General features: G+C 35.0%; 1 protein-coding gene across 1 annotated transcript; it reads right to left on the minus strand.

Annotated features, from left to right (window-relative positions):
- Positions 1-48465: 48465 nt before the first annotated feature.
- On the minus strand, positions 48466-58939 carry NTS (neurotensin). The gene is made up of 5 exons (XM_081129589.1): positions 58860-58939; positions 58648-58733; positions 56337-56398; positions 51366-51590; positions 48466-49172 (listed from the first exon to the last, which is right to left on the minus strand). The coding sequence occupies exons 1-5, from the start codon at positions 58877-58879 to the stop codon at positions 49020-49022; spliced, it is 546 nt and encodes a 181-aa protein (XP_080985715.1). The 5' UTR covers positions 58880-58939; the 3' UTR covers positions 48466-49019.
- Between the last annotated feature and the right edge of the window lie 11669 nt (positions 58940-70608).

The raw sequence follows: 70608 nt of genomic DNA on the forward strand, positions 1-70608 counted from the left end.
CAATTCTTACTTCATGACCTCCATCATACAGAGTAACTTTAAAATCCTAATGAACTCCTGGGGCTTCAAATTGCATTTAATACTTCCAATCCAACCTCTTGACTGCATTAAACCATTATTTTAGGGCCAATGAAAAGAATATATCAATTTGTCTATATATAATATGAAGCAGGAATTTCCACACAAGTAAGGTCAGGCAAAAAATTCAATCCAAGAAAATAAGAAAATATGTTTTGTTGTTTCTTTAATTGCTCTTGTATCTGGCACAGAAATTTCCTTAGGCTGAACTTTGTACAGAGACAGGCACATGAAATATTTTTGAGGTATTAAGACATACAAAAAGAATATGGAAGGAATTATTTGTTGGAGGATGACTGGAAATTAGAAATTAAATGATATATATAATTCTCCTGATAATAATCTAAATCGTGTAATTCTGTTGTTCACTATTACCATCCCTAGACCCCTTTTTTCTTAACTTTTCTCAGTCTCTGAGATGGGACTAACAAAAATTGATGTCTAAATGTTCATGTTAGGCATTTATTTTCTGAGCTCATAAAAGTTTACTTTATCATTTGTCTCTTTTCTGTAATAAGACAGTAAAATCTCAGCATTCCGAGGCTGCCAAACAATGCCCATACAGTTGACAGTCTCAAGAATAATTGTAAAATAGTGACCTTAGATCACTCTTTGTAAATCTGACTGCAAATCTAGAATACCAATGAAAGTCAACAACCATTTTATTACCTGTTCTTAATTTGTACTTGTTGCACTGGTGGTACATATGTTTCAGAAATAATATTGTTTTCTAATTTATAATCAGAAAGCAATCTGAGTGACTATGTTCTTTAAATAGATAGTGAGTTTATTGTCTTATTTATAATGCATATGACCCTGGGAAGGTGTGTGAGTAAAATTATTTCTTTTAAGCTAAGTGTAGTTTTATAAAATAAAGTGTCATATCTTATTTTAATGTTAAGTAGGTATAAATATAAACTTACAGGTTCAGTAAAAGTCAAACTTACAGGTTCAGTGGTAGAAGGCAATTTTTTCAATGTATGACTTTCTTACCAAATCATTATTTATTTAATAAGTTAAAGGCATGGGACCATTCAGGTCATGTGCAAAGAAATACCAACTACTGAAAGTTGTCCACCCAATTCATTCAGGACAGTCTTCAAAGTGGTTTTCTATTACTCACTTTACAAAATTTTCCAAATATAGACAGTGCAGCTTATTCTACATGTGAATCATGGGCTGCATACAAAAAATAATCATTATCCAAAGTAATTTGAAGGTTAAAGACAAAAAGAGAGAAGAAGTGAAGGACTGATTTGCTGACAGCTTGCCTTATGCTAACCATTGCTTTAGATTTTTTACCTATTTTCCTCACCTAATTCAAACCACAAATCTGTGTGATGAGTATTGTTATCCTTCTTCTACCAATGAGGACACGGTACTTAGTAGTGGAGTTTGGATTTGAACTTACGGTTCTGTCACCTCCCTCCGTTAATTTCTCCCCCAAAGAGAGACGTCCTAGATGCTCATTCTAATTTTGTTACCAAATGAGGAAGTCACTTTTTTTTTGCCTTCACTATCTTTGTCCGTGTGGTCAGGAGGTAGGACAAAGATGTTTGATAAAAATATCGTCCATCTGTGTTATGGTTTTGTTCTGAATGGACAGTCCTTTGTAAGTCTGCCTTGGTCCAGCTAGTGATATGCTGTGTCCACCAGACAGCAAAATAAAATAAATACCTGAAACGAGCTATACCTCACTGACATCGGACTCCGATCAATGCAGTCAATACAACGATTTCCTTGGATACTGAACTGTAGCTTACAAAGCAATGTTACACTTATCATCACAATAAAACTACAGGAAAAGGAGAACAGGATATTATTTTTACAATTTTACAGGAGTTAAATATTAGCCCTGACCTAAAGGGGTTTAAAGGTGAATTTTAATCCTTTAATAAGCATAAGACAATAAAATTAATAAATCAATATCAACACTTGACTTAAAAGTAATTTCTTACAATCACAGAACTCAAATTGTTTCAGTTAGCTTTAAAGAGAGTTAACCTAGAAGAAAATAAATATCGATCTCAGATTCACCAAGCGAAAAATAGATAAGTCCAGAAACCATGAAAAATAGTTAAGGCAAGTGAAGGACAGGCAGAGGATGCTCTGCGAACCTGCAGCGCAGCTTAAAAGGACTTATTCAAGTGCCAGTGTCAGATTTAAAAACATGTTTTCAATGAAACATTTCAATAAAGTTTTCTCCATTTGTCTAGAGTAGTAAAATAACTTCAGACTAAAGCTGCTTACGTGTTTTTCTCTTTAAATCAAATCTAATGTTCAAGATTTGAAATTATAAATGCTCCTGAGAATGGCAAAAAGAAATAGGAAGGAAGAAAGGAGAGAAAGAAATTGAGACACAGGGAGAGGGAGAGGGAGAGAAGGCAGGCAGTCGGGAGAGAGTGAGAGAGGGATGGGGGAGAATCTGAACAGCTTGAAAAGCAAAGATTTTAACACTATTGCCAGACTGTAGATTGCATACCTCTTCTATTATTATCATACCTAAAGAAATTAAAATAATTTCTTAGAAGTGTAAATCTTCTAGTCCTTATGAGATTTTCCAGCTTTTCTGACTATAGATATTTTGAGTTGCTTGAGAATCCTCATGGCTTGGGTATGAAACATGTGATTTTATTTAAAGTTATAGAGAAGTTTCTCTTTATTATATCATTTTATCAGGTAGAACTTGAAGAATATGATTATAGTTTGGATACTGATCTGCATATACTGTGTTAATTGGTCATTACACAGCAAAAGTAACTGCACCTTCTCCTCTGTCCATTTCACTTACATTCTTTTATTTCAAAATGTTAGAATGATAGGTGTTCCCTAAAACAGAGATTTTTGTAATATTTTGCACAATTTGACAATCTGAAACTGAGTCCGGGCATTAGTGAATGAAACTTAGCTAAGTTTCATTGTTACTTGTTTTTAACATTAAAAATATACTTATCAGTTTTTGAAGGAGGTTCAATTTAGTAATAAGTCCCTATAAAATTGCTAATCCTAAATGAATTTTTCAAAGATGAATTAGTACTGGCCAACACGCACTGGACAAGAAAATAGAATTATCCTTGTTTATTAAACAAATAACTTGGTGTTTTCCAGTTAGCTTTAAAATATCAGCTAACTGTTGCTCACATATACTTCTGGTCTTCATAACATATAGTCAACTGCAGAAACTCAGTGTGACATATTAGAACAATCGTTATCTCTGAGGAAATGAGAAAATTGATCCATAGGGAAGTTAAATGAATTTGAGCCCTGAGTATATTTGACATAAACTTACATAATACGAACCATCCAAAAAATTGAACACTTAGTTCAGCCTCATATTTGGAAGAATGGTGAATTGTGGATTTTGCTATAGGTTAATGACAGGTCTCTGACTTGGCTAAACAGAATCCAGTGAAATAACTGGGGCCAAGAGAATAAGTTCCAAATTTACATAGAAAAAAAAAGTAGCAGAGCCCAGTAAACCGTGGTGGCTCCGTAACCCACCGCATGCTACTATCTTAAACTGTCCTGTAAGACCTTGTACCATCTGTGATCTCCTGTACCAATGAAATCTGTAGCTGAAAGACTCCAGTTTCTGCCGTTACCATGTTATCCGTCGGGATTCACTACTTTCATGACTGTTAGGTTTTTTGCTTTCTCATTCAGCTCTGCAATAAAAGGGAAATTCATGGATTTCTTTGACACAACAGAGCTATCTTCAGCTATATTTAGGGGAAGGTTACTAGGATAAAGGATAAAGGATAAAGGATAAGGATAAAGGATAAAGGATAAATTTTCTTCTCCCTTTGTAGCTAATTGATATTTTCAGGATACTTCAAAGTATCTCTTAAAGGCTGTTGTTCAACCTCCAAAACTCTTAATTCCTTTCTAGCTGCTACTGGACTTCATGTGTGTGGTGAAAGAAAGTCTGGAAGGACAATTCTGCCAACATACCCTTGGCTCATGCCCTTCAAAAAACACCTAAGTATAACAAATTTCTGGAGCCTTTTCAATGAATAAAGCGGCATGCCCTCATTAGAGAAAGACCTGAAAGATCCTTGACCTTAGTTCTTCACAAATAATATGCCTTCATTAAATTCCACATGTGAGTGAGATCATATGGCACTACCAAGCAAAACAGACTCTCAAAGATAGAGAGGAGGCACACAGTTCTGGTGGGGGGGGGGGTATTGGGGGCAGGAGGGAGGGATTGAGCAAAAATGAAAAAAAGAGAGAGACCTCATGGACGTGGACAACAGTGTGGCGACTGCAGGGGGGGAGAGAGGGGGGAGATGGAAGAGGGCATAGAAGGTAAAATTGGTGACGGAAAAAATTAAATTAAAAAATAACATGCCTTTATTTACAGGTGAAAACAAAAAAATCAAATTAATCATAAACATGGCTTAGAAAGCAAAATAAAAATTAAGTATAAACATGGCTCACCTCCCCGCCCGGAACCAGGAAGGGTGTTATCAATATCTCTTTGATAACTGAGGTCTGGATAACAGCCTTTACGTGACCCACTCTGAGGAAACACACATGACAACATAATCGCTTATGTCGTTTAAGTCTGACACCGGCACAGCGCTTTCACCTCCACTCTGTCATCGTTCTGCCTGACTGACCAACGATTCTACACCTGCTTGAAAGACCTGTAACCATGGAATCAGCTTTCGCAATAGGAAAATCAGTTTAAAAATTCATAGAACCCATGAGACTCGAGCTGATGTATTGATCTATAGTTAAACCTTTTCCTCTCATTCAGCTATTCTCTTCAAATTCCCATCTCTGAAAACTCCCTAGTCATCCAGGTTTAAAAAGGTCAAGCCATCATCAACTCAACTGAGCAGTTTGCAACATTTCAAAATTGACATTAGCATTTTGTTATGAGTATAGTCCTGTGCTTTTTTGTGTCAACTCAACAAAGCTTCCCAACCAAGGTTATTCCAAACATAAGTTGGGCAATGACAAAAGAAATATAAAATTTTGTGGCTTCAGATTCTTTTCCAATCTTATGTTATAAATCATGTTTCCCTAGTCTTTGTTTCATATTTGCAGGATTAGCATTGGCTGATGATAGAACTAGGCCTCATGCTTCATTGTCTAATTATGTCATTTTCCCCCTGTGGTTTGAGTTAAATCTTACCCAACACGCTGAAACCTGAAAATTTTAATGACAGTTTTGTTTTCTCTGCATTATACCAAGTATTGCTATGTGATTAAATTAGATCTTTTCTAAAGATTAAATGTAATCCAAAGAGTGTTCTGTAAATTTGCTCTAATCTTTAAACCATATTTTGGTAAATTTATTGCTATTTCAGCTGTTCTCTACAAAAAGTTGAAGGTTATATCCAAACAGAAAAAAAATTAAATTCATCAAAACTATACCATTTAGAGCTATCATTTATCATTGGGAGATTTTAGTTGTGGTTTTAATTTTTTTTTTCATGAATCGGTTTTGTAAAATTCAGACTTATGTTAAGCTAGTTGAAAAATTTTTACTTTTTACTATATGTGTTCATGGACTTAATTTAATCAAAAATAGTAGTATTTATTGTGCCCCAAAGAGTTTCATTTTACTGACCTCATGCTCAACATTTACTGATTGAAATGTACACATATATACAATATATAAAAACGAATGATCTAGATGTTTCTTCATTAGATAGCACAAATAGTTATTGTAAACCTTGATCCTGTAATTTTTAAAGTCTGTAACACAGTAAAGTAGTATGCTTGCTGTTTTTATGCCTGTGCTTGCAATTTATAACTTATTTGAAGCTGCAAATTGAGAATTGTTCAAAATTGTGAAGACTAAACAGCATAAAAACATTGTGTATACTTTTATAAATACTCGTTTTCATCAACTGAATCCTGTACTTGTCCCTAAAGGGGAAAAAATACCTGTCATTTGTCTTAAGCATAACTTTAAAATGATCAATAAGAGAATTATACAAATTGAAACAGGAAGGACATATCTGTTCTGTTGTTTCCGTGTTTGTTTTTTTTAAATCATATGGCATATAAATACAAACATACTTATATGAGAGTAAAATGGATGAAAAATATAACCAGAAATGGTTAATATGCTGAATTAAATGTTTTTCAAAATAAAAAGGAAAAGTTGACTCAAAATAATAAGATTACTGAACTTTCAAAACATAAGGGACGATCTTATGAAGGCTCTTTAATTACAGATACTCGGATTAGTTGCACCATCTAGTGGTCAAACATCACACATCCCAAATGAAAGTCCAAAGATCCTTCTCAGTTGTTCTAATTTGAATATATTTTTAGTTTATTGTTTCAGAGGATACAAATTTTTAAAGGTCTCTGAAACATATTTAAATCCTATAGTCACATATTTCCTTAAAAATAAAAATCATAAATGTATAAATCAACTATTGCATCATGTGAAATAAAGATTTTGTTCTCTTTCATCCCCAGTTTTACTATAGTATTAACAACAGCAAAAATTAACAGAAAGCCCTTGCCAGAGTGGCTCAGTTGGTAAGAGAATCGTCTCATACACCAAAAGGTGGTGGGTTTGACTCCCAGTTGGGCCCATGACATTTCTCTCTCACATTGCGCTCTCTCTCTCTGTGTCTCTCTCTCCCCCCCTTTCTTAAAGCCCTGTGCCCTGGAAATAACACTTCTCTCCTCATTTACCTTCAGATTTTGTCTTGTCCTCTTTTTATTCCAGACCACAAGCGACATTTAACTACAGTAGTTTAAAGAGTAAATAACAGCATAAACATGTAAAAAATTCACTATCCCAAGGGCCATACATGATATTCAAGTATACATGTCTCATTGGTGATGGTCTAAATATGCTGGTAGATGCTAAAATGTAAGCTTTAGTATTTCAGAGTAAAACTGTATACACGTAACAATTTTGCAGGGCTAAGCATGATTACTAATGGTTGATCAAGTGAATCGATAAGCCATCTTTCAACAAAGAGAAAAGTACATTTAGATTAGGGGAATTTTCACTACCATGCGGAAACTATAAATCATACTGTTTAGTTTAATATAACACTAGATAATAGTTAACAGTTTCAAAAACGTAATTTGTATATAAGGCCAAATATATTCAGGAAAGTGTTAAAGAAAGACATAAACATACAGCTGGTTTTCCCAGAATAATATTGAGTTTCTCACTTTATGGTCTGCACCAGCCTTTCTTCCTTCCTCTCTGAGTCCTCATATTTTTTCCATAAACAACAAGATGTGATGGAGTGATGGTGCCACTGGTAATGAACGAAAATATAAACCAAACTTAAACCTTCATATTTCAATCCAAATTTCAGAAGGAAAATACAAATGAGCTGCTAATAGTAAGAATATGCTTTATATATTCCTCTTTAATCATATGTTTTTTGGTTGGTGCACATCCAACCAAAATTTGAAAATAAATAAATTTTGCAATGTCTGAGCTCTCACATATTTAATATAAAATTTTACTTTTTAAAGTAAGATTTAATCCCCAAATGAATTTAATGTAAATAAAATTTTTAACATTAAAATTGCCTCATTTTCTCATTTTTCCTATTCAAAGTTTAACTCTAATAAAAATATCTCTTTTGAATATATCCAGTAAGGTTTGTGTTATTATGCAACTGTACAATAACTTGGGAAAGTCCAATGCAAACAGCAGTTTTTATTTTATTTTCTTCCTTCCATCCTTCCCTTCCCTTCCCTTCCTTCCTTCCTTCCTTCCCTTCCCTTCCTTCCCTTCCCTTCCCTTCCCTTCCCTTCCTTCCCTTCCCTTCCCTTCCCTTCCCTTCCCTCCCCTCCCCTCCCCTCCCCTCCCCTCCCCTCCCCTCCCCCTCCCCTCCCCTCCCCTCCCCTCCCCTCCCCTCCCCTCCCCCTCCCCTCCCCTCCCCTCCCCTCCCTTTCTTTCTTTCTTTCTTTCTTTCTTTCTTTCTTTCTTTCTTTCTTTCTTTCTTTCTTTCTTTCTTTCTTTCTTTCTTTCTCTCTCTCTCTCTCTCTCTCTCTCTCTCTCTCTCTCTCTCTCTCTCTTTCTTTCTTTCTTTCTTTCTTTCTTTCTTTCTTTCTTTCTTTCTTTCTTTTTTCTCTTCTTTTTTGCCAGAAATGAGGCTTTCATGGAGTTAAACTATGATGCACTAAAACATCGCCGTGTTTAAAAGTTCTCCTATTCATTCTAAGCAGGCTGGCCTGGATCTGGCCATGTTCCCAAGCAATGGAAGCCAGATTGTGAATAAACACTAAGCACTGAGCACCAGTATAGCATCAGAAATATGAAATACTTGATAGACTGATTGGGGTCCTTGCCTGTAGCTCTATTGTATTTGTGCCTAAGGATTACTTCCTCCTTCCAGTCTTTGAGGATAATTTTAAGTTCTGGGCTTAAAATAACATTATGCATTATATTCCTATCTCTTAGAAAAATCTATATGTCTGATTATTTACTGGCACTCCGATACCAAGTTGTTATAATACTTTTGTTTTTAACACCTGTTTAACCACTAGATGGCAATGTAACGAAAATTATAAACCAGGAAAAAATGAAAGAACTAGTTTTTACTTGGATTGTTTTACTTGGATTGTTTCTCTAGCTTTCATTTCCTCATATGTACATATGAGGAAATGTGTATATATATACATATATATACATATATATAGTCTATGTGTTTAACTCATAAAGGAAAACCTGCATCATCCATAAGCCTTCAGGTTATTATGTTAGGTTACAAAAAAAATCATCTTGTATACATATAAGTATTTCTTTTCTAGCTACTGGTCCACATCAGGAATCTACTAATTATAATTTTTAATTTCAATGTCAAATGTTGTAATCCAAAAAATAGTTGAAAGGTGTGTTGTCTAATTATAAATATATACACAGTACTCTCTTCTACAATTAGAAAATTCATTTTTAATTGAATTACCATGTATAGTCTATTTTTCAAAACAATTAACAGGCAATAAGAATATCCTTTTCTTAGAGCCTACTGAATCGGACTTCATCTTTGCTAATTTCAAAGGCACTTGGTATGTTATAACACTGAGAATTTGGGGTTCGGGTCTCAGGATGGACAATGCTTCAGGCTAAAGCCTGAGAAGAGAGTCTCCAGTTTTAGCGGAGACCCTCATTCATAGATGCCATGCCACCAGCCCCGTACAACAACGTTTGGACAATCTTCCCGGTTTCCCCAAGCAATCTTAAAGGTATATCTATGTGATTTACTTTTATCTTCAAACTATTCCCTTTATGTTTATTTTGACCTTATTTGGCTGAATTAAGAGTATTCAAGAAAATGAAGGAACTCGTTCAGGGTGAGTTACCAATACCTGAACACATTTCAATGTCCTTCTCAAAGTCATGCTGGTGAACAAAACAAAACTTAGACAACAGAAGCAGAGAAAGCAAAAACAATAACAGAGACTCACATTTGCACGGATAGGTGATACATTCACATTTATTATGGATCCCATATATCCTTGTAATTCTATTCTGATTCTTGGCTTTAAATGAATAGCTTATCCATTCCTACTTGGCAAGAATATTTTGTCAAAAGTATCTACAATGCACACATAATATTTCCCAACATTTAAACAAATTATAGATTACTTTTACAAATGACCATAAGTTGTTTATATGTAAGTAAATGATAACAATGCATTATAAATTTAATCAAGTTACATACTATCTGAATAATTTGCAGAATTTTTAGTCTCTTTTTGTAACTTTATTTCATTTGAATTTCAACATACTGGACGTGAGACTTGGTACAACTTTATTTTATTCTTTTTAAGATTAAAGAACTCCATTTTGCCCATATGTGTTTAATTAATAACTGTATAGACTCTTGAATCTTGAAATGTGTTCAACCACATACTAGTGTAGGAAGGAGCCCATTGAAAGAGAGTTATGTTGTCAAGTGAGTTTGGCTAATGCAACGTGCTATGTATTCTGTTTGGAAATCAAAATGCCCTTACATATTTTAAAGGCGCTAAGAAGCCCCGCAGTAAGGAGGCTTGCTAGACTTTACCTAGCCTGGGATTTTTCAGTTTATTTTATCAAGTAAGGTAGCCAAGGGCTGAGTTGGATGCTTGGGAAAGGAAGTCCCTGACTTACAAATTTTATGGCAGAGTTTACTACCAAAAAAAATATGAGTTTATATATTTTCAGCAAAGCATAACAGGAACTACCAGGCCTGAAGATATTTTCTGAAGATGATTTTTCAAGCCAGATTAGCAGCTGCGGTGTTCTGCTTGTGTAGGGTTAAGTTCCAAAAAGGTGTATTAACTCAACAAGACCTTATCCTACCCCATCACCAACTAATTCCTGTTGGACTGCTTTCTGTGGCTTCTAAAACTGGCTTTAGCAAATGACATTATTTGGATGTGAAGAACGATTCAAGTTAAAAGTTACTTCTTCAGTGGGACCAACTATTACCTAAAATATATATTGATGAGTGGACAGGACACCTGTTTAATCACAGTGTAGCTCTATACGGCTGAATGTAACTGTCATCAGTCTACAGGCATGCACAATCAGTTAAGCACACTGTTTGGAAAAAAGAGACTAGAGCAGGATCTACTCCATCAGGGAAATTGGGTGCATGCACACATATGCACACATGCAAGTGCGTGTGTAAAAAGTGTGTGTGTGCGTGAATGTCTATAAAAGAGTTTGTGTATCTGTATGTGGTGCATGTGGTGTATGTCTGAGAGACAATGTATAAATAGTGTGAAGAGAGAGAACACAGAATAATATTTCAAATAATTAGAGTTTTATGAAAAATATCATGGGAACTGTAAACTGGGCTGTATGAGCAATGTATATGAGGGATTCTCTGGTTTTGATGGACAAAAATAAATAATAAAACTAAATTTGATGTCTGAAACTAATATAAAATAATATTGAATGGCAACTGTAATTGAAAAATAAAGTACTTTTTAAAAAAATAACTAGGTTTGATAAAATGCTGTCCTCGTCACATAATGATTTTTCCATCCTGCAACCCTACTCAATGGCAGCACAGCGTTTGTCCGACCGCACCAGTCTACACAGGTGAGATCTGAGTTAGCCTTTTAATATTATTACAGGGACTTTTCAAAATATTCCCAACTGTACTTTATTCAATGCTCCTTTTTATAATAAAATCTTGACACATAAAATTTCTCTTTTTGAAACCTAGACGTGGAGGAGGGGGCAGCCTTCTTTCACCACAGCTGAATTGTTAAAATCCCTCCCTCTCCCTTGTAAAGCCAAAAGAATCCCTTTCTCTCTAGATTTGGGGCTGCTTTTCTGTTCTTAAGGGCATAAACTGGATCTAGCTGAGTGTAATCATTCTGGTTCATCTGACAAAGGTGAAGAGCAAGAATGATTCTAGGAGTTATTCATACAACAGTTAGGATTTGCCTGCTTAAAAGACGTTGAGATGACCTAATTCACTGCACAGTACACCAAGAAAACGTGTAGGGATTCATTTCAAGTGGACCAGACAAGTGTTCCACCATTGTTCATCTTTGTATCTTGCCGATGCATCCAAACAAAGTTGTATACTTATTTCAAAGGCTGTTTGAAATTACTTTGAAAAGGGAAAAAAAGGGCTTAGAGTACCCAGCCCCACTTGCATCAAACCTCATAGATTTTTTGAAGTTGTCATGCTTTTTTGTAGATTATCAAAAATATTCACAAAACTTGTCAATTATTTGTTTATAGAAAAATAAAGATTCTGTCTCCAATCTCAGCATGTTCATTCATTAAATTATTGAATAAACTAAGGTTGAGAGGACTTAGTTAAAACAGAAATGGGTCATCCATGACTCATGAAAAATAAAAACAGAAGCAAAAGCATCCAGTATGTACCAACCTAACAATGTCTTTTTCATATGCGTTTTATGTTTTATACAGTGAAAAACTTCTAGGCTTATACATTGAATAATAATCATTTTATAAATTCATGTGAGTTTTTTAAAATCAAAGTATAACGTGTCTATAGAAAAGTACAAAAATCATAAGTGTACAGTTGGATTTTCTCGGAGTGAACACAGTCATATAAATACCACCCCTCTCCATGAAGAATCAAACATTACCAGCACCACAGGGTCATTCCTATTACCCTCTGTCAAAGGTTTAGCTAAGTTTCTCCATGATATTGCTGCTTTGGCATCCATTTAGTTTGGTCAAGTGGCCTGCAGTGCATGCCCTAGGTAGCAGCACACAGTCACAGGTAAATAGAAGTTTCTGATATCCTTCCCCAACTACTCTGTGATCAAAAGCCTTCCCTGACTCTCAACCCCTTCCCTGTATGTGCCCCTTAGATTGCTTGTGAGGCTTATCAAGACCCCTTCTTCTGTTTGAATTGACCAATTTAGCTTAGAAACCCCAAAGCATCTGACCCATGGATCTTATGTGCCCCAGATCCTGTCTCTTTCTCTGTGTCTGCACTCTGCAGCCACCTGCCCGTGTGACCCCTCAACCTGTGCCAGGTACTTCCTCCAGGACCTGTGAAAAATAAACTCTATTTCCTTTTTTGTGTGTGTGAAGCAAGGTTCACCATTTCGCACCCTGTGCTTCGAATAACAAGTGTTAATTTGACAAATCTTAACACCTTCTAATCACAACCCTCACCCTTTTTCCAGAAGGTCACAGTTGCTGCCAGAAAGGTTGCTTGAAGTTATGTACTTTGTAAGTGTAAATTCTAAGATTTCTGAATTTTAAAACCTGGGATATTCTCTTGAATAATGTTTGTATGCTACCGTAATTTCCATGTGTTGGTACTGATCTTAGGACTTCTACATACTATCAACAAAAGTCTGTTAATTCATACCTATTAAAATTAACACAGGATGAAATAATTTTACTAACCGTGATTTATTTTCACTGATAGCACATTTGAGCAACTTATCAAAGATGATTTTTTGAGGTGATTAGATTTTTTAATATAAGTATAGTTGATATGCAAAATAATATTAGTTATTAATTTCAAGTGTATAATATAATGATTTGACATTTTTATACCTTACAATGTGATCACCAAGCAAGGGAAACCAAAGCAAAAACAGACAAATAGGACTTCATCAAACTAAAAAGCTTCTGCACAGCAAAGGAAACCATCCACAAAACTAGAAGACAACCTATTGAATGGGAGAATATATTTGCAAATGGTATGTCTGATAAGGAGTTAATATCCAAAATATATAAGAAACTCATTCAACTTAATAACAATTAAAAAATGAACAATCTGATCAACAAATGGAGGTGAAAAAACATCTCTCCAAAGAAGATATACAGATAAACAACACATATGAAAAGATGTCCAATGTTACTAATCATCAGGGAATTGCAAATAAAAACCACAATGACATATCACCTCGCACCTGTCAGAATGGCTATTAGCAAATGTTAACAAATAACACCTGTTGGCAAGGATGTGGGGAAAAGGGAAACCCTGTGCACTGTTGGGAGTGCAAATTGGTGTAGCCACTATAGAAAACAGTATGGAGATTCCTCAAAAACCTAAAAATAGATCTATCAAAGATGATTTTTTAATATCTATTTTATTTCCATTTTTTCTAATCCAGGTAAGTGCTATGGAAAGCCCACCAGCTAAACAAGCAAAGATCAATGTGGTTAATCATGTGCCTCTGTCTGCTTGATTGATGTAAGCATGATATGTGATCTAGAGACAACCTTGGTTTTTAAAAAAATATTATTTTTGAAAAAAAATATTGAAAGCTATATATATACACAGGTAAAAATGACATTCACATCTAATACATAAATTGAACAAAAACTCATTGGACAGGTAGGATCCCTACACTCTGTTTTATGGGACACTTTAAGTCACAAATCCTCATTTAGAGGAACAATTTCTACATTGATTTCTTTCTGGAATATTTATGCCTTCAAAGTCACTGTGATTTAAGCATATAAAAAATAGGGGGAAACTATCCAGGAGAAAACTAACTTGTTATTCTTTACTTTGAAGTTTTATACAATCATATGTAAGCTTCACCCTGGAGCCATTAATATGAAGTGAACTTTGATGATGCAGTTCTTATTCTGATGGAGTTAATTCTGAATGATAAACCCCTGACTATACATCCCATCAGATAAAGTAGCCTATGCAAACACAAAGAAAAGTGTACTTCTAGCCTTTAAAAAGTGCATTCAGTTTTGTATACTTCTACTAAATTGCAAAATAAGATACAAGAATTAGATTTTTAAAAGGGAGTCAATTTATTCTGCCTTAATTAAAGAATTACTCTTTATTTTAGTCTGTATTTTTAAAAAATTATAATTATACTTCCTCATCAAGGTCATTTTATTTAGAGTTAAATTCTCACCACAATAATTAATGTGTTAATAAATAATAAATATTTCTTAAATGTTTTAATAACAACTCCCTTTGCTGTAATAATTTTATGTTTTGTATTTTTAACTAAATGCTATCAGCATGCAGAATACTATTACCCATGCCATATTCTAAGCACCAAAGGAAGAAACTACTTTTTCTGTCATTTTATTTTTTTTATCAAATCATGCTTAATATTTGTAGAAGTCATTTAAGCATTAAGACTCCACCTGCAATCATACTTTCTTTTGCAGGATTATGATTAGCTAACCCTACTATCACAAAATAAAATGAGCAGTACAAAACCTATATGAAGCTGCATATTAATAAATTCAATGGATTTGCTTACATATTAGTGACACATATGTCTCTTTTGGAAAAGAAACTGAAGGCACTGGAAGAGATAAGCAATATTACATGAAGAAATAAGTAGTAGAGATACTTAAGGCCTTCTCAACTTAGCCTCAACTTCCAAGAACCCTCTAAGATATATATTTAGTTTATAGATAGTCTCTTGAATTGCCCTCCCATCAAGAAAATGATTATCATGAAGTTTTTTATATTCTTGAGATATAAACATAAGGTATAAGCATGTTTCTTGTACTGTGCCCCCCAAGTTCCATGACAATGACATAAAGAAACACAGACAGAAGCTATGCATGTGGTAGGTTTTTATAGCAGCTGAGAAACCCTAAAGTTGGGGAATCCACTGTTTTTATAGAAAGCAGTAGGCAAGTCTGCTTTTCCTTCTATTTTAATGGCTCCCTAGAGACATGAATGATCCCTGTTCTTTGTTCACTTCATTAGTCTCAGGCAACAAGTTAGAGTTTCAGGAAGCAGAAGTACAAATTTTTAGTGATTCATGTATTGACTTTTGTATTAATCCTAAAATGTTCTAAATTATGCACTGTGACATGTATGTCAGAGAAGAAGCAAGGCTAATCAAATTAATTTTGAAAGTCCAAAGTCATAAAAAACATATTATTTCCCAAAATACATTTCAGGAGGCTTAATATATCATAAACACTATGGCTTCACTATGTACTATTTGTGTCAGATTCATCTGAATTGTTGATTGAGAGAGCAAAGTTGAAAGTACATAAGTGTAATGGATAGAATTTCCACTCAAACGTAAACATATCTTTTCATGCATGAATAAATGTGTATGCAATATTTATTGACAGAGACTATACCATAATGTAGTTTAAAAAGTTCTAGCTTGCTTTCTCCTTACTACAATAATTTCTTATTTCCACAAGTTTTTCACAATCCAAAACAAATTGTAAAATACTAACTCAAAATACCACAGATCAAACCAGTGAAATATTTGTCAGGCATCTCTAATGAGAAATTATTCAAGTATCTTGTTGTTTTATTTTCAGAGCAAATATCTGAATACAACCTTAGAACCAGCTGTTTTGTTTTTAGGGAGAGAGTGGGGAATTGTTTCAAGGTAATAAATATTAATGTTTGGCATGTGTTATTTTCAAACTACAATTGACTGGTAACTTTCTTTTTTAAATTGATTGTGGAGACAGGGAGGGGGAGAAATTGAGAGAGAGAGAAACATAGATGTGAGAGAGAAACATTGATCTGTTTCCTCCTGCACGTGCCCAGACTTGGGATGCAACCTGCAGCTTGGGTACTTTCCCTGACCCACCACCTTTTGGTGTACCAAATGGTGCTCCAACCGACTGAGCCATACCGGCCAAGGCAGGGCTTTCATTTTTATTTGGAGACTACTTCCCATTATAATTGGACTTTTATATTATTAAACCTTTAAAAACACTGTCTATCTTTTGTTTAATTTCTTACCTCTTAGTTATTTTCTTATACAGTGTTCTACACGTGTAGCAGAAATTGTATATGGAAGTTTTATTGTGTTATCAATAAATTTGCACTTACAACTCACTATCTAAAACATGAATCATGGCCATAATGTAAACTTTATATTAGCCATGATTTTATGAATGTTATGAATGTTAATTTAAAAAAATACTGCAATCTCTATTTTCTTATTTTGTAACATAATATTTAAATTTTAAAATATTAATTATAAAGGACTTTAGAATAATACTGTACACATAAAGAGTTATCTATTTTAAAGGTGTATATAAGGGAGATTACAATTATAAAATCTCAGCTTTTTATAATTTTCAATTGACAAAAGTAACTCTTATGTTTAAAATTATTATTTTAAAAAGTGAGTCTTCAACAAGCATATATATGCCAAAGAAAAGTATAAAGTATAATAGTGTATGCATTTTTAGTTACAATTACTGGGTAGATATTGTAAATTTAAAACAAAGGTAATGCAAATATTTTGGAATTTATAATCTGTAATGCATGAAGTATGTTTTTTCAGAATATAAAAATGTATCTATTTGTATAATACTGTCACTCTGTTATGAAACCAATGTTATTTAAGAAATCCTCAAAAGAGCTATATAACTATATCATTCACAAATATAAAGGACAATAAGCACATTATATAAACAAAACACACATAAATGTCATGATATATGTATAGAAGAGAAAGCACATGGTTCTGTGGATTCTTGGGTACCTTCTTTTCTGTATACTTTCTAACTGGTTAATGTGTATCTTAAAATATAGCCAAGGACTAAAAACATTACTGCTGACATTATTTTGTGGGATTATAATACTTTACATCAATGGCTAAGAAATTCCACCTTGTTTTTTTTTTTTTGACTCATTACTAAATTAATAAGACTGCCCACTAACAGATGTAGAATAAACATTCTTTGGAATGGGAGATTTACCTTACTTTATAGCAGGTTGACAATATATCAAGTCTCACCAAATTTAAAGGACTGAAGGAATCCAGGATTTTCTCTCTGATAACAGCACAGTTAATCTAGAAAACAAAAAATATATATATTTTAAATATTGATATTTTTAATAATTATTGACTAAGTTTAACAATAAACCAGTCATCCAAGGGAGTCCAGGGGATATGGTTCTGTATTTTGGGTAAGGCAGGTGAAGTACATTTGAGAATAAACAGTATAACATCATTCAACCTCACTATTTCCTAAATGTTCTGAGAGAATTTATCTATTTTACATGAACTTTAAGTAGAGAATTGAGACCCTCTCCAATACATTTATTCTGAAAATGTACATAATTAAAGCCAACATACTTTTTGATTTGAATGATTCCACTATTTTAATTATATTCTTTCTAGAACTCCCTTTGAAATTTTAAACAAAAGACAAATTCATCACATGAAAAAATGACATGAAAATTATACATCCATATTAAATTATATTCCTGTCAAGAAAAGAGCACATTCAAATATCAGCCTTATCCTAGAAAAGCAAAAAAAGAAATTTGTTTTAGTTATCATTGTTTTAAATAACTAAGTCTTAATTCTATCGATAAATTCTCAGTATTTTTCTATTAAATAATTGCTATGCAACATTCTCATTATATTTTAAAGTTGCAAATAATTGAACGACAATTACTAGAGTTTAGTAGTGAGCTATGATAATGAATAAATAAAATCCAGATTTTTAATTTATAATTTCAACATATGCAACTACACCTTTTACCTTTGTAACCAAACTAATAAAGAATAATAATGATTAATCACCTAAACAGAAAGTTTTAAATTGTGAAAATTAAAGCAAAGTGAGAGGAAGCAAATAATCTTGATAGAAGCCACATAATATATCTAAACTTGACTAAAAATGACAAAGAAATATTTAATATGCTGTACATTCAAAGGATTGACAGGGACATAGTTCATCTCTTCCTCCCTCTCCCTTAATGCCTTGACTCTCATCAAAGCTAAAATATAAAGTATCTCCACAGTGATGGTGATGTTCCAGATTTTAAGACTTTTATCGAATGACCTATGCTCCAAACTCATACATTAGATGCCTTTGGTTGAGTTATTAAATAATTATACGACAGCTTTCATAAGAAAATAATAGAACTCATAATTTCTCAATGCTTTTCTCTTTTCAGACCACATGTTTTACACCTATGCAAATATCTAACCTAATTCTTATTTCCCTGTCTTCAAGTGATTTACATAATATCCCCCCACTTTGAAAAATATCCATTCCTGCTCTACTTAAATATAACCCTATATAATTAATTTATTTATAACTACCAATAAGTGAGATTAGGCAACCATAAAAGTACGAATTAATTTTCCATTTTATTGTCATCTTCAGCTTCCAGAGTGGTTTTTAGCTACGGGTGTTTAACAACTTCTTTTACCACCTTTCCCCTTTGACCAGCAATTCTGCTAGGCCAGATAGTCTAGGTGACCTGGCTGGATGGCCCAGACCTTCACCTCTGAGGACCTGAGGCCCAGGTCCCCCTACTGAAATTGTGCTGGGCAAGTGTCGAGATGCCCCAGAGGATCAGCTGAGCACATTCATTAAGTAGCTGCAGCCCTACAGCCTAGAGAAACTGCGTCAGTTACCTTAACCAGTATCTGAACGCTTCCTGCTGATGTACTGCCACAGGGTGCAGGAAGCCGTTCCGTCCTTGCTGCTCGACACGGTCCTTCAAGGAGGCATCTGCGCGGCCAGTGCTCCATGGGACCTGGCGGATGGCATGTCCCTCTCCCCATGCTTGTTCCCCTTCCTGACGCTGTGTCCTCACCCGAGTGACTGCACCAGAAAAGGGGAATTGCCCTAGCTGGAAACTCTTCCCCAGCAGGGGAGTCGGATGGGACTGGAAAAGACAATGATTCAGTAAAAGCCCCAGGGAGTGAGGGAAAATCATGTGCCGCTCATGAGGACTCAGCCTGTCAGCAGAAAGCTTAGGACTTGTCAGGCCCATCACCGCAGGAAGCTCCCCACCGGGGACAGGCCTGGGTCCGGGCCCTGCTGACTCGGGGCGCAGGGCTGTCCACAGGGAGCCCACCAGGGAGCTCCCACAAGGAATGGATTACTGGGGGATGTTTATACTAATGGAGAACTCTGGGAACCCCCACAAGGAAAGAGCAGGCTAGGAAAGAGATTATTTCAATCTACACCTGGACCCTTATCCTACACAGAATAATCATACACAGAATAATCATACACAGAACAATCCTACACAGAACAATCCTACACAGAATAATCACACACAGAATAATCACACACAGAATATTACAATGAGGACGGACTACTGCGGGGAATGTATCAGGGAGACCAAGGCCAGGTGCCAGACAGGCGGTCACCACAGCTAAGAACAATCACGGGCAAGCTACAGAGCCCTTACTCAGGACTCACATAACCTTCACATAGAAAAGCTGGCTGAGTTATTCTCCTTTTAGCTATATAGTAGAGCAATAAAATAGTAACTTCAAAATATAAATAAAACAGTAAGTAAGGCAAAAATTAACATACCTAAACAGATGTAAAGTCCTTAAAAGATCAGATGAGAAGGTATATTCATTAACTGTGAGAGGCCAAAACAGAAACTGGAACATAGCGTGATGTCATGTTGCTTAACCAACAAAATCAAATAGTATACATACAGTTGTAACAAGGCAATAAAAAGGCTGCTGATTCTCCTGATGCTCTGAACGCTGTCTCCATGTCCTTCCCTCATTCTTCACCGACACTGTCCACACCTTTGGGGACCCCTGGACCCCCTGGGGCTGGACCCTGGCAACAGGGTACCCAAAGTTACCACTGTTATACAGAACTGTAAATTTAGTAGCACTCTCACTGTGCTGCATGTTGGAAGCATTCTTCCCTCTACGAACATGACTTCTTGACCCAAAGATACCTAAGCAGGAATGGAAAGCATAAATTCTCCAAATGATAAATGGATAACTGGAAGTAATCATGACAGGGAGCACCAACCCTTGGTTCCTGGATCAACATGTGCCTGTTCAGGACACAATGCTATATGGTGGCCCTGAGTGGCCTATATGGGCTCCTTCCCTGTGAAGTTTACTTGTCTCCTGTAGACCTTTTTGAGTTTGATCCTAGATTTTCTATATTCAGTTTACATTGTTTATGACAGTTTATTGATACATATGTCTTTTGACCTGGTAGGTCTTAAAATGTCCAACTTATAATGAGCACATGGTTAGATGCTCTGTCTCTATTGAGACCTAGTAGCATGTAAGGGGCTGCTATTTGGGTGATGCATATTTCTCTTTTGCATTTGACCTTGCCTTTCTCTAGAAACCTAGAGGTCTACAATGCAATTTTTCTAATGGAGTTTGCCAAAGGTTTCAGGTGCCTATTCCCTTTACCATTGATATTTCTGGTACCAGGAGATCTGCTTAGTTGTATGGCTTGACTTGCAGGGCTGCTTGTACAGCATCTTGGGCCTGCTAGAGAACCCTTTTGTTGTTTTGTTTCCAATGCAGAACCATTAGCTTTCCACATCACCTGATAAAAGCAGTATGCTTGCTCTAAGTTAAATAAGCTTATCAATGATTGTGCATCTGTGTCATTATAGGGTTTAAGGCTTAATAATCCACATTTAATTTAGAAAAGAGGTCCCAGGATGTTCCAGACCACTGAACCCTAAGAATTTTACCCATGTGGCAGGTTCTTGAATATTTTAAATGTTTACCTATTATCTACTGGAGTACAAGTGTTCTCTCAATCCCTAGAGTAATTACAACTTCTTTTCATCAGATCCAATAAACCTAGTAGTATATGTCCTATTAGACTATATTATGATAGAGATTAGAAGAACTGACAAAGCCCAAAGGCAAGACCATGAATATATACTTTGTCCATTCCAAGTGGATGTAAACAATGTTGATTTTCCTCCCTGATTTGTATTGAAAAGAACACATTTGCCAGGTCAATCACTTTGCAACATGTACCAGAGACCATTTTAATGTGTTTTAATAAAGATAACCCATCCAGCATTGCAGTTGCAATTGAAACTACTCAAGATTGATTTTGTGATAGTCCACTGTTATCTGCCATGATCCATAGAGTTCTTATAGGGAATAGTGGTAAATCAAATGAGAATAATGATAAGAACTACTCCTTTGTATTCTTTATAATTTTGAGAATGACACTAATCTGTGTCAGTCCTGTTGGGATTCAATATTTTTTTGATTTGCTCTCTTGGCCTGGGGTTGCAGATTCAGGAGTTTGCACTTGGCCTTTGCTACTACTAAAGCTCTTACTCTATAGAGCAAGAAATCAAAATGAGGATTTTGACAACTCTCAAGTATCTCCATTGAGATTATCATTTGGCTATTGGTGAAATGACCACCAGCCAGTTCTTTGGAACCAGGAGTCCAATAATATCTGGCCCCTACACACATCTTATTTAAGATAGGGTATAATAGTACTTTGGATACCCTCAGTGCATAATCATAACAGAACTTGTGCCAAAACATCTTCAGAGGACAAGTGTTTTTCTTCCCCCAGTGTGCATTTACTGAGTAAATGGCTGGACACTCTTTGGCAAAAGACAGGAAGGAATATAATCTTGCCTTTTGCTGCAGGGTTCTTGTTCAGTTGAAAGATTCTGGGAACAGTAGCTGGCTCAGGTCTGGAAACTAGGGGTGGGATTATGACATTTTATTATGGAATCCTTTCTCATGCCTGTACTACTTTTGAGTTTTTTTAATTATATATTTTAAATTATACCTATAGACTACTCATTTATCTTGTCCCTAGAATACAGCATGTATTCCATATGTGTTCCATTATGGACATCATATGTGTCTCTCTAACCATCACTCTAAAATTACTGATTATTATGAGAATTTTACCCAGTTTTGCTGATATTTAAGTGGTGCCACCTGCCTTCTGTTGTTCCTGGATCCTCTCATCCTCATTGCTAGTTATAAGCCTAGATATAAAAGCATCTTCTACATTCAAATCCAGATTATAGAGGACAACTGACACTGAGGTTTTCAGTAATTCTGCTAGAATGTTCTGCCCCTCACAGAATATTCCTTTACCTCCTTGATAAATGTTTGTGTTCCTCAGCACCATCTCAAGGAACATATAGCATCTGGTAACATTTTGGGTCTTCCATAGTAGATCAATTCTAGCATGCTCCTTTCTCTGAGCTTTTCATGACTGGAAAGTAATGGAATTAGATACTGTACATCACATTTTTAAAATCTTGCTTCAGTACAACTAGAATACTAATGAAAGTCAACAATGAGGTCCCTATTGGCTCTGTTTTTTTATTCTAGGCCTTGTGGCATATATGAAATTTAAAAAATGCTGTGTTTCTATTTATAATAAGAAAGTCACTTATATAATTCTGAATTTATTTCTATATTTCAAATATTTATAAATCTCTGGAAATATGTGCACACTTTGCTGTTAAATAAAAAAATAGCAAAACTGGAATTCTTAGAATTCTGAGCTATTTTGCCCCACACTGCCTTCCCCATTCCTGTATTTAATGATCTAAGTCTAATTCTGTCTTTTCCTCTTATGGGGAAAATCATAATACCTCCTTGGGCCTCACTTCCCATCTGTAAAATAGCAACTTTTCTGTGATCCCACTTGGGACTAGCTAGGAAGAGTATAGAATTTTAAAAGAAGATAAAACATATTATTGATCAACAAACTATTTTATTCAATAACAAATAAACTTATAATAATAGTACTTCTATAGTTACTATAATTATAGAAATTATATACTTTTATAATATTATGGTTAGCAAAGCCCTTAAAAACACCATTTTGCAATCACTACAAATAAAGAAAGCTGGACATTGTTATCTCCATTTTACAGAAGACTAAAACATCTTTGTTTAACTAATCATGCTTAGAAATTAATTTCAGTGCTAACCAGTTTTGCTCAGTGGTTAGGGTCTCTGGTTCAATTCGCATCAAGGGCACATACCTTGGTTGCAGGCTCGATTCCTGGCCCCAGTCGAGGCACATGCAAGAGGCAACCAATCGATGTGTCTCTCATTGATATTTCTCTCTCTCTCTCTCTTCCACTTTCGCTGAAAAGCAATGGAAAAATAAAATTAATTTTAATTCTTAAGCAGTAGTAAATCCACAATCAGATAATCCAATATGACAATGACACTTTTTTGTAAAAAAGGGTATTATAAAATTACAAACTTTAAGTTAATTTGATTATTTTTAAGCAGGATAAACTAGAAGAAAATCTTAAATCTTTACTCCAAAATTGAGTATGTTGAACTAGAAAAAATAAGAAACTTATAAACAGTTAAAAGTAAAAAGTCTAGAGATGACTCTAGAAAACTAGATAGTGACTGGAAAGTCCCAACTAAAGGATTCAGTTACAGGGAGAGTTCTGGGGGAATAAAGGAAGTGAGTACAGCATGGATTTTTATGTGGAAAAGTGGGGTAAGAGGTATCTCTGGATAAAGAGAACATGAGGGAAGAAAGAGCAGTGATCCTGGACCATCATGAGTGCCCTTTCCGGTTGTAGCGAGCATCTGCAGTGGAGCTATAAGTTAATTGTGAGCTTATCAAGGAGTTACTTCTGGAAGTACATCCAGCAGCAAAACATGTTGGTTAATCTAAATCAAAAGGACCCTGTTGTTGCAGGGCTGAGTAGAGTGGGGGAAAGAGAGGAAATGCCGGACATCTTTAATAGTGTCAACAATAAAAAATAAATAATAAAATAAGAGTTCTGTTGAAGAACATCCCAATTTTGACCACTTCTATTTTTTTGACAGACAATGTTTGATTCCCATAACTCTGAAACACATAATGCAGGGAAAATCTGCAGCCATAATTTTATGACTTATTCATGATTGTGAGTGATTGACTTGAGTCTAGTAGGAGGCACCACTGAGGAACCGGAATTTGTTATTCCCTCGGCCTCCTGATTATCAGGACCGCCCCTGACCCCAACCAAATGAAAAAATGTGCAATGAGTGTCTAAAGGTGCATATCTTCCTACTGAACTGACTCTTGAAATACCTCTTTAGCATCCATTACAAATTATTGTAATTAGGATAAAGTTGTTACTCATAAATTTATTAATCAAAGTAACAGTTATATTTTATTCTATGTCAATTTTATTTTATGGGATATTCAAATGAACTTCCTGATGTTATTTCCCACATCCTTATGTTCAGAAAATTTTTAAAATTGCTTTGGTCCACCCAGAAATGCTTCCTGCATGATTGCTGCCAAGAGGAATGAAAGCTAAATCTTTGGAAAAGATCTAGGCTCTGTTATTGTGAATGAAATGATCTAGCCAAGTAGTTGTCAGTCTTTTGTTTTGTCTTGAAAGATCCCGAATACCATAGTCTGTCTCAATGCAAACACATACGGCAGAAACAAGTCTTATGAAACAATATTGATCTTGACTCCTGTCCTCGACTCACTTCCTAAGACTCCTGTTATATATACCTAGAGATGTCCATTATATTCCCTGTGTCTCTTTTGTTTTTCCTTCTATAATTTTCAAGCTCTCATTTCTCTGCACTTTAATTTTGCTATTTTTTCTGACGTGCAGTTAATTTTAATAATACTTTCAAAAGCTGTTTTTCATCTACTGTAAAAACTATTATTGTGTTTCTTCACCTATTATACTCTGAGTTCTAGTTTTTTCTGTGTGTTTTTTTCCCCTCTTTTCTTTATAACATTGTGGCTGGATTTCTCAGTTTTGTCTATTGCTTCCTTGAACATATAGAGCACATATGTTTTAAACTCTCTTGTGATGGCTTTGTTATCAGGATCCGTGGTGGATCTGTGCCTATTGTCTTTCTGCTTCTCTTAGTTATTATTCAGTTCTCTCCTTTTTCATGAGTCTGTGTTTGTAAAAACATAGTTTAATTACTTAGTAGAAAAAAATACCTTGTGTATTTGCACAAGGATTTACAGTACTTCTGGCAGTGATGATAACACTAGCTATGGCCTAAATAAATGCAGCTCTGCTGACAATGACTGTCAAAATTTACTCTTTAGAAATTTACATATAAAAATGCTCTAAGAGTAGCACAAAGATCTATTGTAAAGGTGGAGCTGTGTTAAAGCTGCAAAAATATTGGAGAAAGGTACTATATGCTTTGCTATCTCATTTTAAAAGTATCCATTTGGAACAACAAAATTGATATTGTTTTATATTATGAAGTTTTAACATCATTAGATACTATTTTTATATTAATTTTTTAAAATAAGGAGTTATATTTTTAAGTTATATTTTCAAAGTGGGGAGTCTGGACAGCTATCCTTTGCTTGCAATAATTGTATGATACCTCAAAACAGCAACTTAAAGCTAAAAAAAAAACACAATTGAGGAAATATGACCTATAAACTGTTTTATTCCTGCATTTTAAAAAATATGGCTGCATAGTATAAAATATTTGTATGTGATATAGAAATTCAATGGCAAGCTATTTATGTCAGAGACCACCCGTTGACTAATTTAAATATTACATTAAAAATTAGGCCAAAAATAATAAAATGACTAAGCCTACACACACACACACACACACACACACACACAAATAAATAAATAAATAAATAATAACTTCCAAAAGAAATGAGAGCTTCAGGGATCTATTTTATTATAGTTCTTTGGATCAGGAATACCACCTAGTGGGCAAAAAATAGGCTTCTCTAATTGTTCCTTAATGTAGATGTCTCATATCTGCCTATTCCTTGTTCATTTTATTTCATATTTTCTTCAAAATTCTTACTTTCTTTAGAATTTTGAATTTTTAGTAAAAGTAAAGAAAAAAGAATTCTAAGCCCATGAGAACATGCTTACTTAAAAAGAAGATGGCAAAAATATATGAGAATATATAAAACCATGTCTTTTTTTAATCTTCACTCCTGGTTTCGATAAATGAACCTTGATGGAATACAAAATAAAATGTAAAAGAGAGTAAGAATGAAACAAAATGTACTAAATGTAAATGCGCACAATCTATTAGTTGGCATTTTGGCATTTGAATAGGAGATTGATATTGATAATTATCAATGTCCATAAATAACTTTGATCATTTAATTTGCTAACTGACCAAAAACTTATTGCCCTCTCAGTGAATGGTCATGGCTTCCCCTTCAGCTCCATAGGGACTGCGGTAGGCTGGATAATGGCTCTCAAATCGCCTGCAAGCTATGGCCCTGAGCCTGTGCATGTTATACAGCAAATGGGACGTTACAGGTGGGAGTAGGGTCAAGACTGTGGCAGAGACACTACCCTGCATCACCCGGCTGGGCAGTGTGATTGCCGGGTCCTCATCAGAGGGAGGCGGGAGGAGTAAAAGGCAGAGGAGAGGGGTAGGTGATGTGACGACTGAGGCGGTGACTGGAGTGACGAGCTTTGAAGACGGAGAGAAGGGCCCCAGGCTTCGTGCAGAGTACAGGCAATCACTTGAAGCTGGAGAGACAAGGAGACAGATTTTCCCGCAGAGCCTCCAGAGGAAACCAACCAGCAGACACCTGTTAAAAGTGATCTCAGGCTTCTGGCCTTCAGAACAGTGAAAGATGGGTTTGTGTTGTTTTAAGCCACTAAATTTGTGGTAATTCGCTGCAGCAGTAATAGAAAACTTATACAAATCCTTTTGCTGCAAATTATGAGTCCACTATTTGCAGAGCAATGTCTGTTTCATTACAGGCGAAATAGCCCTGAAATTTCAGTGAGGATTTCAGTGAATTGATTTTGAAGCTTTGGCATAATAAGCCACGGCTATTTAATAGGAGATATACTCTCATTAAGTACTAGACAATGTAGTCTTTGTAAAGAAATTAATATTTATGATTATGGCATACGCTTATCTTTAGGTAAGTAATGGGGGGCAGGCCCTGAACCACTTCCCCTCCTGCCTCCTAGGGGACTAGTGCTCACCTCTGTGAGCAGATGGAGAGAAAACGAGCACAAGAAAAATGAGAAGGCCAGCGCGAAAATGTATGCAAGAAACCAGGAGGAATGTGAGACTGAGTTTCAGTGATCTTCTGAGGAGTGATGATGCGCTCAGAAGGACAATGGTGAGGTTAAAGAAGGATTTGTGAGGGGTGCTTGGGATGAATTTTGGAAGAGAAAAAAAAATGAAGAGAACAAGAGAATACTCATGGGCCCCTTCTCAAAGCTTAACGGTAACAAACCTAATCTCTCCACCTGCCCTCTCCTCTACAAGCTTATGTAGCAGAAGGGTAGATGTTATCTAAAGATGACAACCTCTATGTAGATTTTTAGTGCTCACATTAATCTTTATTAAATAACTTATGTCTGTATTGGGGTTTAGTGTGTGCCTGGGCTTGGGCTGCGCAGGACAAAGTCAGGGCTCCCACATCAGCTGACTGACCACTGGGCACCCCCTCCCCTGCCGAAGTATGAGGGTGTCTCTGAGGCCCCCATGGAGAAGGAAAGAATCCCTTTTGTCTCCTCTTGAGGGTAACTAGAAAAACCTCTGTGTGGCACAAAGATGTATCTTAAAGCTTTGGAATAAAGTCAAAAATTCTAGTTAAAAATTCCAAGCCCAATAACATATACATGACAAAATATATATTTTTTAAATACTAGGTCAAAAGGAGTTTAAAAGTAAAAGAACAAAACAAAACAAAAACAAAAACAAAAAAAAACAAGATACAGTTAGTTAACCACAATGCTGATTAATCAAGCTTCAATTCTAATAATAAGCTCTCTAGCAAGAAAGCTTGAGTGTATCTGAAAATCCACCTTATTCTCTGCCAAAAGAAGGAGTTCACAGCAATTCACCATCTTTCAGTAAAGTGAGTTTTTCAGAAGGATTAGGAACACTTTAAAGCTTAGATGTGGTGTCACCATGCATGCAACTTCCCTAATATCATTCTCTATTCCCTTCCTGGATCTGGCCAGGATTCTGAGGACCCCGTTTTATAATAAGTGGTTAAGAGTTGAGCACATAATCACAGATCCATAAATATGTGTGTGGCCTAAAATTGAGTCATTCTCCAAACAATCTGCAAATATGTAACCACTCTTGGATCAGTTTTAGGATAATGTAGCAGAAAGAATATGGATATCATACTTATCTCTTTACTCTTTTCATTATTTATCGACTATGATGAAACTTCTGACATCAAAGTATAGTAAAAGCTTTGCTTTTCATTCCATCTGTAACCATTAGGTGGCAATATAATGCCAGCAATAAAATTTGTTTAAAAAGGAATTTCTAGATTTGCTTTTCCTCACAAATGGTCTTATGCTTCTAAAAAATTTAAGTTCAAGAATTAGATCCTATAATCTATGCACCCATTTTTGTATTTTTTTCTCCTGCCTTGTTTTTAAAATTATAAATCTTGTATGAGAAACTATCTGCCTTATATATCTGAATGTGAAATTACTTCTAGATACATAGTCACAACAGAAAGTTATAATACTGAGGACTTTAAAATGAAACATATGAAGACATTAAAAAAGAATACTAGAATGTGGAAAGATAACTTAAAAATTCTCTTTTTTGGTTAGATCAATAAATAATATTTCTGGGTTTTTTTTTGTTTTTAAAACAGTAAACATGACACTATTTCCCACAATAATTAAAAGCTTTAAATATATTCTCTTTTTTAGCTCATCTTTGATTATTCTAAGGGAGTATCTTGAAGACCCACCAGGATACATATGAATCAGGCCCCAAGAGTCACTAAAAACTCAAAGCAGCAGTCAGCTGAGGAGTACAGATAAACTCCACAGTCAGGGAGTTCAAAGCTTCAGGCTGACTGACACTAATCCTTTAACCTACAAGGCAAATAACCTATAGTTTAGATAACCTGTCACACTTCTATCAGCATTCTTCAAACTGCCTTTAATTATTATCTATTTAAAATTGTCCATGAATATTAATTTTAATCCATTTTCACTACTATAAAAGTATTGGAGAAAATGGAAACACATTCAGGGTAAATTGTTATGATTCCACAATCTTATTGCAGATGATATGATCCTATATATAGCAAACGAATGATTCCTCATGGAGAACATTTTTAGGACTAATTAAAAATTAGCAAAAAGACAGGGTACAAAGTCAACACACAAAAATCAGTTGTGTCTATAATCTTGACAATAAACAACCCAAAAAGAAAATTAATAAAACAATTATATTTTCAATAACATAAAAAAATACTTAGGAATCAATCAAGGAGGTGAAAGATAACAATGAAAACAACAAAATACTGCAGAAATGAAGAAGACATAAATAAGTAGAAAGATGCCTATGTTAATAGACTGGAAGGCTTAATATTATATGTCAATATCCCAAAACAATCTACAAATTTAATTCAATCCCTACAAAATCTCAGTAAAGTTTTTTGCAGAAAAAGAAAAACTCTTCCTAAAATTTATATGGAATTTCAGGGGCCTTGAATAGCCAAAAAGTTCAAGATAAAGAAGAACAAAGTTGGAGGACCCACACTTCTTCATTTCAAAACTTATTTCATAGCTACAGTAATCAAAAGAGGGTGGTGCTGGCGTAAAGACAGACATATAGACCAATGGAATAGGGTAAAAAGTCCAAAGTAGGATGACTTGATTAATGAGCTATTACAAAGTTAAAGTTAATAATGACAGTGTGATATTGCTTCAAAAAAAGAAAATTGACCAATGGAACTGAATAGATATTCTGGACTATAACCCAAGGATAAAGGAACACTTAGTTCTTAATACATTTGGTACTTTAGAGTAGTGGGAAAAGAAAAGTCTTTTTAATAAATGATTCTTGGAAAAGTGAATACCCATATGGGAGGAAAAAAAAAAATTCATCTTTTCTCCATATTTATACAAAGAATCATTTAAAGGTGAATTTAGATTTCAATAGGAAAGGTAAAATACTAGAAAATTACAAAAGAATTCACATGACAGTGAATGAGTTCTTAAACACAAGACGAATCATAAAGAAAACATTTACAAATGTGACTATAATAGAATTATAAATAATTACTACTTAAGAAACACCATTGTAACAATGCAAGAAACCACAAACTCTATTAAAAGATATTGACATTAACATTGGCTGGTGTGGCTCTGTTGGGTGGAGAGTCACCCCGTACACCAAAAGATTGCAGATTCTATCCCAGTAGGGTGGTCGGGTGGGTACTGAAAGGCAACTGATAGATGTTTCTCTCTCAAGTTGATATTTCTCCCTTATCTTGATCTCTCTCTCTCTCTCTCTCTCTCTCTCTCTTCATTTTCTTCTCTCCAAAATCAACAAGCATGTCCTCAAGGAAGAATTTAAAAAAAAAAAGATATTTGCATTTATAGTGCAATAGAGTGCATTATATATCTTATTATTTTTCTTTTTAAATCATCTTTATTTTATTACTGATTTCTAAGTAATAAATGTTAAAATGAAGATACTTAAATGGCAGAAAAGATATGAAAGTGTGTTCAACTTCATTGGTCATCAGGGAAATGTAAATTAAAAACAAAATTTAATACCACTGTGTATGAGAATGGCTAAGGTTAAAAAGACTGACAATAAAAAGTGTCGATGAGAATGTAGAAGAATTTTTATACATTGCTTGTAGGCTTAGAAACTGGTATAACATCTTTAGAAAGCAGTTTGGCTTTCTGTAGAAAATTGAAGAAATGCATAATCTGAGAGCCAGCAATTCCACTCCTAGGTATATGCTCTAGTCTAGATAAGTATAGTTGTGTGCACCAAGAAACACAGGCCAAACTGTTCATAGCAGCGTTACTTGTAGTAGAAAGAAAGAGAAAGAAAGAAGAAAGAAGAAAGGAAGAAAGGAAGAAAGGAAGAAAGGAAGAAAGAAAGAAAGAAGGAAGGAAGGAAGGAAGGAGGGAGGGAGGGAGGGAGGGAGGGAGGGAGGGAGGGAGGGAGGGAGGGAGGGAGGGAGGGAGGGAGGGAGGGAGGGAGGGAGGGAGGAAACAACCACCCTGGACTGTGTGGCTCAGTTGGCTGAGCTTTGTCCCTGCACTGAAAGGCTGCCAGTTCAATTCCCAGTTAGGGCACATGTCCAGGTTGTGGAGTCCCTGGTAGGACATGTTCATGGGGCAGTCAATGGATGTTTTGCTTATCAATGTTTTTCTCTCTCCCTTCCTTTCTCTCTAAAAATCAATACAAATATTTTTAACAATAACAACAACAACAAAAAGAAAACCCAAATGTCTATTAATAGGAGAATGGATGATATATGTTGTGAATTCCTTTTAGTAATGAAAATAAATGAACTATAGTCACATATAACAACATGAGTGAATCTCACATAATGTCAAGGAAAAGAAGCCAGACACGCTGTACATAATTTTATGTATAAACAGGTAGAGCTAAGATATAGATAGGATTTATGGAAAGATATTTTGGTTGTATAAAAACATAACAAAAAAGATGACAGTGATTACCAGAAGAGTAAGGGCAGTTATTACCCTAAGCAAAAGGTCATGGCTAGGGATTCTGGGGTTATGGCAATATTTTCTTTCTTCAACTAGGAGGTGATTTGTTTGACTTTATAATTCATGAAGATATTATTTTAGATTTTATGAGTGTGTATGTGTGTCTTATTTCCCAGTAAAATATTTATTTATCTATTTATTAGGCCCATCCAACTCAGAACATTTTTTTTGCCTTTTTTACATTTTTTTCCAGTTATGATAGGCATTCAATTTTATTTTACATTAATTTCAGGTGTGTGAGCATCATTTTATTTTATTTTCCCATAAGATTTTTTAAAATTACAGTCGATTTTCAATACTATTTTGTAGTGGGTTTAGGTGTACAGCATAGTGGTTAGACAACCATATAATTTACAGAGTATTTCCCCTGATATTTCAAGTACTCACCAGGCACTATACATAGTTATCTCCATATTATTAACTATGCTCCCTATGCCATACTTTATATCTCTATGACTATTTTGTAGCTACCAATTTGTACCTTTTAGTCCCTTCAACTCTTTCACCCAGTCCCCCACCTCCCCTCCACTCAGGCAACCATCAGTCTGTTCTCTGTGTGTATGAGTCTGTTTCAATTTTGTTTGTTTATTTATTTTGTTCCTTAGATTCCACATATAAGGAAATCATTTGGTAATTGTCTTTTTCTGACTGACATTTAATTGAACATATAACCCCCAAGGTCCATCAGTGCTGTCCCAGATGGTAAGATTTTCTTCTTCTTATGGCCAAGTAATATTCCATTGTATATATGTACTACTGCTTTTTTATCCACTTGTCTACTGATGGGCACTTGGGTTGCTTCCATATCATGGTTGTTGCAAATAACATTGCAATGAACATAAGGGTGCATATATTCTTTTGAATTAATGCTTTCAGTTTTTTGGATAAATCCCCAGGAATAGAATATCTTGGTCATAAAGCAGTTGTTCTATTTTTAATTTTTTGCCAAGCCTCTATACTGTTTTCCATAGTGGCTGCACCAATCTGCATTCCTACAAACAGTTCATCAGGGTTCCCTTTTTTCCATATCCTTGCCAACATGTGTCATTTGTGAATTTATTGATGATAGCCACTCTGGCAGGTGTGAGGAAATATCGTGTTGTGGTTTTAATTGGCATTTCTCTGATGATAAGTGCCTTCAAGCATCTTTCATGTTTCTATTGGCCATCTGTAGGTCCCCTCTGGAGAAGTGTCTATTCAGGCTCTTTGCCTTTTTTTTTTTTTTAATTGGTTGTTTGGGTTTTTTGGTGTTGAGTATGAGTTCTTTATAAATTTTGGAAATTAATCCCTTATCAGATATATCATTAGCAAATGTGTTCTCTTGTTCAGCAAGTCATCTTTTCACTTTGTTGATTGTTTACTTTGCTGGGCAAAAATTTTTAATTTGATGCAGTCTCATTTGTTTATTTTTTCTTGCCTGAGGAGATATCAGAAAAAAATATTACTAAGAGAAATGACTTACATTTTACTGCCTATGTTTTCTCCTAGAAATTTTATGGTTTTGAGCCATACATTTAAATCTTTAATCCACTTTGAATTTATTCTTGCATATGGTCTAAGAAGGTGGTCTAGTTTCATTTTTTTCCCAATAAGATTTTTAAACATAAAAAATACCTTTATTCTTATTTTATTCTTGTTTGTATTCAATAAGAAAAATAAAAATTCATCAAAATCAAAACCAAAGATTTGCAAAGATTTATAAAATTAACCCAAGTATAATAGTTTTTAAACTTGAAATTTTAACCCAGGACATTGCCATTTCATATCCTTTCTGAGGACCTGATAAGCCAACTTAAAGTTGCTCCATAATTTTTCATGTCATCTTTTTTTTTTTTTTATAGACCTACTTACTGAGTTAAATCTTACTATTAGCTTATTTGCTTCCTTATTTATTATTATCTCTGTTCTGGGCATTGACCTGAGTTAGCTTGTTTTGTTCTCTTGTATTCCTAATACTTACAACCTTGTCAAGCATATAGAAGTTCAGAAAATATTTATTAAATTAATGTTGGTGCCTGTGACACTTCTAAAAATGTATATATAAACATTTCAATAAATATAATATAACAAACAGTTCTCTGTTTTAATAAATTTAAAAAATCTTATATCTTATGTCTTACTCATGGTGATATTCAATGTATATTAGTTATTATATTAAGGGATGTTCAGAATCCTAAAGTGAAGTGAATTGTTTAACTTTGATGATCAGAGCATTTTCCAAACCTTGTGTGAAGTATTTTCTCAGTTTAATAGGCTGGAGGTTTGCCCAAAATGAGCAATCTGAAAAATGAATTTCAAGAAAATTATGGCAAATTCAACAAAGCACACAGAAGTCCTCAGACTGTGGGAATATTTGGTGAAAATGACTTCTTAAGTCCCTAATTCCTCATTAGTGACATAATTGGGCAGCTAGTTATCATGTTCTTCCAATCCTGGAAGATGTCCTTCAGGTCACTGGAAACTCAGAATGGGTGTTGCCAACCCTCTTACATACTAAACATGTGACTCTGAAACCTCAGTATAATTACCTAAATAGTTGCAAAAACTACATTTTACAAGCTGTATCTCCTGGATCTCATCTCTGGGTTTGAGACAAAATGCTTCCAATAGGCTATTTCTGACCAAGCATCAAAATTGTGGAGGACTATTGAACCTACAGTGTGATAGCAGTCCCATGACATGTACATTGTTTATGAGCAGTGTCTTGCTGAGAATGACCATACTAGGCCCAGTGGCCTCCCCACCAAGAGAACCCTTAAAAATTGATATTCCATGGGACTAGTATTACTTGTAAATATTTTAGAAACAGGTAGGCAAAGTAATGAATGTGTACACATGAACTGAATATTTTTATTGAAAATTTATTCTATTCTATTTAAGCCTTGGGTAAAAATGCATTAAAAATGTTTCAATTTTCATGTATGTATTTTGCTTTCATGTAAATAAAGTCAAGGTCAGCTAACTGGATATTTTTAAGGCCATTTCAACCTAGAGGTAAAACTTGGGTCACTCTTGATTATTTTAGGGGAAAAAAAAGTTCAAGGTATCCCAAACCTTGTATTTCATTCCATTTTCCTTTTCATATTGTAAAATTGAGAGATTTCATCACTTCCTGTCACTAAGATATAAAAAGGAGAAAAGCTTTCTTCTTCCACCTTTAAATTGGCATAAATGTCCTTGCTCCCTTAATAAAATTCAGAGACTATTTTCCTTTACATATGTATGGCAACCTTTCTGACTCATGGGCCAGAGCATTTGGGGAAATGCATAATTTTATCTCTTTCCATCAGTTAATGAGTGTGCCCTTGCTGCAGAGGCAAAATGTGTCTAGGAACCGTTTCTCTAGATTTTATCCAGAAACAATGGAGACAACAGAAGGTTTTGCATGATTACTGAAAGCTCCTCTAGATTGATGGAGCATGCGGATTGCTTCAATGTGAGCTACAGTGGGTGATTCTCAGAAATCACCTATTGCCAAAAGCATACAGATGGCCTAGGATGAAGCATAGCCCACCACAAATAGATGAAGAGATTCCTTTCAGAGATGCAGACAGTGATGCACTGGGTACTTTTCATCTTCGTGTATTGCTAAAGGATCCAAATAGAGCTGTGTACTTATTTCAGAGACTGGCTGGTTTCCTGGGAAAAGGGAAAAATAAAATTCGCTATAGTCTCCTTGCATCAAATGATAAATTGTTTTGAGGTTGTCATGTTCCTTTGTAGATTGTATAAATGTCCAAAATGCATGTTGGTTCTCTGTCCATAAATACATACAGATTCTGACTCTGGTCTCAGCATGTTTACTTATTTCATTATTTCTCAAAATAGGATTGAAAAACTGAACAAAAATTGAAAAGATCACCAGTGGCTGGTGGAAAACAAAACTAGTTTGGAATATCTCTAGCAATTCCCCAAACTAAAGTTTCTTTTCAAGTTTCCATTCAAAATACTCTGGTTTCAAATATTCACTTATATAACTCTAACCATCTGGCACAAATATGCAAACAGTGTAGGAGGTAAAAATTTAAATTGATTGTTACTGGGATGAGAGGATGTCAATATAATATGATGAAGTTCAGCATATCTTACCTTCCTCTTTCATTCTAAAAAGTGATGTGCTTCATTTCATTAATGATTTTCATGTTTCTGTCTTTACATAATACTTCCCATATATCCTTACAGGTAGTTAAAGAATTATATTATGAATGATGATTCTAGTCATTTTTCCTCAATAAAGCTCAATGTGCAGTCTTTAGTTCTTTTTATTATCATTTCTTAATTAGCATCAGCAATGCATCTGGCATCAATTACTATCTGTATTATTTTTAATTTTATAATCTGTACCTCCACCTTGATTTTTCCTTTAAGCTTGGTCTCTTATATTCAACCACTAACCAGACAACTTACATTTGAAAATATCAAAGGATGTCTCAAACATATATAAAACTCAATACAAGCTGATGCCATCTCCTGAACTATGACTTTCCTACTGTTTATGGGTTGAACTGTGCCCCCTGCAAAAATCATATGCTGAAGACCTAAACGGAGTTGGGTTTTTTCCTAATACATTTCATAATTTCACAGTGTAAAATGTGCTATCAATAAGATATGGACAGAGTGCTGTGAGAGCCCAGAGAAAGTGCACCTTACTTAGAGCACTGTGATGGTAATAAAGAACTCCTGGGGTGGTAGAACCTCAGCTGAATTAGGAAGCGTAACATGTAAGTGTCAGATTAGGGTTAAGGGCATGTGATAGAGGACACATTTAATAGAATTAGAGGCATGGTGAATATGGTCAATTAATGGAACTGCACGAAGTAATATAAAAATATTGGGCGCAGGTTTTTAACTTGTCTAACTGACACTATAATGATGTCATAGATAAGTAGCCATAACAGGCTTTTCAGGAAAAGATTATGAGGCCTGTCTGGGGAAGTTTGTGTTGCTGATATCTGTCTGATATTTGGGGTGAAAAGATCTAGTTGTAGTTGAAACTCTAGGTCTGGAGCCTGTTAGATAGATGGGCCAAAGATGGTTCCTGTATAATTGGCTCCTAGACCACTGCTACCTTTCAGAGCCCTCTGACCCAGTTTCCACCCTGCTGCTGCACAGCATCACCTAAACACATGAGCACTAGCTCCAATTCACCTCTTTTTTGGGAGTTCCCTTGTCCTTTGAAGTGGTGGCTGGAAGGTCTCCTTCTGGTAGGAATCTCTCCTCCTGTGCAACCTTGCTCAAGCATTACAGAATAAACTTGTGTATCACTTCCATCTTGTGCTCCTATCTTTTCCTTGATCAGTCCCCAATCTTCAGATACCTCAGAGACCTGGTGACATTGTGGGCTAGACATGTAGAATTGGGATGGGATCATGAGCATATAAGTCCTAGTGGAATCATAGGAGTAGATTAGAATACCCAAGAAAACTGACTAGAATGAAAAGAAATGAAGACTGAAGATAGAAATATTAGTGCACCAACGTTTAAAGGCACATGGAAAGAAGTAGACAATGAATAAAACTGAGGAGGAATAATAGAAACATCAGAGATTTGTATTATACAAGATAAGAGACAACTCCAAGGAGAGGAGGGGAAAAAGTCGCATTTCAAAGTGACATAAGGAATTAATAAAATAAGTGTTTATTTTATTTTACATTTAGATCATTAGTAGTTTTAGTGTTTTGATTTCCCTTCACATATACCAATAGCTCTACTCAATACTCCTTGTTGAACCTCAGACCTTTTTTATGCGGTTGTTGTCTTTCTGAAATTATTTTCATGGTATCAAGTCTCTAAATTAAATAAATTGTTTTTATTTGACACTTGTTCTTGAGATGTTCTATTACTGGACATAGAAATTTAAGCTGAGGATTATTTCTCTTGCTACATTGAAGATATTACTGTCTTCTATTGTTGCTATTGAGAATTCAGCTCAGTCTATTTGCCATTTTTTAGGCGATTTGGTTTTGTGGAGTTAGAAATGGTTTACTAACTCTAAGACTTTCTCTTTATGCTCTGAAGTCTCACTAATAATTGTCTAAGTATATGTTTTATTTATCATGCTTGGAAATTATTCAACTATTTGTAAGTTTTTGGAAATCTCTTCAAACATTTCAGTTCTTCCCCATTATTTCAATATTCTATGTTTTTTCTTCATTGTGAAAGATGAATAATTTATATTACTTTAAATTTTAGTTTATTTTGTTGGTTTTCATCAAAGAATGCTTTCCAGAGAAATAATTTCTGGTCTATACCACAAAAGATTTATAAGGCAAAAGGGGATTGGAAGTGATTTGATCCTGGCTGATTTTAGTTTCAGTAACAGGAAACATTTAAATTACTGGCAGCTTAACAAAACATAAATATTTTTTTTTTGCTCATGTAAAAACCTAGAAGTACATGATCCAGTGCTAGTATATTGGCTCTGCTTCTCAGGGACCTAAGCTCCTTCCAGGTCACTGTTGTGACACACTTTATGTGTTTCTATAGACCTTAAGGTCCAAAATATCTGTGCTCCAGGAAGCAGGATGGAGGAAAGATCATACATAAGGTACAAAGAATTAGTTTCAGTTTTCTGTTCAAGGAAATACTAGAAAGCTGCCATCTTAACACTTCCTCTTTTAACCCAGTGGTCAAAATTTAGTCATATAGACACAGCATGTGATTTGGAGAGTTATTTGCACACAATAAGAAATATGTCTTTAACTTGGTCTTCCCAATGCTAGGCACAGTCCTCAAGAGTATATACTCAAGAAATATTTGTTAATTAAAAGAATAAATAAAGTAATTAAAAAACTAAACTGTTTTCTACCTTGATGAAACAAGGATCCAAATTTTTGGAAAATTTTCTGAAAATGAAACAAAATTCTAAGACTTTAAACCCCAAAGAATGATGTTCTCAGAAAGCGAATGTCGTTTGATATTCACTCTGGTGTCTTTGTGACTGTTTCCCAGAGATTTCATAAAAATATTTTGGCAATTCTCAGTCAGTTTCATCTTGGCACATTTTAGGTATCAGGACGACATTTCAGGAAGAAATAAATTGAACATCCCTAAATGTTCTGTCTGTAGGCAGCTTTGTCTTGATTTAAAACTGATTAAGAAGAGCAAGTGAGTCAGATTGCTTCCTTGAATACAATTAAACACCAGGCTTCTATCTACCAGAGGTGTGGTAAACTCTTCAGTGAACAGGAATTAGCTTTACAAGCATTACACTGAGGGTGTTTTAACACTCATTGAATTTAAAGCCAGGGACATGAAACCTTTTCTTGTAAATGTCAGCTGCCTGTCTTTTATTAGGCCGTGCTACGGTAAATGCAGCCTTATATTATATTACTTCACACCTCTTTTTTAAAGTTACCAATAATAAGATTGTTTAAAAATATGGCTTAATTTCTTTTACTTTATTTTTCCCTAAGACTTTGCTGACAACACTCAAAAACTCTTATTTAAGTTCATTTGCACATATTTCCACTGACAGTATCTCAATGAATTCTTCTCCTAAAGTGAAAATCCATATATTCAATGCCCTATAAAAGTCTGAAGTAATTTAAATTGGAACAAGGTGAAAATCAGGTACCATCATTTGCAAAATGCTTGAAAGCACTGAAAGATTTTCTGTCACAAAAAGCCTAACTACACTTAGGCTGTTGTTCTTAATCAGAGAAAAACGGATTTGTGTTAGTTTTGGTCAACAATGCTCACTGGATGAATCGATTTGTTTACCAAGGTAGTTGGGCTTTACAAAAAGATATTAAGCTTTAGAAGAAGCTTCCTGAGTAGATGTAACACAGCTAAGACTACTCTCTCTGAGGACCTTGTTGTGTATGCTAATGCTGGCACACTGAGCTAGGTAAGTGAACCCCTAGCTCCACTAGCTCATTAAGATGCTGACGGTGCTCCATTTGCAGGGAGCTCCATGGCCATTCTGCGATAAAAACCTGAGAATTGCTATACATACAATCCCTGTGTCCATAGTGGGTCTTATAGTTGAATCTACAAAGGGATAGGTCTGGTTCTTTCTAGAGAGCATCCTTCTACAGGGTTATCCACAAAGGAGTAGGGTGAGAGTGAGAGGCTGTGATCATTGTCTGCCTTCGCTAAGCAGTGATCTATTCATTCAACAAACATCTTCATGAGTGTGTACTACGTGCCAGGAACTGTGAAGGGATATAGAGATGAACAAGGCATAATAGCTAGCTTAAAGAATTTTGCACTCTTTTCAGAGAAGCATGCAGCCTAATAGTATACCATGCAGTGACTGTGCTCACAGGGACATATGCCACATATTAAGCAGCGCAGAGAAGAAACACAGAGGAGAACTAACTGAGTTTTGGATGTTCGGTTGGTAGGTTAGAAATTGCTTTCAAAAAGTGACACTTTATGTTAGTCTCAAAAACAATGGGACACAATCAATTGGACGAGGGTAGAAGTAATTTGGAAGTAGAAGGAATGGCATGACAAAAGGTGTGGAGCAGAAAGCACAAGAAAAACATGAGTGTAAACGAGAGTGAGGGTGAGGGAAGGTGAAGCCAGGGGGACAGACCGTGTCCTAGGTAGCTGTGTGGGCCTTGCTAGATGTTGTGTGGCTGGTTCAGGTGTGTTTTGATACTTAAAGGAATTCAGAGCAGAGGCAAGTTCGGGCTCATTTTCATTAGTGTTAAGTTTTATCAGTGTACACAATTTTAAAGCCCTGAGTTATTCTGATTCTGTGAAATAAAATGTCTGAATGTTCTGTTATATCAAGTTCCCCTGATTTCAAGAGTAATTCTATACCAATCATTCAACAGTCACTCATATTGTTGATTCAGAAAAGACAGTTACCAGAATAAAATTTTGCCCCAGAAGGGACACTCCAGCAGACTGCCCATCCCAATGTGGGATGGAGAGTTTTTGGAGTAAGAAATCAGGGCAGGAAAATTAAAATACAATGGTATCTCCCCATTCTCTCCTCAACATATTTACATTTGTGAGTGGTAATGGACAGCAACATAATAAAACTTTGTTTAGTGATTTTAAGATTTCTAGTACTTTTACATATATCATTTTGTAACCATGTAAAAAAGACTAAGAAATGTTAATACAACTTCAGTTTTCTTCCCCTATTTCCTTATCCAAGTTAATACTGATTTTTTTATTTTTATTTTTAGTCTGGAGCTTGATACAAGGCAAATCTATTTAAAGCAAACATAGATTAATCAGGTAGAAAATAAGTCTCTAAAAATGGCTAATAGCAAAGTGTTCCCAAATTTGACTATTCAAATCACCTTAGTGGCTTTTTAAAAATAAAAATATCAAACTTCACTCTCAGAGACTAATTTACTAAATCTACAATAGAGTGATCGAGTCTATATTTTTAACTCAGGTGAAGAAACCAACCTTCATTTTAGAATGCTGGTCTAGAGTCTGTAGTCCACAGTCATAGCAAGTCCCACCCGAGTTCCCTGCTCTAACTTGGCACTTCTGCTCTCCATTTCTAAGTAAACTCAACCTAGCTAATTAATTTGATAGTGTAGAAAGGACTAGCTTTATTTGCCCAGAAAGTGTTTCTTGATGAAGAGTTTATATAAGGAGTAAATAGACCTCTTTTTTAATATCAGATCTGTAATTAATTAGCTCTGTGGCCCTAAAACATGTCCCTTCACTACTAGGCTCCTCGATATGTTGAGAAGTCAAACATATTATACAGGAGGGGTCGCATATCTCCTCCCTCTCCAGCCAACCAAAGACAGCATGGTAATGACCAGCACACAAACCCCTCTGCAGCAGGAGAAGCTGTTTCAGAAGGATCTGTTTATCTGAGGCTTTGCAATGCGGGGTCCGTGAAAGGGAAGAAAAAGCAGAACCTGAAAGGTCAGGGAGAAGGGAGGCTGCAGTAGGACTTGTAAGCTCCTGGTGGAGAGAACCCAGTCTGTCCTGTTCACAGCTTTATCCCCAGTGCCTATCCCAATTCATGGCATAAGCTCAGGAAATATTTGTTGAGTGAAAGAATAAATGAGGTTAATTTGTTTCAATATTTCTATAGCTGCTATGAATAATTTCAAAATGAGAGATTCTTCCTTACAGGTTAAGGTTTGATTCCAAGAGGAAGTATTTACCATCATGTTACTAAACTTACTGTGGGGGAAGCTTACTATGGGAGAGCCTCATAATAAAGTTGTCACTCAGAGATGAAAGAAATGATCCAAAATGGGTTCTGGAAAGTAAATCAGGAAAAATTGCTTATTTGCAAGTTTGTCCCTGATCAATTCTAACTTCTCAAAATAATTATAGAGATAGACTTGGAATTCAGTTTCTGTCTTAAAACCTGATTTGTCATTTTAGTCAATTAATCAGTAAGTTAATATTTATTAAATATTAAATGCCAGAGTTCTAGAAAAAGCCTTCTTTGCTCTGTTAGTGTAAATTGAGACTCAAATTAGTATCCAGTTGATGTTTGAATTGACAAGCAAAGTTCTTCAACCTGGCCAGTGTCTACATGTGGACAGAAGTGTGTGGCACGAGGGCATCCAGAAGAGAGGCTGGGCCTGCACAGGGTTCACCATATTCCGGTCTTGAACTCAGGCACAAGGCTGTGTCCATTGGGAGAAAGTGACATCTTTTTCTAATTTAGCTTTGGGTGTAATTTGCCAGGCTTGAATTCATTAATGCATTTGCATAAATTCTAAACTGTTTAGAGCTTAAAGCTACCGAAGCATTGTTTGGAACTGCTTGGACACTGAATTTTAAACTTTTTGACACTGTTAGCAGGCATGTTCATCTTTTCTTGCCACTAGTCCAAGAGAAACATGCTTAATGTACATTATAAAAGCTATGTATGTGTTAAGCTGTTTTATTGCCAAAAGTTTGCTATATGTCCACAGTTTCTTTAAGACCTCTTCAGAAAAGGATTTGTTTGCCTTAATGAATAGTCTGCTGGGTGAAAGCACCGTATCATGAGTGAAGTGGGCAGAATCAAGAACTCCGTGCATCCGAGCGACTCCAAGGATGAATGTCCACATTTAGATGGCACATTATGAGGACTTTAATTTTTCCTTAAACACAATAACTTTTCTTCTTTCTTTTATTCACGTGATTTCTAAGTACATTTTTCATGCCAGTTTTTCAACATTGATGTACAGTGACTGTAAAATTTTCCTTTCATTGGTAACCTATAATCTTTTAAATATGGTAAGCACCTTGTCTGTTTTGAAGGGGATATGACAGTAAATATGCCAGATGGAAGATCCTGTTAGAAAGTAGAAAAGCTTTAGTAACTTACTCAGTATGGTAGTTTTATCCTATTTTATTTTTTTCTTTTCTTCCCTGGTCTATGATGAAATTGTTATATAGCAGTGAAAAATAAAATCCTATGTATAAAAAAAAGAAAGAGTGTAAAGTTCTTAAAAACCTTCTCTATACCTTTTTAAATTAAGTAAAAGATCGAAAAAGACTTGCTTTATAATGCTTAATTGTTGTGTTTCACAAATAATTAGAAGATTGGTAAAGCATCAGTTTAATTTTTGTTACTTTTAGTACATCAAAATGCTTAATTTGGTGGAAATAGGTGGCTTTTCTTTTCAAGATCCTTTTTTTTGGCATTAAATAAAAAGCTGAATTATGTTTTCATATGCAAATAAATATTAATGGATAATAACTAACTTTATCATTTGTTAAAAAGGTAAAAAGATTTCCATACTTGTTATAGAACAAGTATAAAAATATAAAATAGAATTTTGTTGATATTTTATTATAGCCATTTAATTGTTATATTTTGTTTATTATAGCCATTTAATTGTTATATTTTGCACAGAAAACAGAAACTTATTCAGGAGAAAACAGAAATAGAAATATTTAATAATATTTAATAATTTAACAAACATTTGAAAATGTAATGTTCTAAAAAATATTGTTATTCATTTAATTTCTGATGTATATGATAAAAATATTATAGTATATTGAAATATTCAATTTCAGAATTTTTATATTAACACATTAATAAAAAATTGAAAATTACACTTTAAGAATATTATGTTCATTTTCTTCGTCATCAAAAGATTCCAGTTAAATATTTGTTAGCCCTTATTTATATAGTTTCAAATATCGAATCTTGCCATCTAAAACTTAAGTACAGTGGTGCCTCGGTTTTCGAACGTCTCTGTTGATGAGCATTTCAGTTTACAAACACCGTAAACCTGGAAGTCAATGCTTCGGTTTTCAAACATGCCACGTGGCTTCTGCTGAGGGCAAGATCCTGAGGCCCAGCTGTCGGCTGTTGATCCCTCAGCTTTCAAACGTTTCATAACTCGAACCATCTTCCAGAACGGATCACATTTGAAAACTGAGGTACCACTGTATGTAGTCAACAGTGTGTTCTTACTGAGTCACACAGGAATAGGACAAGCAACAGGCTTTGGAGTTAAACACAATTGAGTATGAATCCTGATTCTGTCACTTACTCCCACTTCAGCATTGGGCAAGTCATTTAATCTCCCCTTAGACTCAGTTTCTTCATCTCTGAAATAGGATTAATGATACATAACTTTAATATTGTACATTTTCATATTACATTGTACCCTTTGTAGAATATTGTAAATATACATTTATAGTAAGAGAACACCAAATAAAATCCCAGGAACAAAATTGGACTTCTAATTTTGTAAATTATATTGTAAATATTATTGCATCTAAAGTAGAGATTTGAAACAAAAATTTCCATACAATATAACCCTTCTCAATATAATTTGCATTAAAATCTATGCTTGATTAGAAGCACTCAGGCTCTAAAGGGATGGGGACTGGAGGCAGAAGGACTGGATTGACTATTTTTTTCAGCTTTGTTGAGATAAAATTGACAAAATTAAAAGATAGTGTACAAGATAATAATGTGATATTCATTTACATTTCACAACCAGTTATGTTAGTTCTTTCTTTTTATGTTTCACAAATCCAATTTTCCCCATTTCAACTAGTACCATTTTCACTTAGGCATTTTTGTTTGTTTTATTCTCACAAGGGATCAAAAAGACAAAAACTGAAGGATAATCTCCCTAGGCTTCCCCCGTTAGCAAAGGTGAGCCTCAGCATCTCAGATTCTGAGTTGCTTCACATAAGGCCAGGGACTTCTTCTAGATACCAGAGTTCATACCAAAACTTGTGAAATGTAATCTGTGAGTTGGGGCTTAAAAATCTGTAGAAAGTATGTCTAGTATGTCTTATTATAAGAGAAACAGTCCTGCTGCTGCTAATTTGTTCATTCATGAAAAAAATCCTTTTGAATAAGAAAGACATTTTATACATTCTAGTGGGCAGTGACAGACTATAAACACATAAACAAATCAATGACTACAGAATTTCAAGTTTTGCTGTGTGCTATGCCAATGCCCATCAGCCAAACACCACCAGGAGCACATTCACACAAAGTTGGGTTTATTGATACTGGAGATCTCATTCTGTGGAATATCGTAGAGAGTCTCAATAATAGGGCATAAGTAGAGGCCTTATAGAGAATTTGGGCTTGTGTTCAATGACTTGGAGAATATTCAAGAAGTGTGATTTTGCTCTGGCTTAGATGTCTTAAGAGAGTGAAGGCAATTCTAGGATTGTTGTTTTGATACAGGAGGTGGAAGGAGAAAGTAGCGCTAAAGCAGTAGTAAAGACACAGCAGTCACTCAAATTATATGGGAAAGGAGTCTACTTGATCATTTCTGGGGTTTGTAGGGTTCTTGTTTTAGTTTTTGCTCAGACATGATTACAAAGTGGTTTTGTTTATTGTTTTTTGCCACCCTCTTTAGAATGACCCTGTCTGAAGTTTTAGTTCTATGAGATTGTTTACGTCTAACAGGAGAACATCATGGCCTAGCTGTTGGTGCCAGGCCAGCCCCCAGATGAAGGCTGTCAGTGGATGCTTTTTTTCCCCTCCCCAAATATGAAGAAAAACAAAGAAAATTAAATGGAGATGCTGGCCCAGGGATAAATGCTATTTAAGACAGGGTGTTAAGAAAGGGCTTCATGATACATACATACATGTGCAGAGATCTAAATGGTGTGAAGAAATAAACCATGAAAAGGCCTAAAAAACAGGGTAGCAATTAAAATAATGGTTGATATGTTGTATCAATGAGGCTGATAAATGCACTGTCTTAAATAAATTCGACATTCATTTTTCTTTCAAGTAGCAGTCTGGTTGGTCCAGGTCGGTGAGACAGCTTTGTAGCACAAAGCAGCTAAAGGCCTCAGGCTCTATTGATCAGTGCCATCCTCAAGACAACGGTATCCATTTACGTGGTTAAAATAAATTCACAGTTAAGACCAAAAAAATTTTTTAAATCAAAATTCAAGGAATGAGTTTTCTCTTTAAGTTATAAAAGAGCCACATGTTGCACACACCTTTTCCATTCGATATCTAATTAGCTCCAACAGTCCTTCCTAGTGGCCAAGAGGCTGGGAGTGCAGTTTCTAACTGGATGCCTTGTGTGTTCAGGAAAAATGGATTTTCTGCCAGAGAACTTTCTAGAAAAGAGGTTCTAGCAGCTATAAAGGCTAAAACAAGTAGAAACAAGCTGGATATGTTAGGGGAATAACAAGAGGCCAGTGTGACTGGAGGAGAATGCATGGGATTAAATAGAGAAGTAGGCAAATGACAGAATTTGGGTATTATTCAAAGTGTAATGGAAAGATGTTGTGGGATATTGAGAAGGGATGTGTGGCATTACCTAATTTTAAAAATGTATTCAGCCACCTGAATGTAGATGGATAAAAATAGTAAAAGGGAGAACAGATAGGAAGAATTTGCCGTAGGCCCAGGGTAAGAACTTGTGGCTTAGTGGTGAATGTGGCAAGAAGTAGGTGGACTTGAGATGGATTGTGAATGCAAAACCAACAAAAGTTCCTAATGGAGGAAACAGAGGGTGTGTATTAAAAGGGAGAATTAAGAATCACTACTAGATTTTCAGCCTAAGCAGGGTGTGGGACCATTTCTGAGATGAGGAAACTAAGGAGTGAACCTCAGAAGAGAATAGACTATTTATTGAAATGACCAGTTTTTCCATTGAAATGGGAGAGTGAGGGGTAAATGCAGGTTGGGTGTTACATTTGGCAGAAAGAAAAATATATAATTTTCTTTTTATTGCTTTTAATTTCTAGTGAAATAATTAGAGCGTCATCTGATGTGAGGAGAATGGCGAGTGTGGCAACTCAAGAAAGGAGAGAAGGTATAAAACAGACTTCAATGAGAATTAGAGGCAAAATTTATTAGGCAAATGTAGTAGGAGTGCTGGGCAGCACTAAGAACCTGAGACTTGTGGTCACAAATTTTAAGTGTGACTTTTCAACAACACTGAGTGCTTTTCTCCAGCTTTGTTCAGCTTCTCAGGTGAGGCCAGAATTGGGGGAGATTCCAGTTTAATAGAATTTTGATAATCTTACATAACACAGGACAGGAAGTTGCGGTCTACAAGGGAGTGATTTTCATTTGGACCATAGGATCTAGGTCAAGAGACTAGCAAAGTGAGGGCAGGAGTAGAAAGTGAAGATGAAAAAAGGTGAGGACAATGGACTAAATGGAATCATAAATGTTGGAATGAGGGTGGTAGAGCATATGAACTGAAAACAAAAGATGATGTTTAGGGAGTAGGGTGCTTAAAATTGAGATTTTGGAGAGGCGTATTTATTGGTAATGAAAAGTCTGTGGTATGACCATGGAAGTGACTGGATGAGATGAAACAGATAAAAATGTTTATTGTTGGAAGTGGAGGGGGAAGGACCTGAAAAGGAAGGTTACTGAATAGATCTTGCACCTGTGTGCAGAAGTACTCAAGGGTAATGAATGAAGCAAGTAATGAGTTAGGAGATCAGTAGTTTTATAACCCAGAGGGTTAACATGTGAAATTGTGTTATGCTCTGTAATTTTTGAAGGGAAAAGGAAAAATGGTATGAAAGTCACCAAAATAACTTAAATTAGGTTATTAATATGTTCCAGGAAACCTTTTACATCTTTTCCATATATCAGACTATTTGACATTCTCCTCCATTCCTCATCATTTTTCACGTTTTGTAGTTGAATAAGCAGGTTCAATAAGTTGTCCACCGTTACTAGTGAATAGTGGAGCTGAATCTGGGCATTCTGAATTCAGAGGGCACACTCTAATCACTGCAAAATAGTTTCCTTCTTAGGATCATGTTTTGGACACTTTTTAATGTTGAAGCTGATAGGATGGTAAAGATGGTGGGGGAGGGTGGTTGTGAGAAGGCATGATTTTAACAGGAAAAAACAGAGATCAGTGGGTTGTTCTTTAATAGGGTTTTACCTAGGGGAGGAACAATCATCAAAGAACATGGGGTTCTGAAAGCTTCTTAATTCCAGAACAACTTATACCCTAATATTATCTTTCAAAGACGACTATGGACTAGGTTTCAGCCTTGTGAGGAGTGTTCTTCCTAGACCCTTGTAAGAGTGAGAGTCCAGGATGCCACCACTAATGGTGAAATGTAAGAGCTGCGAAGGTTTATGAGACCCACCATAAATATGGTCTCAAACAAAGTTTTTGAGCAGTTATTTCTAGTAGTTCTTTTCCCTCAAAAATTCTCTCTCAATTGGAAAAAAATATTAATCACACATATTTCTTGATGAAGTTAAAAATATAGCCATCATTTACTGAATCATGGGGAGGGGGAGCCAATGAATGGTAACTCTTCTAATGGAAGTTAACTTCAGAGAAATATGTGGTTCCTATGGCTTATTGTCTCTTTATTGGCTAGTAAGTTCATTTAACAGAAAAACAAAGTCAGTTGAAAATCATTTATTAAGATAGCCATAATTATCAATAGTTGATCGATCATTCTTTTAAGTGATCCTATTTTATCACTATTACCTCCCCATTTCTGAGAGATTCAGGAGTTGAGTCTTTGAAAAGAACATGTATTTCTCTCAATTAAAACAAACAAACCAAACATTCAGTCAAATAATAAAAGCAGTACTATTACTTTTGGGGGGTTGATGATATGCAGTCTAGACTTTGCTGTAGGACCTTATTATAATCTCTCACAATTTGGTTTAAAATGTCGAACATTCTGACTGTTTAAACAACCCATCAAGTGCTTTGCAAAATTACAAAATATTCTATATGTGACTTAATTAATATCTACTCCAATTATTCACAACACATCATGCTCAAGATCTATATTTATTTGAACACATTTAGTCCAATTTCTATTAATGCAGAAAAATCACATCCAATAAGCCACAATTGTAGAAGAGACATTTCCACACAGATATATTTTGATACTTAATTAAAGAATGATAAGTCATGTTCACATGGAAATAAAATAGTTATCCTCTTAGTAGTAGTAAGAATCTCTTTTGAGTATGTAGGGTCTTCTGGGTTTATTCTTATACAGTTGCCGTTTCAGAATGTAAGGAATTTTTCTCTTTATAACTTCTTCCTTTTCATTTTTGTCATTTCCATTATCAAGAACATCTTCCTGAATTAACTGCAAGATAGACAGAATATAAATGAAACTTGCATGAAAGAAGTCTTCCATTTCAGAGTATTTTTCTACATCTTATCTCATTTGCTCTTCAGATACTAAGACATATGTGAATGAGATATATGAAGTTCAAAGCAATAAGTGTTTTGTCCAAGAACAAATGGCTATCAAGTGGCTGAGAAAGAATGAGAACAGGATTTTTCTGACTCTCTGTCCAGTGCTCTTCCTAGTTCATCAAGCTAACCTTTTTAATATGTCAACATCACACACTAATGTCTCCAATAAAAGGAACACATCTAATAGAACTTTGAGAATTTTTCAGGCTTCAATTTATGCTAGACCAAAATGTTGTGAAAATATATCATAAATAGCAGCAAACAATTTCCAATCTAATCAACCAAGTTTGGCCTGAAAGATCAACAAGAGTTTGTGTTCAATTAAATTATTGACTTGACAGCTATTCCAAAGATCCATTTCTCAATCATAAAAAGAATATGAACTAACATACTTAGTCATAGAAATTAACATATGTGAAAGTTCTGTGTAAATGGTAGAGATCTCTTTAGATTGTGATGCTTAATAATTAAAAGCAAGTTCAGATACAATAACTAAAGGAGTTCATCTCTAGGAGGAATCTTACCTAGTATCTCATGGAGTATGCCCCAATCTAAAATTAGTTCCAAACACTTTTTCTGATAATACTGTTCTTATTCAAAACTTTCATCTAGCACAATATATTTAAGAATTAACTCTTTCTAAGGTTTTTCATGTAATTTAAATGAAATTTTTAAAATGAATGTTTTTAAGGTAAGAATTGTGCTCATATTTGTGATTGACTTCTAAACTTTGGGGTGTTACTCTAATACTGACAAAAGACTGTTTTTAATTATAATGCACATGCATTGAATTGTATCACAAGTAGTACTTTATTTCAACCCATAGTTACTTAATTTCAGAGGATGAGTAAAATCTGTTAGACAATCTTGTTTCTTAATCTTTTGTTTCTCCCTGCATACAGTCTGCAATTAGTTGTACTATGCTCTGAATGATATTATCAGTTTGTTATAAATCATTCAGTAACACCAAAATAGCAAAAGTTCTAATCTTATGTTCACCTGATTTGCCTGTATAATACTTTATTGATTTCCCCCTCCCCAGATATATACAATATAATTGACATTTCCTTATGTAAATGTTAGTATGTTTCAAGTGTTAATGACTTCAACAATATGTTAAAGACTAAACCATTTAGCTGAATTGGAATTAAGGGATGAATTAGTTCAACAACTAAAACTAAAGCTAACTTCATGGTGTTTCATCTAGAAAGTATCTTCTGTGTGTAAGTGAGAAAAACACTACAAGTTCTGTTTTGCATTTTCTCTTTTCCACAAGGTATCCATGATAGTCAGTTATTGAGATTGTTATGTTAACAAGAAGGCACCCTCAGATGCCTCGTGTTGGTGTAAGCCCATAATATAAAACGTTAAGCAAATAATTCAGAGGCTTATCTGAAGAAAATGTTTCCCAAGTTGGGAAGATGTTTTCGTTTTATTTTCTTTAAAGCATCTTTCACTCTCCCAAACAAACAGACATTCCTGAAACAAAGGTTGTGAGTTACCAGTGTAGTATTTATTACAACAGATTCATTCAGTCTTTCATTGTCATTCTGTATAATGAACTTGGCTGTGCTGACTTTGGTAGCCCTGGGTTAGCTGCTAAGGATGCCTAAAACCCACACATTCCATTGAAGTAGGAACATATATATGGATATGTGAATATATATCCTTATCATTCTGGTTTTATTTGCCTAATATGTTCAAATACTAATGGAAACTTCTGTGTTTTGTGTTTGTTTATAGATAAACATACATGACAGTGCTTCTAAGAAAACATTTGCGTTCTCTAAATTACTTAAGCACTGCTACCACAACCACCACCAAAATGTGCCTAAACGTGCCATTCATTTCAGCATTTGGATCAAATCTGCCTTAAGATATATCCTCTTAAAATCGAAGGAAAAATATTTTGCTCAACTCCAAATATTTGAAGGGAACTTTGAAGATCTAGGGAATGTTAACTTCAACTCACGGCTTATTCTTCTTTAGTATTAATGTCTTCTTCTTATGATAATGATCAGAATTTTAAAAACTGGTACAAATGAGAGATAACTACAATTATATTTATATTTTGTTTTACCTGCCAGTGTTGAAAGGCCCTGCTGTGACAGATATTTCGGAGCTGGTATATGGTCAACATTGCTTCCGAGCTAAAGTCATCTAAGGCAGTGGGGAATTTCCTCCTCGTAATAAGCTCCTCTTCATGAAACTCTCCTGTCCCCTCAGCTTGGCCATTCAGGTTGTTTACCAGACTGCAAACATCCAGCAGAGTCATTTTCCAAGAGGGAACACTTGCCTTACCAATCTGAAATATTAAAAAATAGAGATTGCATTTAAAACTTACATATGAATAAATAAATTTATATTGTGCTAAGTAAGCCATTACATTTTAAGGTCTAATTGTTACTCTAGCCGAATAAATACACTGTCATTAATTTAGTAACTTCATATCACAAATTTGAATAGCGCCAATGCCTCATATTCTCTATTTTTTTAAAAAATGCAATAAAGTTATACATACACATGCACACATACATGAGAAAAGCAAGAAAGAAAAAAGAAATGACAGGAGGTAGAAATATATAAATATGTATGTATATCACATTACAGATGAAAAATATTAAATATACCATTATCTCTTAATTACACATCAGTTTAGTGTCTAATGGAGCAGAGACTAAGGCACTACTAATGGACTTGGACAATTAGAGTAGTGAGAGACCACTAATCTATTTCACACATTGAGTTGTTACAGGCAGCATTACAGCTTAGCAATTCATTTGCAAATTATAATATTCTCTAGATTGTGTCTGAAACCATTAGCACCAAAATCAGTAACTTTCCCATATGCCAACAATAATCAATGAGAAAAGATAAGGGCACAGGAAAACCTAAATGTGACATAATTAGTGAAAATTAGCAAACATTTCAAAGGGCATAGATGAAAGAAAGCACAAAGTTTTCTTAAAAGACTAAAAAAAATGGAATGACTGCTAAGCCATGATGGAAAGACTCAGTAACAATAGTTTCGGGTGTCAATTCTCCCTGAATTATTCTCCAAATGTAATCCACCTGCAAATCGAAGTTCCAATTTGGAAAATGTGGGGAGACTGGAAGTTAGAAGAGGTGATTTGTCAAAATAATTATCAAGTTAATTTGGAAGTATGAATGTGTGAGCATATTCAAAATGATTTAGAAAAATAGAAAGGTAATGAGGAGGAACTTACTTTACAGATATTAAAATGTATTTTAAAGCTTCAGGAATTAAAGGAGTGAGTTAATAGAGCATGAATAAACATAAAACTCAACAGAAGACAATATAATGTTCAATAATAGATCCAAGTATATATGAGGCTGTAGCATATAGCAAAGTTTTCACTTGAAATTCTTAGGACAGTTGGCTATGAGGAAATCTGGATTTAAATCTAGTTATAATTTCTCTTGACATATTATAGTCTAACAATATCCAGATGGATTAAATAAAAATAAAAATAATGTTTAAATACATAGAGTTTATTTTATAAACCTGGAAAGGTATTATTAAACAAATATCCAAACCAGAATCCCTAAACAAGAAGATAATTTAAATACATAAATGTGTAAATTATGTCTCTGGAAAATTAACATTCTGAACTAAAATCAAAAGCAAGCTATAATGTAAAAGCTGACACAATGTGTTAATATTCTTAACAAAAGTGGAGCTCTTAAAGAAGAAAATGGTGACTACCCCAACTAAAAAAATAAGTAAATAAACCTTGGATAAGTAATGTGAGCAAATAAGTCACAGAATCACATTTGAAAGAAATATGTGGAATGATGTTCAGCCGGGCTTCCATTAGATCAAAGTTTAAAAAGTACAAGTACACTCTATAGTCTACCTATGGGGACACAAGGACCAAGACACTTCCTTTCCTAAATATTTTTTGGTCTGGGTGTAGATTGGTATAACTTCTTGAAGGGTGTTTTGGAAATATGTTTTAAAATTATAAATGTGCATACCCCTTGATTAAGATTTTGTCCTAAGGGCAAAATCTTTTTGTAATCTGTGAGGACAAAAACATTCACGATAATGTCTTCAATGGTTTGGAAATTCTTTCAACTATGCCCCCTGAATATGATTATCCAGCCACTGCTTGGATTTTTCTGCTATGGAAAGTTAGAGGCGACACTCCATTGTGTGGCAGCAACACCTTAAATCCTGCCAATTAATGGGATACTATAATTTTACATTTGGAAAACTCTTTGGAGATCATCTAATTGATCATTTTCTGTAGTGTATTTCTTAGAACACTAGTTCTGCACTCACTGTTTTTAAAAAGGAATTCCATTGTCAAGTAAATTGGAAAACTCAAAGGAGAGTAAAAGGTTCCTTGAATTTAGGTATCCTCAGCAAATATTTGTCGTAACTTTTTAATGGTGCCCCTATAGTATCCAATGCTCTCCAAACTAATTGGATCACAAAATGCTTTATCCATAAAGCGTCTGCCAGGACTAGTGTTGTCAATTATTTTTTGGATGAGGAAACAGTTAGTTGTCTTCCCTTTTGCTGATCAGAATAGTCACTACGTCACTCAACACTATTGTTTAATGTCACATTAACTAACCCCCATCATACCTAGGAAGCACAGCAGTGGGAATACTCTTGACCAAAGGATGTCTAAGAAAACATGTATTTGAAAACATTTTGTCTAAGGTTTAAACTATTTCACTCAGGAAAAAGACAAATACTCCCTCCTTGACCAACTCTAAGTTCCTCTGAGCCCTCTTCTTGACTAGGATCTGACCTTGGGTTCTGTCCTTGGTCTGCTTTAGTATAGTTTTGACACAAATCCTGTTGAGTCAATATAGTGAAAATGCTTCACATACCTCACCCTTGGTATCTGATCGCTCTAGATGTATCTGATGTTGGATCAGATTTTCACCCTCGATATCAGAATCCTGTTGAAATCTTGAAAAATCCTCCTAGCCCCTCCTAGCCTTAATGTTTCCTGTTAGTAATTTTCCATCCTCTGACCCCCACCCTGCTCCTCCACTATAAATCCACACTTGTCCTTACTGGATTCAGAGCTGAGTCTGGTCTCTGCAAAATCTCCCCGGTAGTAGTTACTTTTGAAAAAAGTATTTCTTACTATCTTTAGCAAATATTATGAATACTATTCTTTAACAATTAACATTCTTAGTTATTAAGATATTTTATACAAATGTTTATAATAGACCTAAACTTATAGATAAAAAGTTTAGAATATTTTCTTCTTGTTTTTGACATGAGGAGAACTAGAACATTTGTGGTTTCTACTTACCATTATTTGATTTAACTTTCTAATACATAATAAGATCCTGGTCAAATTTGCGTTTCCTTAATTAAATGGAACCTAATCTATATGACTAACGCTACCTGTAATGTACTGAACTCAGATGAGTTCAACAAATGGTGGATTCGAGCATTTCACTAAATTGAAAATAATTAAAGTCACCTGTAGCAGAGCTCTAAAATTTCTACAGCTGAATGCAAAAGTGAAGGTAGGTAATGAATCCTAGGTTTCCATTGTTAGTTCATAAATATTTATTAAATTCTTACTGTATACAAGGCACTGATTTTGATCATAGAAAATTACAACATTCCAGCAGATTTTTGAAAGCCTGAAGAAATCATATGTACTGGGTTCCCTTTATTAATAAAAGTGTACCAGCCCTGCCAGGCGTGGCTCAGCGGTTAAGCATCGACCTAGGATCCAGGCGATCAGGGTTCGATTCCCGGTCAGGGCACATGCCCGGGTTGCGGGCTGCAGCCGATCAATGACTCTCTCATCATTGACGTTTCTAGCTCTCTCTCTCCCTCTCCTTTCCTCTCTCTGAAATCAATAAAGATATATTTAAAAAAAATAAAAATAAATAAAAATAAAAGTGTACCAAAATACTAGCAAACGTAATTCTATGTATATGGTAAGGTTTGTTGTACCTAAAACATGCTCATCCAATTAGAGAAGAGAAACCTGAGATGGCAAGACCAGAGTTGGAGCATTGCTTCAGAAATTACACAGGCGTTTTGAGCTCTTACTTTCTTACCATAGCATCTGTTGACCCTTCAGCCTTGGTATCCCAGTGTTACAACAGTGACTGCACCAGGTGACTGCCTCACCTCAAAATTTTATTTTCTTTGAGAAACATCTTTTGGGTGGGAACCCTGTTCTCTAACTCTACATTTAGATACACACTGGGTAAATCCATATAGTGTGGTAGCACAGTAATCAGTTATATTGTAATTGAGTTGTATTCCTAGCTACAGGTTGGGATCTAGGAACCTTGTTTTTAAGACCCCAGGAGAGGAATAATAGAGTCCAGCATACAAAGTTTTACTTGACTCAATAAAAACAATGAGCAGATACAGATAACACTTCTGTTATAAGAAGAATTCAAATCAAGGCATGGGTTTCATGTTAAAGCCTATGAGACCATAAACTCCAACCACAGTACTAAAAAAAAAAAAAAAGGAAAGCAAGCAATGGTCACTACCTACTTGCTTAAGATCAAATAGTTCATAAGTCATGGTTGCAGAATTAAATCTCAGGGCTTCTGTTTGCCAATTATTGCTCTTTACACTCTGCCACATGTCTTTCATGGACTGTCATGAACTTTCTATTTTAATTTAGGAACTCTATTTTACTTTCCCCAATATAATATAAAAGGCTAAATGTCACTGAACTCTCATTTATGTATTTAACTTGAGGCCAGTATACCTTTCATCACACACAATTTCATAGGAATGGAAACAGGATTTCTTCAAATACATATACATGTCCACATAAATAATATGTGACTATTTAATTAAAGTTACAATATACTGATTGATAGTCACTATAATTTCTTTCCCTGTCACATCAACACCCTTAACTCCTTTGAACTCAAGGAAAAGTTTCCCGAAAAAGGAAATGCCTCCCAATGAACTTTTCAGCCTTTATGGGAAGTTATTGCTATAGGAAAAGGACACCATGTTTATAATGAGAGTCCCTATGTTTCCCAATCTTTGGTTTAAAAAAAAAGAAAAACTTACCTTTGATGTGTGCACATTGGTCAATAAATCTGCTTCTAATGCTTTCATTTCCTCTTCTGAATCTGAATAAAATCAAAACCATATGTTTACTATATAATCACATATCATATAGTTATATTGTAACTGCAGATTTTAGATTTATCTAAAAAAATTAGTCTTAGAGGCATGCTATCCTTCCTATGTACTTATTCTACTCAAAATAGTATTCAGAAAAAATGTTTAGTTTTATTTTAGACTGAAAAGCAGCCAGAGTACTAGAGGCACTTCTAAGAAAATAAGCACATGATTATATGGCAAAGGGGCTATTGATGATTTGGAGTTATTTAATCTCTAAATCTCAAAGTTAAAAACCTGATTATATCATATAATAGAAATGTCCTCATATATGCTGGTTCATTTTCACCAGCAATAGTTTACATATATAGAATATATGCATATGGATACTTAAAAAACATCATGAGGAGGTGTGTACAAAGACTTTTTAAAACAAAAACAAAAAAAAAGGAGAATTTCTTATTGATAATTTTATAATAAGAAAAACATTCAGATTTATTTGAGATTCTATTTTACAAAATACATTTTGAAAGATTTGATTTTCTACTTTAAAAAAATTCCAATTATGTGTACTTAGTAATTTTATCACAGTCCATTAAGGAAAATGATTAAACAAAAGTGATGTGCATTAATACATATACAATAGCATTAAAAATGGATTTCTGATTTTTTTTTTTAAAGAATATAATTTCCAGTTTTCACTAATGAATATTTTACCAAAAAATTAGAAAATACTATAAGGTAATTAAAAAATTAGTTAAAGAACAGCACAATAAGATGACTTAATTCAAATTCACTGACCTGCATGTCATAAAACAAAGCAGAAGTTAAAAAGACTCTATCTCTTTGCACTATACACTTTTATCAAAAAGAAGTGTGACATTTGGAGAAACCATTTGTTATATTGTATCTAGGAAATAAATTAAACCAGAGATCGTTTTCTATTTTTTAGGGACACAGTCTGTTTTTCAAAAGAAATAACTAATTCCTTTAAGAATTTATGAAAGATGTATACCAAAATCCTTGTAAATTGTGGCTTATGCCAGCAAGAAATTTCACAATTGGATAAACAAAGTATTAAATCAATAACAAAGTTTTACTCATATGCTCTAAGTATACCTCTAACCTCATGTAATTATTAGATAAAAACATAATTTTAGAAAATTTGGTATTTATCTCATAAAAAATTTGCAAACTGAGAAGTTCAAAGTCTTTTTAAAAATCAAAAGAATTAAAATGTTTTATAATTAACATTTATATCTTCTGCTAGATTTAATTTTATAATTTAAATAAAATCATAGAAATTTAAATTAAACATATCCATGTCATATTTATCAGATAAAAAGTATAAATCAGGTTAAATTATTTTTCCTGCATTTAGTCTCTGTTTTCTTTTTCATTTTGTTGTGACCATTTAATTATTTTAAAAATTAATTGAAGTATATTGCAGTCATTATGTTTTGTTACTCTTCTAAATTTAAATCTCATTTTTAAGATGAATTATTGATAATTATTTAGAAATCTATGGCTTCTCCTTAATTATCACATACAAAACACTCTAAGAAAATAATCTTTATTAATATAAGAATGCCAATGTTCCAAATATATTTTGTAACAATTTCAATGGCATGCAAAAAAAAGAAATTAATTAATAGGATGTCTATTATTTGTCACATAAAAATACTATATAAAATGTGTTCTCCAAAAGGACTTAGAATATTTTTGTATTTTTCCAGAAATAATTTTTACAAATAATGCTTCATTTATTTATCATTAAGGATCCATTTTCAATCAGTTGTTATCTTAACACACATGAACAGTTAAGAAAAATATTTTGGGGGAGGGAGAAGCCACTGCCTCCTAAGAGAATGACAGAATGAGACAAAGCATTTTGAATGGACTGCGTGTTAATTAAGGGCTCTCACTTTGACAGACACTGCTCTGTACTTCTCATCAGATAGTGACCAGCCTCGTTTAAGTTTTAGATGTTTTTTATTTTCTCTAGTAATTGCATTCCACAGAAGGACCTGAAGTGTTTTATTAAACCCCTTATTGCCTTGCGGATTTAAAAACAGAAATCTCTCAGTTCTTGTAATCATAAAGACAGAGAAAGAAAATGTGCAGCTTCTATCACTAAAAAGCAAATCCAAAATAAGGGAGAAACTCTCCTCCTTGGATACATTAAATTAAGTAGCAACACTCTACAGAAAAGAAAAAAGAATTCTCTTTAGGGAGCTATGAATGCAGCTGAGCTTACCTGAGCACAGACTCCAGGAGGTGCAAGCCAGGAGGATCATGCACACCAGCTGGATGTTCATTCCTGCCATCATCTCCTTCAGATTCCTAGGGAGCAAAGTTCACAAACGTCAGGCACGCTGAAGGGGAGCTCTCTCTAGTGCCTCCTTAGCTTCAGCTGATTTTGAAAGTGACTGAAGTATGAGAGGTGCTTTGGCCATTCCCTCTATATACCTGCAGGAGGCTGATGTCATGAGGGCATACAGGGATTATCTCTCCAGGATGTGCCCTCCCCTCATCTCTATTCCTCCCCCACTCCCTCCTCCCTCTTCCCTTGGCCCCCCTCCTCTGAAAGTGACATCTTCCCTAATTGCAGCTGCTACTCCAGATTTCTGACACACATTCCAAAAGCAATTCCATAGAGAACATACTAGAAAAGAACTTTCGGTACAACAGTTTCCCCATTTCCTCTCTTTCCTTGGCTCCAAGAAGTTGTCATTTTGATTTTGTGAAGTGTGAGATCTGTGGTTTCTGATACAAGGAACATCTGGAGGATGAATGTCTGACATGGGTGTTGCTTAAGGTTTGGAAGTTCTTAAAGAATTGAGGTTCTTTTCTAATAACCCCCACTTTTGAATGTTTCCAGGTTTCGAGACCAATATAGGTCTTAGATAAGACATGCTAAAAGCAGAAAGAAAGTGAAAGATCAGCAGAGAATCAGTTATGATATTAGAGCTAAACAAAAGAATTTAGAGGAAAAAAATCAATTAAAAAATACTAGCAGGCTAGGAATAGGATATTATTTCCTAACAAATTGAAAGTTTTCATAATAAGTAACTGGGAAATAATTTAATTATGTATTCTGACCTTTGATTAATTGCTTTAGGACAACAATTTCATGGGTTTAAAATCCAGCTATAAATTATGTGTTAACAGGTGGAAAATGTATTATTGTATCACTGATCGCTATTTTCTGATATTTTCCTCTTTTTCTGTCGTCCTTGATGCTATGCCCTATTCATTGTATAACCCCCTCTCACTGGTTTTCACCTTTACATTACATTTATTTCCCTGTTACAGTCATGAAAGTGAGACTGCACTTCAGGAAATGAAACAATCCTAAATAACCACCACTCACCAAAGTCAGTGTCTTCATGTATTTCATTAAGTTACGATACTCATTCCCTCTCTATGTTCGCAGAAGAAAATTGCTCGAAATGTCTTTTAGAATGAAGCTACCCTCTTGTCTTATTTCAGCATACAAGGAGTCATCTGTTGTCAAGGATGTGAATATTTCAGGGTAAATATTCAGGCTTGTTCACTTTTTAAATGTATCAACCAAGTAGTAACAATCAAGAAAAAAACCTGAACTGATATCTACAGAGAGTTGATTTATATGATATATGTCTATGAGATTAACTTCTCCATTTTGCCTTAAACTTAAGAAAAGGAATTAATTTGAAACATTTAATAATTATTTAAATTAGCAAGGAGTCATTCATATAATTTAATGTTTAGGAATTTAACAATAGCTGATGCTTTACAAACTTCCATACAACACAATATTGAACATGACTCACAAGCCAAGTTTTATATAAAGGCTAATTGGCAAAGAAATGTGAAATATATGTCTAAATTTTTATCTCTTGCCGCTAGGGGGCGAAATAGAAGTTTAAAATAATTCTGTGATCACTTAACTGATCACAGAATTGTGAGGATTTTGCTTAGTTTCTTCTCACTATTAGAGCATCTTTGTGATAGAAACCTTTTAAAGCAACTTTTAAAGAAATTATATATTCTTTGCATGATATGTAAATTTGTTATTTCTTCTTCTTTTGAATTGCAAATATAAAGAATAATCTTTTAAGGTGTGCACGTGGCCTAATAGTAAAAAGGAAGCGTGATTCTTATTTTTCTCAAATCATTTATTTATTACATAAAGCTCAGGAAAATGTTGACAAAATTTATTCTTAATTAATTAGAAAAAGAAAGGAGAGAATGAATAAGGAAATTAATTTGTTTCAGCTATATCACTTGAATATTAGCTGTCAATGTGAGAATTGTTTTAAATATAGGATATATTTGAAAAAATGGGGGGAAATGTCAAGTGATTCAAAATCAAATGGATGCTATGCACTATTTGGGGGGGGAGCATAAGGTCACTGTGGAGTGGCTAATTCTAGGTTTTATCTACTTGCTTAGGTAAATGGATTTATCTGGGTACTTAGAGATTGCAGCATCTCTACCAAATGTAGATATCTGAGCTTCTACTGTGACTTAATTAGATATTTATTAGCTAATGACTTAAAATAATCAACAGAGATGCCTGAAGTATTGACAATGGGAAAGAATGGTCTGTAAACTTCTTTAATTTGGAGATGAGTTCAACAACTACGTGATGAATAGTGGTTCTTCAGTTCCAAATGATTTCTTCCTGTACCTTTGGAGGCTTCATCACCCCATTAACAGATTCCCAGTCTCTCCAGCCTCTTTATACTTAATACTGAAAAACAACCAGTCAGTGGCATTTTTACCATCTGGAATCTGTCCTCCACCTTCCCTTTGACTTTCCTGTCTCTTGCTTCCTGACCTTCTCTTTTGTTTGCATTTTACAGCCCAATCCAAGTAAACTTCTCTAAATTTGAATCCAGAAAGTAGTCTCAGCTGCTTCTACTATTCCCAGTTTCTGCTAAATGCTTATTCATTTGTGGTAAATTGTGAAGGGGAGCAGAGCCTGCCACCCCAAATATACCTCTTTGGCATATTGATTATCTTGAGCTGGTTATTTTTAAGAAACAGTAAACACAAGAGAAGTTCTGAAAATCAAATAGGAGTTCCCTTTTATAAGGAATGTTTACATCAATTAGGTATTTCTACATTTGTTAAGGTGTCTCCCTCTCTGTACCTGGAAGAGAAGGGTGACTAGATCTCTAGAAACTCTTTATCAGTGGAGAAGGCAAATCTGCATTATAACCCTAATCTTGTTTACTGCACTTTTCCTGGTAACTTCCCATAAATGCCTTTCTCCCACCCCTCAACATTTTCTTTTGTCTTTAGCTGGAGATGATATTTAACGGTGTGGATTAGGCCATTTGGGGGAGCTACTCAGTTTTCCATGTATACAGGAAGTGTACATGTCATTAAACTTTCTATTTGTTTTTCTTCTGCCAATCTGCCCTTTTGTTACAGAGAGGTCTCAGCCAAGAACCTAGAAAGGTAGAGGAAAAATTATTTTTCCTCCCCTACAACTGTAAACTTCTAGAAAGGAAGGACTGTCACTCATCTGTGTATATCATCTTCTTCCAAGGATATGTTTACTAAATTGAATCAAAATACTGATTATTTCAAATTTCTAACATGTTTTTCCATGTTTTCATTTGTAACATTTCTTTTAGGCACATCTCTAATTTCAGTGATTTAAAACTCCTTCAACATTAATTTTAATATTTGATGTGAATCTTTAACTAAGTCAGTTTTCTCAGCCTTTTTTCTAGTCATTCTTTTTCTCCTTGACTGGGAAAGTCAACTTTAAAAAGTTATTTAAGAACAGCACCCTGGGATTATGTGCATTCGTCAGCTGAGTGTTTAGGATTAATTGTGGGTTTATACCATTCCTCTAAATGAGTCTCTGGTTTGGAACTGTAACTCTGATTCATCTGAACAAACAATGATCTTAATCTCTCTGTAAACTCAGTTGATTTTTCTGTTCAATTAAAGTCCATTTTCTAGACATACAGATGGTCGTATGCATGCACACACCCACACCCACATATACTATCGTCCACACAAAATGCATATGACCCAGACCTTGGAGACTTAGGTAAAGGTAAACCAAATATCCAATGTCTCAGGCTATATGTAACCATGCTTTGCCCATAATCTCTATAAATACCAGTTCATTTCCCTTTGGCTCTTCCTGTCTCTGCTTTTGCATGTTTATAGGCAATAACTTGGAAAAATTGATAATAGATTTCTGTAATTAAAACATTTTGCCACTTAAACTCCAATTATGATACAAGCATGGCCTGGGATTCATATGGTAACAAGTTGCCGTATTTAAGGAAAGATGTTTGACATTGTAGTTACTGCTGATCTCACTTATAATCTTGTTTCTCATATCTAAAAAAAAAAAAAGTGATGTCCACAAAATTACTACCCACTATGTGTAATGCTCAAGTAATTGTCTGTAAGCCTCATTTTTGTATAAGACCAAAACAAAAGCATCACAGAAAGAAAAAAGTTCCTAACAGTTTTCTCTTCTTTTCTCACTTTTACAAATTAAAGTGTAATAATATAGAGTAAAAAGTGGGATGAATTTTTATTGAAAGAAAAGCTCACCCCCCCCACCACCGTTATTAACATTACAAAAATCTAAGAAAATTTCTCTAGCACCTATTATATTCAAATCAAGCAGATGCACTTGAGCTACCAGGAGAAGATTCAGTGAAACATTTTCTTTATCTTAAATAAAACTTAACATATTAGATGTTAAATTTAGGACACAATAGTTTATATTATTAGCACTTTGTGGTTTTATTATTTTTTGACCTAGATTTTTCCCCCCTAGTGATCCTGATAAGTCTCATGGCTCTGAATTTTATCTATTCCCTAGTCACCTCCCAATTTGTGTCTCTGACTACTCAAATTGTATAAGCAATCACATCTTCAGCAGCTTTACTTGAAGAATCATTAGGCAAACTTATTGTCTAAAATAAATCATTTAATTCCTCCAAACACCTTTCTAAAAATATCCTCCTAGTGTTCTCCATTTCAGTAATTAAAACCATCATTTACTGAGATGTACAAATCCAAAAACTAGAAGCCATTTACAATTTTTTTTCTCTTCACCTACCACTTCTAAGCTATGAAAACCCTCTGGAGTACATGTCTGCCACTGAAATATATTCCAAATCTAAGTATTTTTTCTTGCTCCATTATCATCACCTAAGTACAAGACATCATTGCTCCCCTGAGCTGCAACAGTGTCTCCACCAACAATCTCGACCCATTTCAATGCAGTCACCACACAGTAGAAGGTGAAGTGTTTTGCTTTTTAAAAAAATGTAAATCTATACTTGCTAATCTCTGCTTAAAACCCTCTAAAGGTTTCCTATTATACTGAGCACAAATTCCTGACGGAGGCCTGTATTATGTCGAGTGGGTTTCTGCTTCCCTCTCTGAGGTTATATCCCACCATTACCCCTCTGTCTGTGTATTTCTAGCACACTGGACTTCAGGTTGTTTCTCAAACATGCCAGTCCCTTTTCTCAGAGATCATCAATAGAGACTGTAGTTAGATTGCTGTTCAGCAAAGACTCATTCCCTGCCTCTTCCAGAGTCGGTGGAATATACTTTCCTACTTTCTGATCATGACTGGTGGCCACAAGGCTTGCTTTAGCTGATGGGATGCTAGCAAACAAATGAAAAACAAAAACTTGAGAGGTGTTTGCCACATGGAACTTGCCTCTGTCTCTTTTTCTACGGCCACAAGACCTCTTCCAAGGTGCTCTCCAAATGAGAAACATGAATCAGAGACGAACTAGGTGTCTTGCAAAACTGCAGTGTGAAACAGGGTCACCCTGGCTAACACAGACATATGAAGATGATTAAACCATTTGTTTAGAGCAGTATAACATTTTTTGGTCACAGTTGACTGATCCAATCATTATTTTAAAACCCAGCCCACGACTACTCCATTCAATCTCTAGAGTCTTTATTTCTCCTTTTTTATTTTATTTTATTTTTGTTTTTTGTAAGTAAAAGCAGGTGTCCTTTTTTCTTTTTTTTTTTGGTCTTGATTCTTCTGTTCTCAAAAAACCATAAAATAATGCTTCTCCCTAGTAGGCACTCAGTAAATATTGTTGATTGGATGAATTAATGAACTAATGGCATTCCAAGCACCCCTCCCTGATGGTTTTAGGGTAGCGAGATCTCACTCACTTCTCACAAGAACATTTTTATTCTCCAGCCTGTAAACAGTAAAACCCAGGAAGCAAATCTCTTTTGGAGAGACTCCTAGCCAAATGGCATGAGACAACGTTTTCCTTCCAGGGAGTATTGAACATTATACTTGAATTGAAATTGACATTTTATGTTGCCATTAAGGGAAACCAGAGATATGGTGGTTCTAAAGGCACATGCCGGTGGTTCCAATGTGACGAGCCAATCTGTGCAGAAAGAACAGGCAGGGCCAAGTTGTGGGAGGCTGAGGGCTAGAGTGAGCAATATACCATTCTGGATCTAGAAACTGCCACCACAACTAATAAACTAATACCACAGGCCTCAGAGTAATCTACAGACTAAACTTGAAATTCATTTATTGAAAACCTACTCTTTGACAGGCACTAGGCCAGGTTAATTTTATTTCATGTGACATAGCATACTGTGAAGAGGGGCTCACAGAACGATATTATTCCCATTGTGTAGGTTTAAAAAATAAAGAGCTGTAGAGGGTTTAAATAAAGATAAGGGGCCTTATCAAGTAGAGCTTGGCTAGCACTAAGCAATGTTTTCATTTCAAAGGCAACAGCTAATCTTAGTAATATTAATACCGGATCCAATAACAAGTCGAAAGAAATCTTCTATTAACATGTTGTGAAAAATATTATAGCAAATAAAGGACAGGCAACTACTTCCAGCCTAAAAGTACATTTAGCACAAACCAGGTTGGATCCTATTTTCAAACTGATTCTAAGTCATCACATTAACCTTGTTTTTTTCCCCCTTTCCAAGTTTAGATATGTTACACATATTAACAAATAAATAAACTGTTTATCTCAGAATCCTCTTTCTTATTATAAAGACTATGTGATATTTAAATGGGCTCTGCATGCACTGAATTGTTTTAACTGGGGTAGGAGATGAAAAAAATATGAAAGAATCAGAAAGGTTACAGCCCAAGAGGACATTTCTTATTTTATCCTCTAGGTGGAGGCACTAGTATGTATAGAAAGAAAGTAGAGAAGCACTCCTGGGCTGGTAGGCCACAGTCTATTTACATTTATTGAACACTTACTTTTTGTAAAGCTCAGAACTTAAGATGGAGGATTGGACAATGAATAAGAGAGACACAGTACTTTTATTATGGTTTGGAGAGATAAAAGCTGAACTAAAAATCTCATTGTGAAAAAAAGAACATTCTATTGGCCTAGATGCTAAGTCTTCTCTTTGGTTGGCATTTATCATGGTTTTGGATCCAGAAAACTGCTCATCTCATAGTTCTAGATACAATAAAATCTTGATCAACTAATTCATGATAACTGAATGTACCAGAGAGTAAAAAGTACTTTAATCAGATTAACAATTTCTTAGTTTATACTAAGATCTTTAACTACCACAGTGTCTGCTCTCATCCCCTCAGGCCAAGACATCATTGCATTGTATACAGGTCTATGATAATTAGGAATTGTTTTGTGAGAATGACATCAGCACAAAGACTCTTAGATGATAAGGATGGTTTCTGGAACCAGGCTCTGAATTGCTTCACCTCCACAGCAATAATAAGCTAATATTTATCAAGCTAATACTTTCTCACAGAATTTCAATGTGTTACATATAATTTTAATCTTTATTTTACAAATAGAAACAGTGATGCACTGATGAGTAATTAGTAAGTGATAGAGCTTAATTCAAACACATGAAGTTTAGCTCGAGAATCCAAGTTCTCAACCCCTCTGCTATAAGGCCATGCAGAGTTCAAGATAGCAAGATCTGATGCATTGATTCTTGGGATGTCAGTACATGCATTGAGATTGTCCCAACATGCCACTTCTTTCTCTCTATTTTTCTATGTTTCAGTGGCTGACTAATGTTCCTTTAATAAGATATTATTTCTTTAGATATAATGAATTCAATCATATTTCAGTGAAGTTTGTCAGGTGGCTTTGAATAACTCTTTTCAATCCACAATTATAAATTTACAGGGAGCTAATACCTGAAGCACTGTGGATAGTGTCTGCCTTCAGAAATGTTAGATTTGGCTTTAGCATTTTAAAAAATGTAATTTGCACCCGGCCGGGCGTGGCTCAGTGGTTGAGCGTCGACCTAGGATCCAGGCGATTGGGGTTCGATTCCCGGTCAGGGCACATGCCCGGGTTGCGGGCTCAGTCAATGAGTCTCTCATCATTGATGTTTCCATCTCTCTCTCTCCCTCTCCTTTCCTCTCTCTGAAATCAATAAAGATATATATATTTAAAAAAATAAAAATAAAAAAATAATATAAAATAAAAAATGTAATTTGTTGTTGTGTGTTTAATATTATGACAAGATTTCACATTTTTAAAAAATCAGATTTCACATCTTCTTTTGAAAATTTTTTTAAAAAATTTAGAAATGATGGACCCACATTCCATATAGTAGCAATCTGCTAGAGCTATCCATGACCCTCTATTCATTAGCATCACCTGCTTAACAACTTCAGGCATTTTCATTAGCATTTCTTAATAGGTGGTTTAACTTGAAGGAAAATAATTACTGATACCATTTCATCAAATTGTATATGAATCTAACTTATTTTTTTAATTTATCTGTATTGTTGAAAGTATTACAGATGTCCGCTTTTTCCCATTGACCCCTTCTACCCTGCATTCACCCCCCGCCCCAGGCCTTCACCACAATGTTGTCTGTGTGCATGGGTTAATAATCAGAGTTATTTATAATTAGGGTGCATTATTTATTTAAACATTCTCCCATTAAAATACATTCAAAATATTTCTTTTTATGAGAGGCAACCTATTGTAATTGTTAAGGGCATGGCTTTGAAACTCTGCCCTGCTACTTGGTAGTTTTGTGACCTCAAGGAAGTTATTTCACTTGTCTGTATCCCAGTTTCCCTTATCGATAAAACGGTGATTAAAAATGAGCCTATCTCATAGACTCGTACAAGGATTAAGTAAGTTCCTGACAAATAACTTGTTTTTCAGTATTGCACACAGTGATACAAAGTGCACCTTTTAGGACATTTACACAAAGTCCTTTAGGTTAATATTTTTGAAATAGAACCAGAGTTAGTATGTATGTTAAACATCTATAGATAGTATATTGGAAAGTTAGTCCCCAGAGTGTTTCAATTAAATACTCCTCAATAATGTGTGCCCTGGTAAATATCAGGATTTTTTTTTTTTAATTTGTGTAATTTACTGTTTAAGAATTGACTTTGTGCCCGGCCGGGCGTGGCTCAGTGGTTGAGCGTTGACCTAGGATCCAGGCGATCAGGGTTCGATTCCCGGTCAGGGCACATGCCCGGGTTGTGGGCTCGATCAATGACTCTCATCATTGATGTTTCTGTCTCTCTCTCTCTCCCTCTCCTTTCCTCTCTCTGAAATCAATAAAGATATATTTTTAAAAAATAAAATAAAATAAATAAAAGAATTGACTTTGTGGGTTTTTTTTTTAATTCTCATGTCTCTGATATCTACTGAGTTGAAATGTAATAGTTATTTAACTCTGTGATATTGTGATTTATAAGAAATGCATATTTTGTCTTCATCCCCATTTGTGGCACAAAGGTCCAAAAACCCTTGAAATTTCCTAAATGAGAGAGCAATAAATGTGTTTTTTTTATATTAATAAGGTAGATTCTAGACCCAACCTAAAGATGGGGGCTGGTTATCAGGAAAGCCAACTATGTAATTAGAGGGTTGGAACTTTCTGTCTTGCAGCCCCTACCTCCAGGGAAAGGAGAGGGCTGAAGATTGAGTTCACTTGTCAATGGCTCATGATTGAGTTAATCATGCCGATGCAATGCAGGCTGCATAAAACCTCAAATGACAGGGTTCAGAGAGCTTCTGGGTTGGTGGACACGTGGAGACATGGGGAGAGTGGAGTACTCTGAAAGGGCATGGAAGCCCTGCACCTTCTCCCCTAACCCTCGCTCCGTGCATCTCTTCTACCTGGTATTCCTGAGTTATATCCTTTTTATAATAAACCAGTCATCTAGTAAATAAAATGTTTCTCTGGGCCACTCTAGCAAATTAATCAAACCCTAGGAAGGGCTCATGGGAACCTCTGTTTATAGCCAGTAGGTAACGACCTGGGCTTGTGAGTGGAGACTAAAATTGGGAGGTGGAGGGCACGGCAGTATTGTAGGACTGAACCATTCACCTGCGAGATCTGGGGCTATGTCCTTGTAGATAGTGTCAGAATTAAGCTGAATTGTAAGACTACCCAGCAGGTGTCTAGCACACCACTTGGTGGTGCAGGGGAAAACCCTTTCCCTTCACCCAACACGAAGGGAAATTGTTGGAATTGTGATTAGAACACAAATACTTTGTGTAACAATTTATCCCAAAACTTAACAGCTAAAAATTATTTATTAACTCAGGCAGTTTGTAAGAGACAAGGATCTGGGAGCAGCTTTGTTGGGTGGTTCTGTCTCAAGGTCTCTTAGGAGTTTTCGGCCAAGGCTGTCAGCCAGTTGCAGTATCTGAAGGGGCTGGGTCTGCTTCTAAGCTCACATCTCGTGGCCACTGGCAGAAGGCTTCAGTTCCTCACCATGTGGGACTCTGCATAGGATTGCTCACAACATGACTCTCCCAGAGTAAAATAGAAGCTACAGTCTTTTTAAAATCCCATATTTAACAAGACACATCATCACTTCTGCCATTATTTGTTATAAGCAAGTCACTAAGTCTACTCTACTGCTATTGATTAGAAATGTGTCACTAAGACCTGCTTATACTCTAGGAGAGGGGAACTGAGCTTCATCTATAGAAGGAAGGAGCATCGAAGAATCCGTGGACACAGTTTTAACACATTAGCACTGAGCTTTTTTAATTTTTCGTGGCCTGTTCACCAGTGTGACCATTTTTAAAATTGTAATTTTTAGGGCTTCACTACATATGACAATCTACAAGATCTGACAATATAGTCATATTATTTATGCTTCTCCCATAGATCACTTGAGTAAATGCGTATGCAAAAGCCAGTGGATGCCTGCAATGAGGATAGTACCAAACCCTATATGCACTATGTTTTTTCCTATGCGTACATACCACTTTTCTTGGACATATCCGAATTGCCAGCATCACTGCTCTTGTGCATTGGGACCATTATTGAGTCAAATAAGGGTTACTTCAGCACAAGCACTGTGATTCAATCTGATAACAGAAATGGTTATTAAGTGACTAAGGACTGGTAGTGTGTGTATACAGTGAGGATACTCTGGACAAAGGGATGATTCACATCCAGGCAGGATGGATCAGGACAGAATGACATTTCATTATATTACTTAGAAAGGAACCAATTTAAAACTTATGAATTGGCCCTAGCCAGTTTTGCTCAGTGGTTAGAGCTTCATCTGCCCAAGGACTGAAGGGTTCAATTCCCTCCAAGGACACATACCTCCCGTCAGGCAGGAGGCAACCAATCCATGTGAATCTCTCACATCGATGTTTCTCTCTCTCCCTCCCTCTCTCCCTCTGAAAAGCAATGAAAAAAATATCCTCCGGTGGAGGTTAAAAAAATGATAATAATAAAACTTATGAATGGTTTATCTCTAGAATTTTCCATTTAATATTTTCAGACCATTCTTGATCATGGGTATGAAACTTCAGAAAGAAAAATACTGAATAAGGGGGCACTACTGCATTCATCAGAAAATCTAATATTACCTCTCCCTTTCTCCTTCATTTTTCTCCTTCTCATCTATATAAATCAGTCCTGCTTACAGAGAATATGTGAAGAAAAATTTTAAAATGTGAACATCTTACTTGCACTTATAGCTTTTTATTTTTTAATTTTTTAAAGAAAAGTCTATTGATTTTTAGAGAGAAGAAAAAGAGAAAAACATCAATCAGTTGCCTCCTACATGCCCCCTGCCAAGGGGATGGAGCCCATAACCAGGACTTGTGCCCTTGACTGATAATTGAACCCACAACCTCCTGGTGAATGGGACTATGTTCAACCAACTGAGCCACACCAGCCAGGGCTGCAGTTATAGCTTTTTAGTTGCCTTATTTTCCATTTCTCTCACAGGTTTCAATCT

Source organism: Miniopterus schreibersii (assembly GCF_964146895.1).
Source record: "Miniopterus schreibersii genome assembly, chromosome: 2".
NCBI classification, from domain to species: domain Eukaryota; kingdom Metazoa; phylum Chordata; class Mammalia; order Chiroptera; family Miniopteridae; genus Miniopterus; species Miniopterus schreibersii.

What these genes read in the sequence shown, in the direction of transcription:
- NTS (XM_081129589.1), bottom strand. Translation starts at nt 58,879, where the DNA reads ATGACATCAGCCTCCTGCAG. An exon ending in ATGACATCAGCCTCCTGCAG is followed by an intron (nt 58,734 to 58,859) that starts GTATATAGAGGG and finishes TTTGCTCCCTAG; the next exon opens with GAATCTGAAGGAGATGATGG. An exon ending in CCAATGTGCACACATCAAAG is followed by an intron (nt 51,591 to 56,336) that starts GTAAGTTTTTCT and finishes TTAATATTTCAG; the next exon opens with ATTGGTAAGGCAAGTGTTCC.